The 64688-nt window shown below is 55.7% G+C and overlaps 2 protein-coding genes across 4 annotated transcripts; one reads left to right on the forward strand and one right to left on the reverse strand.

Annotated features, from left to right (window-relative positions):
- The first annotated feature begins 7013 nt into the window (after positions 1-7013).
- Positions 7014-29504, forward strand: ILVBL (ilvB acetolactate synthase like). 2 transcript variants are annotated; one of them, XM_037883954.2, is made up of 16 exons: positions 7014-7186; positions 14336-14505; positions 16958-17159; positions 18051-18178; positions 18613-18751; positions 20497-20608; positions 20683-20782; positions 21521-21618; positions 22464-22600; positions 23178-23312; positions 23798-23912; positions 25925-26094; positions 26550-26620; positions 27088-27159; positions 27578-27683; positions 28254-29504. In XM_037883954.2, exons 2-16 carry the CDS (start codon positions 14374-14376, stop codon positions 28430-28432), a joined length of 1896 nt encoding a protein of 631 aa, XP_037739882.1. In that variant the 5' UTR covers positions 7014-7186; positions 14336-14373; the 3' UTR covers positions 28433-29504. The 2 variants fall into 2 exon arrangements, with proteins under 2 accessions (XP_037739882.1, XP_037739881.1); XM_037883953.2 differs by lacking the exon at positions 7014-7186 and adding an exon at positions 13318-13439.
- A 3669-nt stretch (positions 29505-33173) lies between these two features.
- Positions 33174-55219, reverse strand: SYDE1 (synapse defective Rho GTPase homolog 1). 2 transcript variants are annotated; one of them, XM_037884085.2, is made up of 8 exons: positions 54910-55219; positions 43706-44638; positions 42482-43255; positions 41902-42125; positions 41498-41624; positions 39700-39866; positions 38180-38411; positions 33174-37059 (listed from the first exon to the last, which is right to left on the reverse strand). In XM_037884085.2, exons 1-8 carry the CDS (start codon positions 54995-54997, stop codon positions 36620-36622), a joined length of 2985 nt encoding a protein of 994 aa, XP_037740013.1. In that variant the 5' UTR covers positions 54998-55219; the 3' UTR covers positions 33174-36619. The 2 variants fall into 2 exon arrangements, with proteins under 2 accessions (XP_037740013.1, XP_043388904.1); XM_043532969.1 differs by lacking the exon at positions 54910-55219 and adding an exon at positions 54125-54176.
- Between the last annotated feature and the right edge of the window lie 9469 nt (positions 55220-64688).

Here is a 64688-nt window from a genome sequence, read left to right on the forward strand (position 1 = left end):
CAGATCCGAGAGTTAAATCCTCGAGCTTTTTTTGTCCCATGCAGTTCTCATTCATTGAACTTGGTGGTCAGCGATGCAGCATCAGCTTCTAGTGAGGCTGCTGAATTTTTTAATGGTTTCAGAGTAGCAGCCGTGTTAGTCTGTATTCGCAAAAAGTAATTTAATGTTTTTTTCTCTGCATCAACTCGTTGATGGCAAATTTTGAATCAACATCTGGGAACATCCTCTCTGACACTGAAACCACTGAGTGCCACACAATGGGAAAGTTGAGTGGAGGTGATAAAACCCATCAAACACCAAATTGGGACGATAGATGATGCCATAGTTGCCATTGTGGAGGATAATGCTATGACAAGAACTGTTTGTGGAACAACAATGGCAGAGGGACATGGAATCACCAGAAACAAACATGCTTCTCTTGTGGCTTAGTGTTGAGGCATGACAGACTGTTTGAAATAAATGTAGTAAGCAAGAGACTCCAAGGTGTTGACCTCGATATATCTGGAGCAATGGAACAACTGGACAATGCGAAGTCATACCTACAGTCTTACCGGTCAGATGAGGGATTTCAAAGAGTTCTGAAGAGTGCACAGAAGTTGGCAGAGGAACGTCACACTAAGAAGAAGGCATTTTGATTACGAAGCATGGGATAATCCCATGAGAGACCCCAAACAACAATTCAAAGTTGAATTCTTTAACCAGGTGCCAGATTGTGCAGTGCAGTCAGTTGAAGAATGTTTCATGCAGCTCAACAAACACAGCAGTATATTTGGGATGTTGTATGATATTCCAAAACGTCTCACTATATCTGAAGAAGACCTACACCAGCAATCCAGGGCACTAGAGACAATGTTGACACACTGATGTGAGTGATTTAGGTGATGAACTGAAAGCCCTTTCAAGATACATTTCAGCAGGATCAACTCCAAAGTCTGTTCTGGACTCTATGTGCACAAATAAGATGACCACCCTCTTTCCAAATGCTTTAGTTGCTCTGCGCATACTTCTAACACTTCCTGTAACAGTTGCCAGTGGAGAATGCAGCTTCTCCAAGCTGAAGTTAATAAAAACACATCTACGCTCCACAAGGACACAGGAGAGGCTGGTCGGCCTTGCAACCATCTCAATAGAGCATGAGCTGGCTCAGACTGTGGACCTTCAGGAAGCAGTTCAAATCTTTACAACCAAGAAGGCACGGAAAGCACCACTTTGATTATTCAAACAGATAAAAATGCCAGTGTTTACTATGCAGACAAGAAAAGATACATTTGCTGTTCAGGCATTTGAAAGTTAAGTGTTACTTAAAATTTTTGAACAAGGCATTTTAAGTTGTTAGTTCTCCTTTATTGGGGTAGGTAGCAGAGCAGTACCATGAGAGGAGTAGAAGAAGGCAGAATTGAGACCTTTCAAAGTTTTGGCACAAGCAAGGCGGCATGGGGGCAACCAGCCTCAAGTGCCAAAATGTTGTGGGCCGCCTGTGGTGTCACCTGCAAACTTGCTGAGGGTGCAATCCACGCCATCCTCCAGATCATTAATGAAGATATTGCAGAAACTCAGCCCCAGGACTGACCCTTGGAGCAGTGCGCTTGATACCAGCTGCCAACTAGATGTGGAGCCATTGATCACCCATTGAGCCCGATGACCTAGCCAGCTTTCTATCCACCTTATTGTCCATTCATCCATCCCATACATCTTTAACTTGCTGGCAAGAATACTGTAAGAGACCATATCAAAAGCTTTGCTAAAGTCAAGGAATAACACAACCACTGCTTTTCCGTCATCCACAGAGCCAGTTATCTCATCATAGAATGCAATTAGGTTAGTCAGGCATGACTTGCCCCTGGTGAATCCATGCTGACTGTTCCTGATCACTTTCATCTCCTCTAAAATTGAATCCTTGAGGACCTGCTCCATGATTTTTCCAGGGACTGAGGTGAGGCTGACCAGCCTGTAGTTCCCTGGATCCTTCTTCTTCCCTTTTTTAAAGATGGGCACAACATTAGCCTTTTTCCAGTTGTCTGAGACTCCCCCGATTGCCATGAGTTTTCAAAGATAATGGCCAATGGCTCTGCAATCACATCCGCCAACTCCTTTAGCACCCCCGGATGCAGTGCATCTGGCCCCATCGACTTGTGCTCATCCAGCTTTTCTAAATAGTTCTGAACTCTCCTCCCAATACTGTGCTGCCCAGTGCAGTAGTCTGGGAGCTGACCTTGTTCATGAAGACAGAGGCAAAAAAGGCATTGAGTAAATTAGCTTTTTCCACATCCTCTGTCACTAGGCTGCCTCCCCCATTCAGTAAGGGGCCCACTTGTAGGCATATTCTCAATATTTGTGATTCTGTTCATAATAAATTGTAAACCTGCAATATTGATTTATAATTCTTCTATTTGACATAATTGTTAATCTGCAATATTGATTTACAATTCTGTATTAAAGCTTGCAAACCGTACAATTGGCTCTGCTTTCTCTAAATTGATACTTTCTCTCACTTGTTATTAAGATGGACGCTTGTAAAACTAAACCGCTCAAATTGACTCTGAATTGATACTTTTTCACTTGTTATTAAGATTGACGCTTGTAAAATTAAATGGCTTAATTGACTCTGCTTTCTCTGTATTGGCGCTTTCCATTGATTGTAATTGAGATTGACGCTTATAAATGTAAACCAATCAATTAACGTTACTTTCTCAAATGGTTATGTTCAACTGGCTCTACTTTGCAAACGGATACTTTGTGATGGAGATTGACATGCTTGTTTGTAACACCCATGAAGAGCCGCGAATTGGAGTGGCGCTCATAGAAATGTCACATAGAGACTCCCACCCTCTATAGTTTGGATCAGGAATGTTAAAAAATGGGGAGTCTCAAATAAATAACACCTTTGTATGATAAAAGAAAGGCAATACTGAAGGAATGTTAAGAGACAGGGAGTCTCAAATAAAATAACAATACTCGGTGAAATGAGAAATGTGTTTTTATTAAACTAAAGAATGTATGTGAATGAATGGTGGGTTTTGAATAATCAGGGAAGTGCCAGCCTAGGAATTTAACATCAATTGGCCGAAGAAGACGCCAGGTGGAGACAACCAGAGAACCCCACCGGAGGGCAAACTGGGATCCACCCGACCAATTCAAAGGATGAAGAAAGCTGATGAGCACCTGACAGCCGTCCTGGAGCAGTCATGACTAACAATATGACAAAGCAAATTCCACGGACTGGCATAGGAAGAAATTCCTATAAAAATGGACACTAAGGACTGAGAACTTTGAGCCTCCAGTTCTGCCACTACCCTTCAGGAGCATCGGATGCGCATCTGACATGGACTCGGCTCCACTCTCGTGTACAGGTTACCTGGCCAGTACTCTGTCACGAGCAACTTCTAGGCTGGTAACTATAACCCCTATGCAGAACTGGTATGAATGAATGAATGAATGAATATATATATATATATATATATATATAGTTAAGTAAGGAATAAGTAACGATACGACAGTGTGAGTTTTATATTTCTTTTTATTATATTTACAATAAAGGTGGCATTTTGCCTTGTCCCTTTAATAAGATCCTGCTGGTTTTTATCTTATTGGTACAACATACTCTTTCCCTGACCTTCTTCTCGTTGTTAACATACCTGAAGAAACCCTTCTTGTTACTTTTAACATCTCTTGCTAGCTTCAACTCCTAGTGTGATTTGGCCTTCCTGATTTCACTCCTGCATGCCTGAGCAATATTTTTGTACTCCTCCCTTGCCATTTGTCCAATCTTCCACTTCTTGTAAGCTTCTTTTTTGTGTTTAAGATCAGCAAGGATTTCACTGTGAAGCCAAGCTGGTTGCCTGCCATATTTACTATTCTTTCTACACATCGGGATGGTTTGTCCCTGTAACCTCAATAAGGATTCTTTAAAATACAGCCAGCTCTCCTGGACTCCTTTCCCCCTCATGTTATTCTCCCAGGGGATCCTGCCCATCAGTTCCCTGAGGGAGTAAAAGTCTGCTTTTCTGAAGTCCAGGGTCCGTATTCTGCTGCACTCTTTTCTTCCCTGTGTCAGGATCCTGAACTTGACCATCTCATGGTCACTGCTCCCAGGTTCCCATCCACTTTTGCTTCCCCTACTAATTCTTCCCGGTTTGTGAGCAGCAGGTCAAGAAGAGCTCTGCCCCTAGTTGGTTCCTCCAGCGCTTGCACAAATAAATTGTCCCCTACACTTTCCAAAAACTTCCTAGTAAGTGGAGCCCTACCGAAAGTATTCTACTATGTTCTATGGTAAAAGTATTTTACATAGAACTAGTAATGTGCGTACTGTGTAATGTCATTATTTAGTAATAACGTTTTTCTAAACAAATTGTAATAATAAATGAAACCACAGAAAATTAGAATTTATTTTCTTGTTTTCTTTTGGATGCATATGTATGCTAAAATAAAAAATTAGTATTAATGGATGGTGAAAAGAAAGAGTGTTAATTAAAATAATAGTTTTAGATAGGACTGAGTTCAAGAAAGAGAAGGGTATTTGTCATACTAAAATTGAAAGGTTTCAATGATAGGTAAATATGGGCAATGTGCTTATATTTGTTTATAACATAGGACCTCCAGAAACAGAACATGTTTCTTTCAATTGCATATAATGAAAAAATTCACACTGATTTTGTCCAACAGGCTATGATTAATAATAAATAATAATAATATTAATACAAATTATGTTTTAATCAAACAAGCTATTGGGCTTAGCACAGGATGAAATTCTTTGGTCTGTGCTATTCAGGAGGCTAGATTAGATAATCTAATAGTCCCTTCTGGCCTTAAACTATGACTCTATGAACAAATTAAATTTCATATACATGCCACATGTAAAAATAGTCTTCCCAAGGCTATGTGGAAGGCAGTATGGCCTAGTGGATAGCACACTGAACTGGAACTCTGGAGACCTAAAATCTATTCCTGGTTCTGCCATTGGCAGGCTGGGTGACCTTAGTTGAATCATGTCACCGCCCTGTGCCTCAGTTTCTCCATCTGTAAAATGCGGATAATGGTACTGACCTCCTCTGTTAAGTGCTTTGAGCTCTGCTGCTAAGAGCTAGATATTAAAATATTATGTAAACAATATTTCAGTGTTGTGTCTTTTATTTTTATATACATGGTTCACAGATGTAATAGTTACATGCATTCCCTTACAAAAACTGTTGACATTATCATATAAAGCTAGTGGGATGAAATTGGCTAGTATTGCAGTTATCCAAAAAATTGCATTTTTATGAAAAAGAAACAACTGAGGTTTGGGCTACACTAGCAATTTATGTCTCTCAAGGGTGTGGAAAATCCACACCCTTGAGTGATGCAGCTATACCCACCTAACCCCTAACTCTCATTGACATAGCTACTGCCGCTCAGGGAAGTGGAGTACCTACACAGATGGGAGAGATACAGCTGTGCCAGGGCAGCATTATAAGTATAGACAAGCCCTAAGCAATACAGATCAGGTGCTGGAATTAAGGACAGTTTCAGTTGTTAGCAGCAGAAGGTTGGTTCACATTCACCATGTATTCTTTACAGAAAAGGTTCCAAAAAAAGGTGACACAGGGACCAAACTTTCTATGCTGCCCTGGTTTTAACATGTAAATATTTACCCACCCACCCCTTGTTACTTCTCAAGAAGATTTTCTATATTTAGATTTTTTTTTTCTGTTTCCACCAAATCTTCATTACGCTCTTAAATTGAAATCTGTGATACAACCTTAACTAGGGGGTTGTGACCACTTCACCATAGTATCACAGTTTGCTGTCTGTATAGGACTGCAGACAACACAACGTTTCCAACAGGGTAGCTGAGAGAGAGAGAGAGTGATAGAGCCATCAAATACCTTATGGCCTGTAGGAAAGTTCTCAGAGTGCAAATTTCACATCTGCTGACTACTGTTCATATTCCCATGTGCATCACCACGATTCATACTGACCCTGGCTAGTACCACAGCCCTATAAGACATCAAGAATTAGCTTTTCACAAGGGGAACTCCGTGGCCCTACAGCTCCAAGATGGGGCCTGCAATGTACAACACCCCAATCCTTACCATGTCAAAATGAATCCAGATTCCTTTAGAACCTTCACCCTTTCACGGAGTGATGCAACCGGAGTATTTTCAGTGACACAGCACAGCCTTCTCAGAACAAGCCAGCATTTATTAGTCACCTGGCATACAGCATCAAAGAGCCCTTAGGTCAGCATGGGACAGCCAAGCTTAAGGCAGAGTCCAAACTAGCAGAAGCAACTGCCCCAGTAGCCCATGGTCTCCTAGAATCCACTTGGCTGCTCTCTCTCACTCACTTGCTCTGTGTGCCTCTGTGTCTGCAGCAGCACACAGTGTCTTCATAGAATCATAGAATATCAGGGCTGGCAGGGACCTCAGGAGGTCATCAAGTCCAACCCCCTGCTCAAAGCAGGACCAATCCCCAACTAAATCATCCCAGCCAGGGCTTTGTCTTCACACATCACCCTTTGTTCTGCTGGGGACTTTCCCGCTCTGCTTCTCTGCAGAGTGTTGGAGGAAGTCACTTGTTCTTGGCTGCTGGTTGCTGCCACTATGGATGTAGAAGCTCTTTATGCCAATACTCCACACGAGGATGGACTACAAGCCATCAGCAACAGTATCCCCGATAATGTCATGGCAATCCTGGTGGCTGAATTTTGTGCCCGCCCCCCCTTCTGCACCCCAACCCCCCGCTCCCAAACTCCCTCCCGGAGCCTTCAGAAGGTGTGTGGGGGACGGGGCGGGACTTGGACCCACTCTGGGCACCACCGAAAGCCGTACGAACCTGCCAGCCCTGTGCGGCGGCTGGGAGGCGAGAGGGACCCAGCCACCGACCCCACCGCGGTGGGGGGAGGGAGGGAGGGAGACACCCAGTGAGTGACACCGTCGCCAAGGCAACGCCCTGGGGCGGCGGACGGGTCACTGACTCCGCCCCCGGGGCTACCCACGCGCAGTCCATCTTAGCCACGTGACCCCCTCCCCGTCCCCCTCCCCCGGAGGCTAGAGGCCCTTCGGCCCGGTAGGGCAGAAGCGGGGGTCACGTGAGAGGAGGCGTTCCGGCGCCGTCAGGAGAGGCCGCGCGTGCGCTCGGACCCGGACCCGGACTCGGACTCGGACTCGGACTCGAGGCTCGCCGGCTTCCGTTCGCTGCGGGCCCGGTACGTGCAGCGGCCGGTGGGGGGCGGGGGGGGTCGCCAGCGAGGGGCCCCGGAGGGGCGGGGCGGGCAGACTCGGTGGCTGGGGCCGTCCCTTCCCCCGCCGCCTGCGGGGGGAACGAGAGCCGGGGAGCCTCGGGCGAGAGCGGGGCGCCCCCAGGGGAGCCTGCAGGGAGGTGTGGCGAGGCCTGGGCCAGCCCTCCCCACCCCCCCGGCTCTGCCGCGGTCCCGCTCCTGCCCACGTCCTCAGCCCCCCTGCCGGCCCCCCCTGTAGCCCCCTTGCCTCTGTCCCTGTCCCCCCTGGAGCTGCGGGGCCCCGGACAGGGGGAAGCGGGGTGCGACCCTCGCAAGTTTGGGGGCTGCTGGGCTAGAGCCTAGAAGGGGGGAGGGGGGTGCAGCGTGGGCCCGTATGGGAGGGGTCACCTTTAAAAAGGTGGTTGCAAGGAGGAGGGAGAAAAGTTCTTCTCCTGAACCTCTGAGGATAGGACACGCAGCAACCGGCTTAAGGTAAACCGTCTGGCGGCCTGCCAGCGGACTATCCGGATGGGCCGCAGGTTGCCCACCACTGATCGAGCGGCTGGAAGTTAAAGCCAGACAAGTTCAAATTAGAAATGAGGAAGAAATTTCACAGTGCAGGTGATTAAGCATAAGAACAAACTATCCCCGGAAGTGGTGGATTCTCCAGGTCTTGATGCCCAAGACTAGTTACTGGGCTCACGCTTGGGTTACTGGGTGGAATTCTCTGTCCTGTGCTATCGGAGGTCAGACTAGCTGATCTAATGTCCCTTCTGGCCTTAAACTCTATGAATCTATGTTAGAGATGAATGTAGAGTCCCCTTTGAAGGCCAGGATTCCATTCATATCCCCCCCACGAGAGGATACAGCACTTGCTTTAGCTCTCTCAGTCCTCCTGATACTAATTACCAGAGTGAAGGGGGAACTGCAATGGTAGGAAAAGGCATGAATGTAGCTAAAATAACTTTCAGGTTTAATGTCTCACAAACTACCAAGGCTTCCTGGTGGTTTACTGGGTTCATGCAACCACCCGTCACCTTCTGTTCCTTAAGACTTTTCCTTCGCATGCATCAACCTTAGTCATAAAGGCCCCACAGGCCAAATTCTCTCTTCACTTTTGTAGCTCTTGGTGGTAACTGCAAACCCACTGAAGGTAAATAGGCTGCACAGGTGTCAGTGAGGACTGAATTTGGCCTGCCCAGCCACGTACTAGTGACAGTACATGAAAAGGAAAAAGCCCAGTTTGATTCTCCAACCTCTGGGGCCAACAGGTCAGAAAACAATGTTTTTACTTGCAAGGTGAGCAAGCTTGCTCTGAAGTCACTGGGAGATGACGGTCAAAATGTCATGTTTACAGATTAGAGATGGACTTTGTATTTACACAGTTAGGATTATAGAATTCAGGGATTGCAAAGGTTCCTGCAGCACTAATTCAGCTCAGGGATAGAGTAGTTACCAGCAATGCTGCAGTGATGTTTCATGTGAACAAGCAAGGAGGAACCAGTTTCAGCCATCTGTGCAAAGAGGTTGTGGCTCTGTGGGGGTGGTGCTCAGTACACCAAATTTATCCTACAGGTCTCAATGTCACAGATCAGTTGAGTGGACAATCAGCATGAGTGGCCTCTCAGGGACTCTGTAGCAAGCAATATCTTCTCCTGCTGGAGGTATCCAGACATGCACCTATTTCCAACAAGACAACTCCAAATCTCAGTGGTTTTGCCTCAGCTCAGGAGCAGGCGGCCAGTTTGTCTTGGATGCATTCCTTCTAGGCTGGAGAGCAGGTCTCTGTGCATTTCCCACTTCCAGTTTCTCCAATTCAGAGAGCTCTCAGGAAAAATCAAACAAGACAAAACCGTAATTATTCTGATTGCCCTGGCCTGGGCAAGATAAGTGGTTTTCAGATCAACTGCAGGAGTTTACTGGCCTCTCCTAGTAATTCCAGACCTATTGACTCCGCAGAGAGGTTGGATTTGCCATCCAGATTCATATTTTCTCCTTTTGACAGCATGGCTCATTGGACTTTGACACACCTGGACCTCTCCTGTTCCTAAGAATCATAGCAGATTAGGGTTGGAAGAGACCTCAGGAGGTCATCTAGTTCAACCCCCTGCTCAAAGCAGGGCCAACCCCAACTAAATCATCCCAGCCAGTGCGTTGTCAAGCTGGGCCTTAAAAACTTCTAAGGATGGCGATTCCACCACCTCCCTAGGTAACCCATTCCAGTGCTTCACCACCCTCCTAGTGAAATAGTTTTCCCTATTAGCCAACCTACACCGCCCCCACTGCAACTTGAGACCATTGCTTCTTGTTCTGTCATCTGCCACCACCGAGAACAGCCTAGCTCCATCCTCTTTGGAACCCCCTGTGATGGGTATGATCTCAGAAACCCCTTTGGGACTGTCACCTGGTGTGCTGAGATTACCTCTGAGCCGGTTTTCTCTGCAGGTTTGGGCCTCCAGAACCCTGCCTTGAGCCAGACACACCAGTTTGGTTCAACACAGACCCAGGGTCTGAACCACATTTCCCAAAGCTGCAGACTTAACTGAAAACAGTTTAAGAAGTGCTCCTGTCTCCAGCACCCAATGGAATCCAAACCCCAAATGAATCCATTTTACTCTGTATAAAGCTTATGCAGGGTAAACTCAAATTGTCCACCCTCTATAATGCTGATAGAGAGATGCACAGCTGTTTGCTCCCCCAGGTATTAATTACTTACTCTGGGTTAATGAGCAAAACAGTATAAAAAGTAGGATTTAAGTGGTTCCAAGTAATAGACAGAACAAAGTAAGTTACCAAGCAAAATAAAACAAAGCATGCAAGTCTAAGCCTAATACATTAAGAAACTGATTACAGATAAAATCTCACCCTCGGATGTTCCAATAAGCTTCTTTCACAGTCTGGACTCCTTCATAGTCTGGGCCCCAATTCTTTCCCCTGGTACAGTCCTTGGTAGTTCCAGCTCAGGTGGTAACTAGGGGATGTCTCATGACTGGAGCCTCCTTTGTTCTGTTCCACCCCCTTATATAGCTTTGGCACAAGATAGAAATCTTTTGTCTCTCTGGGTCCCCACCCCTCCTTCTAAGTGGAAAAGGACCAGGTTTAAGGTGGATTCCAGTACCAAGAGACATGGTCACATGTCTTGTGAGACCCCGAGCATTCATTCTTCCTGGCCTGACCAACAGGAAGGCTTGCAAGTAAACAGAGTCATTTACCAATTGTCCTAGTTGATGGGAGCCATCGAGATTCCAAACCACCATTAATGGCCCACACGTTGCATAACTACAATAGGAGCTCAGAGTTATTTCTATTTCTCGTTTCAGATACAAGAATGATACATTTATACAAATAGGATAACCACACTCAATTAAAAACCTTGTAATGATACCTTACAAGAGACCTTTTGCATGAAGCATATTCCAGTAACATTGTATTCACACTCATTAGCATATTTTCATAAAGTCATATGAGTGCAACATCAGCTCCCTGCCCCCCTTTTTCAGGTAGGGGAAGGCTGCTATCAAATCCCCCCTCACTCTCCTCTTCTGCAGGCGAAATAAGACCAGTTCCCTGAGCCTCTCCTCATAAGTCATGTACCCCCAGCCTCCCTAATCATTTTCATTGCCCTGTCCAATTTGTCCATTCTTTCTGTAGTGGGGGTCCCAAAACTGGACACAGTACTCCAGATGTGGCCTCACCAGTGCCGAATAGAGGGGAACGATCACGTCCCTCGATCTGCTGGCAGTGCTCCTACTAATGCAGCCCAATATGTCCTTAGCCTTCTTGGCAAGAAGGGCACACTGTTGACTCATATCCAGCTTCTCATCCACTGTAATCCCCAGGTCCTTTTCTGCAGAATTGCTGCTTAGCCAGTGGGTCCCCAGCCTGTAGCAGTGCCTGGGATTCTTTGATCCTTGTTGAACCTCATCTGATTTCTTTAGGCCCAATCCTCCAATTTGTCTTGGTCACTCTGGACCCTATCCCTACCCTCCAGCATATTTACCTCTCCCCCGCAGCTTAGTGTCATCCGCGAGCTTGCCAAGGGTGCAGTCCAAAACATCCTCCCAATTGTTAATGACTATGTTGAACAAAACAGACCCCTGGGGCACTCCGCTTGATCCCAGCTGCCAATTAGACATTGAGTCGTTGATCACTACCCGTTGAGCCTGACAATCTAGCCAGCTTTCTGTCCACCTCATAGTCCATTCATCCAATCCGTACTTTAAGTGGGGCAGGAGGTTCCACTGAACTCCAGGAAACATTCAGCTCAACGGTGTTCGGATCATAAGTCGAAAAGGGTCTCCTTGTGGGCATCTAGCAAGAACAAACCCAGATTCAGCTTCTCTTCAATCCACATTGGAGTGCTCGCACCATCTGAAATCTCTCCATACAGTTAGTAGCATCTCACAGTTCTTGCTGCTCATCAAGCATTGGTTGGACAAAGGACTATTCAGCCACAATTTAGTTAAGAGGTTAATGAATGTCTACCCTCTGTTTAGGGAGCCCACACTGATGTGGGACCTCAGTCTTGTACTAACTCAGCTCCCCCCATACACACACAGCCCCTGGTGCTTTCCTGAGCCTTTTTCATCTTTCAGTTAAGAAACTATGAAGACTGAGTGAGCTGCAGGATCTCATGGTTGCCTTATATGGTCATTCACAAAAATAAAGTGTCTGTCCTCCAGCCACATTGCTCCCCAAGCTAGACACAAAATTCCATCTTAACCAGTCCATAAACTTGCTAATATTTTCCCCTAGACCTTGCTCTCCCTCAGCTAAGCTGCTCACCTTGGATGCTAAGAAGTCATTTGGCTTTCTATTAGAATAGGTCTAAGGATTCACCTAGGCTCTGTCTCTTATGGCATATCATGGGGTCACTCACCACACTGATGCCTCCTGCTGGGCGTTTTGGGAATTAGCTCGTGGGTGAACCGGGTGGTGGTGGCTCTCCTGTCTTTGCCTCCGCCTGCAGACCCATTATGGCTCCTTTCTCTCAGTGTCTGCTTCGTGGCACAGCCCTCTGGCCATGTCACCATCCGGTTTCCCCCTCTTCTGGGGGGAGTCCTCCAACAAGAGTTCAGCCACCCCTCTCAACTGCTTGGCAGTCCACAGCTGGGCTGCTCCTTCAGCAGCTGGCGGGGGGGGGGGGGACGACAGGTCTGCCCACTACTCCAGGCCCCTGCAAACAGCAGCTTCCTGCTGCCTCTTCCTTCCAGCTCACTGTCTCTATTCCCTGGGCCACTTCTCCACAGCCTCAGTTCCTTCTGCTCCTGCCTCAGGGCAAAGGAGCTGGTGCCACTTCCCAGGGCCTCAAGCCTGTAAGTCCTGGCAGCCAACCAGGAGCCCTCGAGGAAGCCAGTCTTCTCCCTAGGGCTCCCTGCAGCAGACTCTCAATGGTCTGCAACTTCTTTTTATATGGACCGGCTGAGCCCTGATTGGCTGGTCCAGCTGCTGTCCTAATTGTCCGCAGCCTTTGCCCTAATTGGCTGTTTCCCCTGCAGCCTTTCCTTTGGGTGCTTGCCCCTCAGCCTCCCTAGGCCGGTTTTAACCCTCTCAGGGCCAGTCCTGTTGGGATCCAGGAAGTGGGCGGGCACCCCGTCACATGGGGAAAAGAGAAACAATCAGGCACTCACTTCCCAATGCCTTTCCAAATAGAGTAGACTCTGTAATGAGGAGCATTATAAACACACCTGTGTTCCTCTTCCACAAGGGCACACTTGACTAGGGCGAAGACTGCTTCCATGGCCTGCCTTATGCATATTCCTGTATTGAAGAGCTTCAGAGCTGCCATCTGGTGCTCAGCTCATGCTTTCCCTGGATTTTGCAGCTACGTTGGCTGCTGAGTTTGGTGAGGCAGCACTGCGGTTCTTATCTAGCTAGGCTTCCTCATCCCACTCCACTGGGGGTGTAGAGGCCACTTGCAGAACAAATTAAGGTTGCTCCCCATGTTTCTCCAAGATAGACTCTGCACGTTCACCCTCCCTGCCTGCCTGCCTGCCTTCCCTCTTGCTCAGAGTCCTACTTACAGTCAGATTTGAGGAAGTGGTGGAAGGAGCTGAGTCAACCAGCACGCCAAACCCCTCCTTTTATAGCCTCGCCTCTGAAGGGTCAGGGCCGGTGATGGGAGGGGTAGAGGTACAAGAGAACTCCAATGAGCACCACTGTGACAAGAGTCCAGCTTGCAGAGCTGGCACATTCCAGAGGGGGTGAATGTGCAGAGTCCATCTCCAAGAACTTCTTACAGGTCAGGAACCTGCATTTCTGAACGCTGCCTGCACTTTAATTGTAGTGTGGGCGGAGGGGGTCTAGGCCAAAGGACAGGTCTGGGATCCAGGGCTTCTGGGTACTGTTTCTCTGCCACTGTCTCCGTGGGTGCCCTTGGACAAGGCATTTCATCCTGCTGCGCCTTAATTCCCCATCTTTAATATGGGGATGATGTGCCTTGCCTCCTCCCATAGGGTTGGGAAGGTGAATTCATGTCTGGCTGGGAGGCAGTTGGGAGCACCATGGAACAGCCTAGTAAAGGGGACACTCCGTATCCACAGCTCTCTAGCCTGCGGAGCCTAAGGGCTTTGCTGGCATGTCTGGCGCTGTCCTGGCACTCTGGAACAGCAGATGTAAGAGCCAGTGGCAGCACCATGTCCCACCTTACATCAGGGTTAGACACTTGCGGTGGTGACAGGTGATCCTGCCAGATAGCTCTGGCCTTTGGTCGGTTGCCATGTCTCCATCACGGCACCATCTGGGTTATGCACGGGCTGTAAAAAATATGGCACAAGGGGCAGCAGAAGGGTTTAGTTGGCACCACAAGAGGGGCTTACCAGACACTGATGGTGGTGGGGAAGGGTCTGGCCACTCTGGCGTGGGAGGGAAGAGGGGCTGGCTTTTCTGGTCAGGGGCAGGGAGTGGAAGAGAGGCCGGCTGTTCTGGTGGGAGGGAGAAGAGGGGCTGGCCGCTCTGGCAGCGGGGAGAGTAGGCAACCGCTCGGGCAGGGGGGAAGAAGAGCTGGCCACTCTGGCGGCAGCGGGAGGAGACAGCCATTCTGGCGGAGGGCAGAGGCTGGCCACTGTGGCAAGGGGGAGTGGCTGGCAGCACATGTGAGAGTGACTGGTTATGTTCTGTGCTTGCCTTTTGCAACAGGAGTGTGTGTTGGTGACTCTGCCACTGAAGTTGCCTCCATGGATCCTGCTGCTGTCTCATCCAGCAGCAGCTGCTCCAGTGCCTGGCTCCTTGTGCTGCTGGGGGCACTGGGGACAGCTCTGCTTGGGGCAGCTCACAAACTGGGGCTGATCTACCAGCTCTGGCATAAGGTAAAGCTGAGACAGCTCCCCCTTTCAAATAGACTCCTGCCATGCAAGACTTAGAGAGAATGGCAAGGGATGAAGGTGGATGAGGGGAGCTTGGGTAGCATCTGCACTGAGATCCCAGGACAGATTCACTGCACTGGTGGCTACCCAGGACTATGTGCTGATGAGGCTGCTAAGTGCAGAAGTGCACATGGTGAGGCTTCCCCCCAATATGAGCTCTCAGGAATGGCCAGAGCCCTGCACTGCTCTCCTGATTCCAAAACTAAGGTGGCGGGAGTTCCTGTGGGTTTGGTGGAAAGGTCTCCCTGTCCAGGGGGCGTTTGTGCTCGGGATGTCCCATATTTGCATGCTGGTTCTCAGGGGACCCGTCACCTGCACTGGTTCCCTCCCACGGGAGAGGGATACCAAGGGGTTTCTCTGCGTTCAAGTCCCTTGAGTAGGGCCTTACCAAATTCATGGTCCATTTTGGTCAATTTCACTGCCTGGGAGTTTTAAAATTAGTCAATTTCACGTTTTCAGCTGTTTACATCTAATTTCACTGTATTGTAACCATCAGGGTCCTGACCCAAAAGACTGGTCACAAGGCTATTGTAGAGGGGTCATGGGATTGCCACCCTTACTTCTGCCCTACTCCTGGCAGAGGCACGGCCTTCAGAGCTGGGCAGCCAGAGCAGAACGCAGCTGGCTGGGTGCCCAGCTCTAAAGCCAAGGCTGCTGCCAGCAGCAGCAGTGCAGAAGTGAGGGTCGCAGGGTATGGACGGTGGATTACCATAGGTTTGGTTTTCCAGCAGTCTCCCACCCCAGCGTGAGGATGTGACAGCTGGAGCCGTGGAGCTTCCTGCAACCAGGGGAGATCCCAGAGGTGGGTCTGACCGGCCCAGGGAGCAGCCCCTGCAGGGGAAGAGGAAGTCTCAATCCCAAGGAGTCCCCAGCTGGGTGCCAGATTTCACAGGGGAGATCTTATTTCACCATCTGTGATGCGTTTTTCATGGCAGAGAATTTGCTAAGGCCCTACCCATGAGAAGAGCCCTAGGAAGCATCACACGCTGCCCACACAATAGGGACCTAGGATGCTCCTGCCTCACTGGTTCCTGCAAACACAGCTGGGACATGTCCATGCAGCAGCATCCCTGTGCCTTGTGGCAGTGCATTCTGGGGAAGTCCAGGCTGCTGTTCAATCCTCTCTTAACCAGGGCATGTCTACACATGCTCCGGGCACTCTGAACTGCCCCAGCAGCTCCCTGGGATACCCTACTGCCCAGAGAGCTGGCTGGAAGGAGGAGCCATGTCCGGGGGTCCCATCTGCCCTGCAGAGTCACATGGTGCCAGACTGGATACAGGCCACGTGCCAACCTAGACTTCTTGCATGACAACTCACCATGAGCTGCCAGGGTTCCTAATCAGGTGGGGGATGGGCACACAGCATGTTCAGAGCTAACCAGGTCACTAGTTGGTTATCCCTGGGTCCCAGTGTGTGCTGGAGCTGCACGCCTCTGGCCATTAGCACCATCTCTGCCCTGCACAATGTCCCCCCACAGTGTCCATGGGGAGACACCCAGACACTGCCCCGCCGGGCTGGCACTCTGCTGGTCTGCATCTGACCCCGCCTCCTGCTATGCCAGACTGGTGCTCTGCCGGTCTGCATCCTGACCCAGCCCCTGCCCTGCCAGGCCAGCACTCTGCCTCTCTGCATCCTGCCCTACCGGACCGGTACTCTGCCAGTCGGCATCCTGACCCGGGCCCAGTGCCCTGCTCTGTGGGCCAGGTGCTCTGCGTCGTGCCCCAGCCCCCGCATTCTGCCCTGCCAGTCTGCGTCTGACCCGGTCCCTGCCTCCTGCCCTGCCAGGTCAGCACTCTGCTGGTTTGCATCCTGACCTGGCCCCACCTCCTGCTCTGTCAGGATGGCACTGTGTCGGTCTTCGTCCTGACCCGGCCCCTGCTCTGCCAGGCCGGCACTCTGCTGGTCTCTGTCCTGACTTGGCCCCTGCCTTCTGCTCTGCCAGGCCAGCGCTCTGCCAATCTGCTTCCTGACACGGCCTCTGTCTCCTGCCCTGCCAGGCTGGTGCTATGCTGGTCTGCCTCCTGCCCTTCCCTGCTGGGCCGGCGCTCTGCCTGTCTGCGTCCTGACCCGGCTCCTGCCCTGCCAGGCTGGTGCTATGCTGGTCTGCATCCTGACCTGGCTCCTGCCTCCTGCTCTGCTGGGCCGGCGCTCTGCCTGTCTGTGTCCTGACCCCACTCCTGCCATGCCAGGCTGACGCTCTGCTGGTCTGCATCCTGACCCGGCCCCTGCTCTGCCAGGCCAGCGCTCTGCCAGTCTGCTTCCTGACTTGGCCTCCTTGCCCTGCCCTGCCAAGCTGGTGCTCTGCTGGGCTGACCTCTGCTGGTCTGTATCCTGCCTTGGCCTGCGCGTTCTGAGCTGATGGGCCAGGGCTCTGATGTTCCCTATCCTTCTCAGACAGAGCCGAAGAGTACCCGGCACGGGGGAGAACTTGTTGCAGAGGTCCTGAAGGCCCATGGGGTGCGCTACTTGTTCACGCTGGTAGGAGGCCACATCTCGCCCATTCTGGTGGCCAGCGAGAAGCTGGGCATCCGCGTGGTGGACACAAGACACGAGGCCACAGCTGTGTTTGCTGCCGACGCAGTTGCCAGGCTCTCAGGTACACACCACACAAGGAGACCTGCCCAGGGTCTGGGGCGGGAGCTCCCCCAGCACAAGGACATTGATTGGGGTGCCCCCTGCAGGCAGGTCCTCAGAAGAGCCATGTCTTCCATAGGCATGGGCTCTGCTCTGCCCCCTCCCAGTTCATCTGTGCCCAGCTCACCTGTCCCCAGCTCACCTGTCAGCCTCTGCTGGTGGGAACATAGTGTGACAGGCCGGCCCCCATGTGGGAGTGTAGTCTGTTGGGGGGAGTGGCACCTACCCCCCCTCCGGTCCCACCCACTAACTTCTGGCGGGAGGGTTGAGTGTGGCGTGGCTCCGCCCACCAGGGTTCAATGAGGGGCTCTGGGTCTGTGAGCGGTCAATACGCCCCACTACAGGGAGGCACAGGGGGAAAAGGGACCAGGGGACCCAGACTAACTGACTCCATGTTCTGGCCTCAGCTGGGTGCAGTGAGACTCGCTGTGGGACCTTCCTCCTAAGGCTGTGCCTGCCATACTACAATGGGGCAGTGACCAGCTCCCCCCAGCAATGAGCGGGGCATGGTCACGGGAATGGGGCAGTGACCAGCTCACTGCTGCAATGGGCAGGGGCATGGCCGTGGGCAATGGGGCAGTGACCAGCTCTCCCCAGCAACAGGAAGGGCCATGCGCAATGGGGGTAGTGACCAGCTCAGCCGAGCAATGGGCAGATCATTGCCTGAGTTGTCTTTCTGGCTTGGGGAACAAGGCACAGGCTTGCTGGTGCATGCAATCTGGCTTCCAGCCACCTGTCCTAAACTCCCCCTTGCCAACCCCCCCGCCCCACGGCCTGGCCTGCCCACCTGCCTGTGCTAAGGGTGCAATTCATCACATCTGCCCTGCTGTGGGCTGGCTGCTCTGCATTGCAGGGACAGTCGGAGTCGCCGCAGTAACAGCGGGACCTGGGGTAACCAACACTGTGACAGCTGTAAAGAATGCCCAGATGGCCGAATCCCCGGTGCTGCTGATCGGCGGGGCAGCTGCTACACTGCAGAAGGTGAGTCTGTGGTGCAGCCAATAGCAGGGGTTGCTGTCACACCGTGGCAGGCGGGTGCCCAGTGCTGCCACACCACAGCAGGAAAACCCTTCCTGCCCCTGTCTCTGGACAGCTCCAGCGGCCTAACAGAAGGGCCAATTGGTGTGTGGAGCAGAAGTAGTCTGACTTAGACCGTGCTGCCGGGAAAGAGGGACAGCCAGCCCCACTTGCATTCCTCACCCCTACCCATGGTCAATACCACGTCCCTGTTGGCTGTGAGGTCTCATCCCTCCCAGCCCAATGATCTCTGCTGACCCATTTCCAGACAGACACTCAGAGGGGCACGGCCCTATTAGCCACTGTGCTTGGTCACTGGGGAGGAAGCAGCCTGGCTGGGGGCAGTGGGTTCTGCAGGACCATCGGAGCATGGACTGCAGTTCTGTTTGTCTGCGCAGGGCCGGGGCGCTCTCCAGGACATTGACCAGCTGTGCCTCTTCAAGCCACTCTGCAAGTTCTGTGCGTCGGTGAAGACTGTGCGGGACATCGTCCCCACGCTGAGAAGAGCCATTGCCGCAGCACAGTCCGGCACCCCAGGTAAAAGCCTTTCTCCTGGGGCTTATCCTCCTATGCAGCAAAGGATTAATGGGCTGGGAGGTTTTCCTATCCAGGTCTCACTAGGCCCGTCCCACTGCTCTCACTCCTGCTGTCAGATCAAACTCACTTGAATGTAGGTCATAGAATAATAGGGTTGGAAGAGACCTCAGGAGGTCATCTAGTCCAATCCCCTGCTCAAAGCAGGACCAACCCCAACTAAATCATCCCAGCCAGGGCTTTGTCAAGCCTGACCTTTAAAACCTCTAAGGATGTAGATTCCACCACCTCCCTAGGTAACCCATTCCAGTGCTTCACCACCCTCCTAGTGAAATAGTGGTTCCTAATATCCAACCTAGACCTCCCCCACTGCAACTTGAGACCATTGCTCCTTGTTCTGTCATCTGCCACCACTGAGAACAGCCGAGCTCCATCCTCTTTGGAACCCCCCTTCAGGTAATTGAAGGCTGCTATCAAATCCCCCCTCATTCTTCTCCCAGCCCTGTTTTCCCAGGTCCCAGCCCTGTTTTCCTATAGCACTGCTGGCTCCCAGGAACATCTCCCGTAGCCCCCTGCCAGGGTCCCCAGCCCAGTTCACAGAGTCCTGAACTCAATACCTCCCCATGAAACTCAATCCATGTTCCACTGTGGGTGGAACCCACACCCCAGAAGAGGTGGGGCAGTGTGACTGCTACTGGGGAGCTGGGACCAGCCGGCACCTGGGCGGCAGTGGGGTTTATCACAGGTCGGGGCCACTGACCCTATATTTCCCCCTCTGGGGTCCAGCAAGGGCGCCCCCTCTGGGCTTCCAGCTCCCCATCCATCACCTCTCTTGGGCGGAGACCCGCTTTTCTCTGCCTCCCGACTGGGGTGTCCCAGGCTGCGCAGCTCCCTGCCTACACTCTGAGTTACCTTGCCCTGCATATATTCACAGAAGGGACCATTGTAATCATCTGATCCCTGCATAGCACAGGCCAGAGAACTGCACTGAAACCATTCCTGCTCCCAGTCCGGTAGCTGTGTTAGTACTAGAGCACATCTCTCAGAAATGCTTCCCATCTCGATTGTAACACTGACAGTGATGGAGAATCCACCTTTGGGGAATTGTTCCAGGGGGTAATTACTCTCACTGTTAAAAAAATTGCACCTTATTTCTAGTCTGAATTTGTCTAACTCCAACTTCCAGCCCTTTGATCGTTTTATACCTTTCTCTGCTAGACTGAAGAGACCCCAGTGTCAATTTTTTGTTCCTCAGTAGGTACTTAAGAACTGCAATCAAGTCATCCTTTAATCTTCTTTTTGTTAAGCTAATTAAATTCAGCTCCTTTCGTCTATCACTATAAGGCATGTTTTCCAAACCTTTAAACATTTGCGGGGCTCTTCCCTGAACCCTCTTCTGTGACTCTTTGTATCTTTCCTCTGCATTGGAATAGCTTGTGTCTGGGCTGCCCTGACCCTGCTGGGTGATGGTGTGGGGCATTGGCATCAGCATTGGGCAGGACCCAAGTTCTATGGGGCTTCAGCATTGGGCAGGGTTGCGCATGCCCTATGGGGTGACAATTTGGGATGTCACTGTTGGGCGGGGCTGGATAATTTGGGGCATTGGACAGGGTGGGAGCCTCTGTTGCCCATGCTCTGCAGGGCAGGGATGGTACCTGGATTGCCCATGTCCTGTGGGGTGGTGGCATTGGGCAGGGAGGGAGCCTGGGTTGGCCATGGCTGGCTGACCATTGCTCTTCGTGCTACAGGCCCTGTGTTTGTGGAGTTCCCGATCAATGTACTCTACCCATACCACTTGGTGGAGAAGGAGCTGGGCTTCAAAGAGACCCCTAGGGGGCCTCTAGGTGGAGTCCTCAACTGGTGAGTACAGCCCTATCCTGCCAAGGGCAACGCTGAGCTGGGAGCTAACAACTGTCCCTGCACCTCGCCCGCAGGTACCTGTGCAACCACCTCAGGAACCTGTATGCAGGGGCCTGGGAGACAAGGGACTTCTCCCCCCTTCCCGTGCAGGTGCCAAAGGCCACAGCAGAGCAGGTGAGAGCCCCTGGATTGCCTGGGGCCTGGTGCTCCCTCCCTTCAGGGAGCACATCTCCTCCCCCCCGTGACTGGGAGCTTTCCCCCAGAGCTCCTCGTTAGCACACTGCCCTCCCCCACACAGAAAGCCCATCCCCTTTTGGGCCCTGCCCTCAGAAGGAGAAGAGGGGTGGGGAGGAGCATTGCTGCGCTGTGGCAGGGCACGGGGTCCCTGGGGCCCTCGTCACCCTACAGCCTTTTGGTGCCAGCACCAGTCCCTTCCGCCAGCCCTTCACCCCTCTCTGCCTGCCCCTCCCTTGGCTCTGGCACTGTCATGTCCTCAGAGCTGGGCACAGCCTCTTTTCTGCCCTCCCCTGCTTCACCCCTCTGTGGTTCCTGCTAGATCCCCACTCATAGCTTCCCTGCCAGTTCCTTCCTCATCCTCATGCCGCTGGCTGAACTCTGCCCAGGAGTAGTTCCAGGGGCCATGTGACAGCTGCTCAGCCATTGGCATTGACCCCACTGACTGCCCGGCCTTACCCAACCACTGACACTGACCGGCTGGCCCCACCTAGTCACTGGCAGTGCCCCCTGGCTCTGCCAGGCTCCACCTAGCCACTGCACTGCCTCCAACCCTGCCAGGGTGCGCCCAACAACTGCGCTGACCCCAGTGACTGCTAGCCCTGCCAGGTTCTGCCTAGCCTTTGCACTGACCCCTGGCCTTGCCAGGCTCTGATGGTGCTTCCCATTTGTGTGCAGGTGCAGCAGTGTGTGGAGCTGGTCAGCCGTGCCAAGAAGCCTGTCATGCTCCTGGGCAGCCAGGTGACCCTGCCCCCAACGCCTGTGGAGAAGCTCAGGTGAAGAGTCGGCTCCATTCAGAGTCCTCTCCCTGCCCTGCCCCTGGTTCTGCGAGGGCAGGGGGCACTGCTGGTCAGCCCTCAGGGCTCTTACCCAGCTTTTTCAGCTCTGCTCATCTGCAGGCTGGTGGCCATGGCCTTCCCCCAGTGGCCATGTGAACACAGGGTGAGAGCCAACATCTGTCCTGGCCTGACCGAGAGATACCTGAGGGTGTCAGACCGGACAGAGGGACATCAGCAGAGCTAGAATAGTAGGGGCTGCAGGTTGGGATTGAGGGGCATCAGCAGAGTTGGATGGCACAGGGTCTGCACGGCAAGGCTAAGGTTCACTGGCAGAGCCATCTTTGCACCTGCTTCCTCTAGTTTCAATGAGGCTGTCCTTTAATTAACAAAAATGTGTCTTCCCCCTCCACGAAACAAGCACGTAGCATGTTCTCCCACCACGCATGCTCCCCGCGCGCTCTCTCTCACACACTCTCACACACACTCACACACACACACACGCATGCTCCCCGCGCGCTCGCTCTCTCTCTCTCACACACGCGCACACACACACACACACACACACACACACACACACACACACAACCTTGCTCTTCGGCTGCCATGCACCCTCCTCATGCACTGACACACCCTGCCACGCATGCCCTCCACTGCCGCGCACGTCCTCAGGCACGCTGCCGCACCGCGCCCTCCTCTCTCACACTTCCACTTGTTCAGCTTCTCTGAGGCCACACGCGCAGGGGGGCTGCGCTGGTAGCGCCCATGTTCATAGTAGTGTGAAGCGTCCCTTTGCCATGAGGTGACTCAGCTGCTGAGAGGTAACCCTTCCCTGTGCCCTGCAGGGAAGCCCTGGAGGCCCTCGGCATCCCTTGCTTCCTGGGTGGGATGGCCAGGGGCATGCTGGGAAGGGACAGCCCACTACATATCCGTCAAAACCGCCGAGAGGTACTGAAGGAGGCTGACCTGGTCATTCTGGCAGGTCTGTGGAATGCAGCCTGGGGACTGGCCTGGAGGGTGTCGCACCTTGGGGCCATTGGACTTGGGAGTGACAGGGAGCTGGGATGGCACGTCAGTGGAGGAGGGGGTGGGGGGCTGTGGGTTGTGGGGCAGGGCTGGGGGTGAGTGATGAGGTGTTGTGGGCCTGAGGGTTATCAGTGGCGTGGGGTAATGCTCAAAGTGTTATGGGGCTGGGCAGTTGTGGGGTGGAGGAGCCCGTTGTGGGAGTGTGGTGGAGCTGGGCAGTGGCAGTGTTGTGGGGGGTAATGCTGGGGGGTTATGGGGCGGGGTTGGGCAGTGGTGGGGAGGTAATGCTCAAAGGGTTATGGGGCTCCAGGGGTTGTGGGATGGGGGAGCTTGATGTGGGGTGTGGTGGGGCTGAGCAGTGGCAGTTGGGGGGGCTAATGCTGGAGGGTTGTGGGGTGGGGTGCGGGAGCCTGATGTTGAGTGTGATGGGCTGGGCAGTTGGGGGGAGGTAATACTCGAGGCATTATGGAGCTGGGGGGCTTCTGGGGTGGGGGAGCTGACCTAACCCTCACCCCTGTGATGTCCCCTGGAAGGCATGGTGTGTGATTTCCGTTTGTCCTATGGCCGCGTGCTGAGCCGGCGCAGCACAATCATTGCTGTCAACCGGGACCGTGCCCTGATGCTGCGCAATTCGGACGTCTTCTGGAAGCCCCGCATGGCCATCCAAGGTGAGGGGCAGGCGGGCGCTCAGCGCTCTGCCTCAGAATCAGCTCCCATTCTGCTGCTGCTGGCCTTCCCCTGCTCCGGCACACGCCATGCCTCAGCGAGCGCCTAGCCTGCTGCCCAGGCTCAGGGAGCAGCCTGAGCATGCCCCTGGGGGCGCAAAGCAGGCACAGGAAGTGGAATCACAGAATCACCACCAGAGCTGACGGGAACAGACCCCGCTGAGTAAGTGGTTCATATGGGCAGCAGACCCATGCGGGAAGGTCGGTGCGTGCTTCAGCCACGCCCTGCCCTGCTCCTCCCAGCACCCACCTGTCTGCTGAGCCTGCCCACCGTGCTGTAGGCAATAGGCTGGGGCACGTAACCCAGCTCTTCAGCTGGGCCGCCGCAGACTGGCTCTGCTCTGATACTGGTGCTGCTTGGGGCCCATGGGACCAGCTCCTGCTCAGGTTGGCCTGTCAAAATCTCATGCTGCCCACTCTCTCTGCAGGAGACGCTGGCTCCTTCCTCCTGAGCCTTTCCCAAGGCCTCAAGAGTTACTCACCACCTCAGGACTGGACAACGAGTCTGAAGGATGGCGACCAAAGGAAGGAGAAAGCAAACCGGTAGGTGTAGAGCTGATAGGGTGGCATCGTCCCCATTGTGCACCCCAGGAGGGGCCATAGGCTCAGCCCTGTGCCGGGCAGCATGGGGCAGTGTCACCCATGGAGGGGCCATAGACTCAGCCCTGTGTCCATGTCCAATGGCTCCATGTCTAGTTGGCAGCCAGTATCAAGCGGAGTGCTCCAAGGGTCGGTCCTGGGGCCGGTTTTGTTCAATATCTTCATTAATGATCTGGAGGATGGTGTGGATTGCACCCTCAGCAAGTTTGCAGACGACACTAAACTAGGAGGAGTGGTAGATACGCTGGAGGGTAGGGATAGGATACAGAGGGACCTAGACAAATTGGAGGATTGGGCCAAAGGAAATCTGATGAGGTTCAACAAGGACAAGTGCAGAGTCCTGCACTTAGGATGGAAGAATCCCATGTACCGCTGCAGACTAGGGACCGGATGGCTAGGCAGAAGTTCTGCAGGAGAGGACCGAGGGGTTACAGTGGACGAGAAGCTGGATATGAGTCAACAGTGTGCCCTTATAGCCAAGAAGGCCAATGGCATTTTGGGATGTATAAGATGGGGCATTGCCAGCAGATCGAGGGACGTGATCGTTCCCCTCTTCGACATTGGTGAGGCCTCATCTGGAGTACTGTGTCCAGTTTTGGGCCCCACACTACAAGAAGGATGTGGAAAAATTGGAAAGAGTCCAGCGGAGGGCAACAAAAATGATTAGGGGACTGGAACACGTGACTTATGAGGAGAGGCTGAGGGAACTGGGATTGTTTAGTCTGTGGAAGAGAAGAATGAGGGGGGATTTGATAGCTGCTTTCAACTACCTGAAAGGGGGTTCCAAAGAGGATGGATCTAGACTGTTCTCAGTGGTAGCAGATGACAGAACGAGGAGTAATGGTCTCAAGTTGCAGTGGGGGAGATTTAGGTTGGACATTAGGAAAAGCTTTTTCACTAGGAGGGTGGTGAAACACTGGAATGCGTTACCTAGGGAGGTGGTGGAATCTCCTTCCTTTGAAGTTTTTAAGGTCAGGCTTGATAAAGCCCTGGCTGGGATGATTTAGTTGGGGATTGGTCCTGCTTTGAGCAGGGGGTGGGACTAGATGACCTCCTGCGGTCCCTTCCAACCCTGATACTCTATGATTCTGCACCAGGGGACAGTGTCACACAGAGAGGGGCTAGAGCAGGGGTGGCCAACCTGAGCCTGAGAAGGAGCCAGAATTTACCAATGTGCATTGCCAAAGAGCCACACTAACACGTCAGCAGCCCCCCGTCAGTTCCCCTACCCCGCTCCCAGCGCCTCCCACCCCCTGGTAGCCCTGCCGATCAGCACTTCCCCCTCCCTCCCCGCACATCCCGATCAGCTGTATCCTGGCATGCAGGAGACTCTGGAGGGGAGGGGGAGGAGCAAGGGCACTGCAGGCTCAGGGGAGGGAGCAGGAAAGAGTGGAGTGGGGGTAGGGCCTGTGGCAGAGCCAGGGGTTGAGCAGGGAGCACCCCCGGCACACTGGAAAGTTGGCGCTTGTAGCTCCAGCCCCGGAATTGGTGCCTAAACAAGGAGCCGCATGTTAACCTCTGAAGAGCCGCATGTGGCCCCGGAGCCACAGGTTGGCCACCCCTGGGCTAGAGGTTCAGCCCTGTGCTGGTCGGCAGGGGGCAACGTCACCCAGGGAGGGGCCATAGGCTCAACCCTGCACTGGTTGGCAGGGGGCCGTAGGGCTCAGGCCTGTGCCGGTCGGCAGGGGGCAGTGTCACCCAGGGAGGGGTCATAGGCTCAGGCCTGTGCCGGGCAGTGTCACCCAGGGAGGGGCTGTAGGGCTGAGCCCTGCGCTGGTCAGCAGGGGGCAGTGTCTCTCCCAGGGAGGGGCCATAGGGCTCAGGCCTTTGCTGGGCAACAGGGAGCAGTGTCACACAGCGAGGGTCTGGAGGCTTAGCCCTGTGCTGGGCAGCAGCAGTGTGGTGAATAGGTTTATCCGGGGAGCTGAACCTGTGTGTACTCCCTGTGTGCACAGAGAGAAGTCGGAAGAGCCCACGGAGCAGCACCTGAACCCACTCAAGCTCCTACACCATGTGGACAACTTGCTGCCCGAGAACAGCCTGCTGGTCGCAGACGGGGGTGACTTTGTGGGGAGCGCTGCCTACATTGTGCGGCCCCGTGGGCCCCTGCGCTGGCTGGACCCGGGTAATGGGGGCTCTCTGGAGCAGGCACTGCTTGCCATCTGTCATGGGGGCGGATGGTGGCAGATCCCTTGCAAGGCTTCTGCAGTGCAGCTGAGCCCAGAGCCCTGCTCCCACAGCTCTGAGCTGGGGCTGGCAGTTCCCAGAGGTGATCTCCTGCCCTATGGATGTGGGACCTATGCCCCTGTAGCCCTGGGCCAAGAAGGACAATGCCTGAGGGGGCAGTCAGGCAGCCTCACTGGACGGTAAAACCTGAGGCTGCCCTGGGCTGACCCTATTTTTCCCTGCTGGTGCCAGGAGCCCATGGGAGCAGGTGAGGAGATGCTGAGCCACTCAGCAGCCCCTCTGCTCAGTGAGGGCTGGGTTCAGGAAGGAATGGGGGTTGGTTTCATGCCCCTGCTTTCCCTGGCATGCCCGGGCGAGGACAGGCATCCCCTCTGCATTGTCCTCTCTCTCCAGGAGCTTTCGGGACACTGGGTGTCGGGGGAGGATTTGCTCTCGGAGCCAAACTCTGCCGGCCGGATTCTGAGGTCAGTAACCAGCCAGCCAGAGGAGGGCTCTAGTGGGGTGCCCCCATGGCCTGCCGGCGGGGCTCTAACAGGTGCCATGGGCAGGGCAGGTGCCCCCCTCACCCTGATGGGGGCTTTAAACAGGCTTGCCATGGGGGCAGAGTACCCCACGGCTCTGGTGAGGGTCTCTGGTATAGGGGATGCCACATTCCCAGGCTTTCTGGTTTGTCTCCTGAATCCCCCATTGGCTCTCTTGGCCCAGGACTCCCAGTTTCCCTCCTGCTTTCCTCACTTTGCCTGCTTACTGCCAGAGGCCTCTCTCTGAACCGCTGGGGCCCCCAACACTGCCTGCCCGCCCACCCGAACACCCAGCCCCTTGGGAGGCAGGCACCAGCACGCACACCTCCTGCGCCAGTTAATGTGGGGGGAAGTGTTCACCTCTCCGAGGGCTCTGCCAGGGGAACCTCACCTCCCTCCCCCGCCCTCAGGTCTGGATCCTCTACGGTGACGGCGCCCTCGGCTACAGCATCATGGAGTTTGACACCTTCGTCCGTCACAAGGTAACCTCCCCCTGACCCCGTGCCAATGGGGACCCTGGGGCGCTGGGCCCAGTTACCCTGTGCCAATGGGTCCCTGCCTACAGTGACCCCTGGGCGCCAGGCCCAGCCACCCCGCATTACCCCAAATTCATACACAAAGTAAGGACTAAAGAGGCCCTGCACATGTGGGAGTGACCACAGCCCTGGAGGCACTGCAAATGGGTTTGGGGTCCTGTAGTTAGTCCAGGCAGCACTCATGCCCAGGCCCCTTCGCAGCCTCCCCTTCATTGCTGTTCCTTTTCCAAGGCAACAGGAGCTGGCATGGACTCAGTGTAGTGGGAGGGTGCAGGGCAGGGCGCTAGGGCAGAGCGGACCGGGCACTGGGACCTCGCCCCTCCCTTCTGGTGCCTTGGGAGCAGCACTCTTCTTGCTTTTTCAGACGCCTGTCATTGCGCTGGTGGGGAACGACGCCTGCTGGAGTCAGATCTCCCGTGAGCAGGTCCCCTTGCTGGGCAGCAACGTGGCCTGCGGCCTGGCCTACGTGGGTGAGTCTTGGTCCCCATTAGCCTGCTGCCCTGGGGACGTTACTCCGAGACGCTGTGCAGTGACGGGAGCAGCATGCTCAGCAGGGGCCCTGGGTGCCTCCGGATCCTGTGCAGCCTGTCCCCAGGCGGGCAGCCACTGTGCGCCGCTTCCTGCAGGCCACCCCCATCGAGGGAGGGAAAGCGGGAGGTTCCCAGAATTGGTGCAGGTCCTATCACACCTCTGGGTTCATGGCCCAGCACTGATGCCTGCTCCGCCCACCCAAGCCGGGCTCCCCGTGGGAAGGGAACTTTGAACGGCCCTTTCCTTCTGCGGTGAGTCCCCACGGGCTGGGGGATTCCCTCCCAGCCTTCCCTGCCACTGTTCTCCACTGCATTCCTGGAAGCTGCAGACCCCAGCATGCCTTCCGTCCCTCCCTGCTGCCTGCCACTCACACCTGGTGTGCCCATTGCGGCCACCCTCCTGGAATCAGCTCTTCCTGCTTAGTGGCCTACGTGGGCTGTCACCGCCGTGCCCAGGCCCTGCTGTAGCAGGCAGCAGCCTTGCTAACAGCCAGTCTCCTCCCTGCACAGATTACCACCTGGTGGCGGAAGGCTTAGGAGGGAAAGGTTTCCTACTCTGCCGCCAGGACGAGACCTTCATGGACAACATCATCCTGGGGGCGCAGGAGGCCTGCAGGCAGGGACACCCCACCCTGATCAACGCCCTGATTGGCAGAACCAGCTTCCGGGAGGGCTCCATCTCTGTGTAGGGCTGGGACCAGTCCCCGCAGCGCTCCCTGCCCATGCCATGGTGCAGCAGCCTGCCTTGGGCCCCCTACAGACACCAGCACAGTACCCTCTTCGGTGTTTAGTTCATCCTCCTCCTTGTTCTGGCCCCAGAGCTGCTGCAGACTGACACAGCCATCCCTACCAGGGACTGGGGTCCTAACCAAAGCCCAAGCCCCTCAACCGGAAATTGGTGCCAGGACACTGGCTAGTAGGGATCAACCTGAAGAGAGCCCCAGGGCAGCAGGGACAAGGAAGCGTCTCTCAGTTCAGCACTGGGCAGGTGCCTATTTTTGTGGGGGATGGGCATTGTGCTTTGGCAAGCTCCTGCCAGTAGTGAGAGCAGCTGCAGGGATCTTGTTCTGGTGACAGCAGGGGGTTTTGCTTTCCAACTGGGCAGTGGGGCTGAATTTCTGAGGTCCTGGGCACTGAGGGGTGCGGGCGGGGCAGCTTGTTGCCCAGCTCTGCAAGCCAGGGTCATTGGCTGGTGACTCTCTCTGGGGCAGGAGCCTGGCCTAGGCCTAACGTTTGGACGAAGTGGCGCTGCTGAGCCCTGCTGTGAGTCTTGGTTGAGGGAAAGCTGGTGGGATTCACACCAGATCCACCAGGGTTGGATTTCCCCCAACACCCTACGATGCACTACCAGGGCATCTCCCTGGCTGACCAGCCCAGGGACCCTGCTGCCCCAGAGCCCCATCACGCAGAAATACATTTCCTGAACAGCTTTGGGCAAGGCCCGTCACCATCATGCTCTCCAGCCCCATAGCCAGGACCATGAGCTGCCATTGCACTGCCACTTCCCGGCCAGCCTCCAGCTGCTGCCACACCTAGGAGCCTAGGGAGGGCCTGCATGTTCAAAGGGCACAGGCAGGGCCATGCGTGCTGCTGCTCCCAGCCCCAGGTGCCAAGCTCTCCATTACCGTAGTCTGAGGTGGCGTGGTCAGGCGGGGGGGGTGGTACGCGGTTAACGGGGATGTTAACAGAGCGGTTCCCTCTCTCTCTCCAAGCACACGCACTATTGTTTCCCCCAACAATAAAGAGAATGATGGCACCAGGCCAAGTGTGGCTCGATAGCTGCTCTGTGGGAAGGGCGCCACCTAATGGTTAACACGGGGGTTTGACAGGATTGGTGGCCTAGAGCAGGGGTGGGTAAACTTTTTGGCCTGAGGGCAACATCGGGGTTCTGAAACTGTATGGAGAGCTGGGTGTAGTGTATTAAATTGCTCCCCCTAGGAATTTGCTACTTACGGTGTACTACTTACAGGAAGTCCTGGTGCTCTTAACACACTACACCCTGCAGTTATCACAGCCGCACCGCCCAGCACGAGCTCACAGCCCCGCCACCCAGAGCACTGGTGGCACGGCGAGCTGAGGCTGCAGGGGAGGGGGCTAGCCGGGAGTTCAAGGGCCCGGCAGGACGGTCCCACGGGCCATAGTCCGCCTACCTCTGGCATAGAGGATAAAGGGGAAGCTGTAGTCAGTCTTTTGACACTGTCCCACATAGCAGTCTCATACAAAAACTGGGGAAATGTCATCTAGCTAAACTTACTGTAAGTTGGGTGCACAACTGACTGAAAGACAGTACCTCAAAGAGTAGTTATCAATGGTTTGCTGTTAAACTGGGAGGGCATAGTTAGTAGGGTCCTGCAGGGTCCGTCCTGGGTGTGGTACTATTCAGTATTTCAGAGTAGCAGCCGTGTTAGTCTGTATCCGTAAAAAGAAAAGGAGTACCTGTGGCACCTTAGAGACTAACAAAATTAGAGGATAAGCTTTCGTGAGCTACAAGTGAGCTGTAGCGCAAGAAAGCTTATGCTCAAATAAATTTGTTAGTCTCTAAGGTGCCACAAGTACTCCTTTTCTTTATTCAGTATTTGACTTGGATAATAGAGAGGAGTGCTATCTTATAAAATTTGCAGCTGACACCAAGCTGGAAGGGGTTGCAGGCATGTTGCAGGACAGGATTAGAATTCAAAACAATTTGGAGAATTGGTCTGAAATTAGCAAAATGAAAGTAAATAAAGATCAGTGCCAAGTAGTTCATTTAGGAAGGAAAAATCAAATACAAACCTACAAAATGGGGACTGACTAAGTGGTAATACTGCTTCAAAGGACCGAGGGGGTTATAGTGGATCACAAACTGAATATGAGCCAACAGTGTGGTGCAGCTGTGAAAAAGTCTAATATCATTCTGAGGTGTAAGAAGAGGAATGTCATGTGTAAGACATGAGAGGTAATTGTCCTGCTCTACTAAGCACTGGTGAGGCCTCAGCTGGAGTACTGTGTGCAATTTCAGGCTGCCACATGTTAGGAAAGGTGGACAAACTGGAGAGAGTCTAGAGGTGAGCAACAGATGATAAAAGGTTCAGAAAACCGGACCTGTGAGGAAATGTTAAAAAACTGGGCATGTTGAGTTTTGGGAAAAGAAGACTGAGGAGGAACCTGTTACCAGTCTTCAAATGTGCTAAGAGCTCTTTTAAAAATGTCTGTGATCAATGGTTCTCCATGGCCATTGAAGGCAGGAGAAGTAGTAATGGGCTTAATCTGCACCAAGGGAGCTTGAGGTTAGATGTTAGAACATTAGAACGGCCATACTGGGTCAGACCAAAGGTCCATCTAGCCCAGTATCCTGTCTTCTGACGGTGGCCAATGCCAGGTGTCCCAGAGGGAATGAACAGAAGAGGTAATCAAGTGATCCATTCTCTGTCGCTTATTTCTAGCTTCTGGCAAACACCATCCCTGTCCATCCTGGCTAATAGCCATTGATGGACCTGTCTTCCATGAACTTACCTTGTTCTTTTTTGAACCCTGTTATAGTCTTGGCCTTCACAACATCCTCTGGCAAAGAGTTCCAGAGGTTGACTGTGTGTTATGTGAAGAAATATTTCCTTTTGTTTGTTTTAAACCTGCTGACTATTAATTTCATTTGGTGACCCCTAGTTCTTGTGTTATGAGAAGGAGTAAATAACACTTCCTTATTTACTTTGTCCACACCAGTCATGATTTTATAGACCTCAATCATATTCCCCCAAGCTGAAAAGTCCCAGTCTTATTAATCTCCCCTCATACGGAAGCCGTTCCATACCCCTAATCATTTTTGTTGCACTTTTCTGAACCTTTTGCAATTCCAGTATATCTTGTTTGAGATGCGGCGACCACATCTGCACGCAGTATTCAAGATGTGAGCATACCATGGATTTATATAGAGGCAATATGATATTTTCTGTCTTATTATCTATCCCTTTCGTAATGATTCTCAACATTCTGCTCGCTTTTTTTGGCTGCTGCTGCACATTGAGTGGATGTTTTCAGAGAACTATCCACAATGACTCCAAGATCTCTTTCTTGAATGGTAACAGCTAATTTAGACCCCATCATTTTATATGTATAGTTGGGATTATGTTTTCCAATGTGCATTACTTTGCATTTGTCAACAAATTATCAACAAATACTTCTAGCATTGGTATATACGCACTTTAAAAACTTGTCATTTTTTAGCTGTCTGCCATTACATGATGTAATTGAATGGGACTTTTTTCACTTGACTGTTTCTCATCTGATCTTACCTGCCAGTGCAGCAGGCACGACCTGAGGGCTTGCAGGCCAGCAGCACCCTGCAGGCCATGCTCCTCCCCTGTGTATCCTTTCTGCCCAGTGGGGCTGCAGCAACTGGCACACATTGCAGTTTTAGGCTGAGGCCAGCAGGTGGTCCTTGCTGGCCTCCACATGGCAGTTGAGCAGAGGAAACATCTGTTCCTAGGGGAATTCTGCACCACTGCACAATGCAGCGTTTGCACAGAATTAATGCTCTGTGCAGCATTTCCTTTGTGCCTGCAGAATTGGCACTGCAGAGCTGCTAGCTGCTAGTAGCCACAGAGCCCAGCTCCCAAATAGATGCTGCTGGGAGGAGGGATCAAAGCTGGAGTCGTCCCAGCAGCTGCAGTGCCTAGCTGAAGGAAAGAGGTGGCATGCAGGAAACTCCATACAAGCCCTGGACCTAGCATCAGGTTGTTTCTCCCTCTGGGGGGTAGGGAGTGTGGGTGTCTAGGCTGGGGGGGAAGGGGGCATGGCTGGGCTGTGCAGAGGAAGGGGTGTGGGTGGCTGGACTGGGAGGCACCCCACAGCTGAGCTCTGGAGGGAGGGGGGTGTGGGTGTCTGCCCTCCCCAGCTGGGGCGGGGAGAAAGAGGAATTGGGTTGTTGTAGGGGTTTCTTTAACTCTCTACCTCTGGAGGAAGTTTGTTGTCTGTATTGTTACAGATATAGTTGCCGACAGGTATTTTGAACTAAATTATCAAAATAGTTGAAATTGATGTGGGTACATTGTGTTATTGTTACAAAATATGCAGAATTTTAAAATATTCTGCACAGAACTTTTAAATTTTTGGTGCAGAATTCCCACAGGCGTAAACATCGCTGGTCCTGCCTGTAGCGACCCCCAGTTCCAGCATCGTGACACTTCCCAGCAGACAGGAGGGAAAAGCTGGTGCCTATAGCCATCCCAGGGAGGGCAATGAAGGGGACAGCCCTTCCTGCCCACAGTAGCCAGGCAGCTGCCCCCAAATGATGCCCCAGCTCCCCAGCCTGACCCCATCCAGCCCTTGCTGCCATGGCCTGAGTGTGGTGGGTTGGAGGCAGCTGGAGCCCTAGCAGAGGCACCCTCTTCCCCTGGTGAATGTGGCCCCAGTCCCTATGCACATGCGCACACACACACACAACCCAACGGCAGGTGTAGCCGGTGTCCTTTATTGCTGGTGTAGGCAGTGGGCAGGATGCCCTGGCATGCATACATGGGCACCATGCTGACTCCCAGCCTGGCATGGGCATTTCCTTAACACACATGATAAGCAGCCATCCCCAACTCCCCATGGCTGGGGGTGCCAGGCAACAGGGGCAATGGCTGGACCATGCAGGCACTGCCCCCTCCATAGACAGGGCACCCCAAGCATAGCTGCTTCTATAACATGGTGGCACTCTGCTGTGACCCTCTTCTTCAGCCCCAGACCCATCCATGGCAGGAGGCACTGCAACCCTCCCTTCACATTCACATGGGTTCCCTTAAGCTAATCCTGGGTGAAGGGCCCCCACCCCCAAACTCTGGGCACTTTTCCTCCCTGCCAGAGCAGCTCAGAAGGGAGCTGCTGGGCCTTGTGCTTTGAGAGGGGATGGGATGAATTTCCATTAGAGCCTGGAGTCGGGGAGAGTGTCATGGTTTTACCCCCTCCCTCCTCAAAAAAAAATTGGCTTTTTTTCCCTATAACTGAATATTTTATAAACACTGGAAAATCCAGCAATGGAGGACAACATCACATACGTTAAATACCCACATGGAGCAGCCAGTCTTCATGAACATGCATACACACACACAAACCACATCCCTACACCACACACACATCCCACCCCCAAAGATATTCACACAAACACCACACTACAGATAAACATACACCCCCCCATGCACAAACATGTACACACAAACCACCATTCCCAAACATTCACACACACCACACACAAACGTCCACCCCTACGTCCTCAAATAGACATACAAACCACACCCCTACGCCCTCCCACACACAAATGTACACACACATCCAAACATACACACGAACTACACACATCGTACACCCCACACGCACACACATCCAAATGTACACATACACACATCCTACACTGCACACACCCAAACATGTATACACACCCCCTACACCAAACATACAGAAGCAAGAAATATAAATAAAGCTGGCCTCTCCAGTACCGGGCTCCCTGGAGGGAAGTTGTGCGGGGGGATTGGGTGCATTTCCATGACGCCCTGCAGTGAGCACCCTCAGGCAGCTGTGCCTGGGCACCTGGCACACTGAAATCAGCGCTGCAGGTGCAGGCTCTGCAAGGCACAGCAGCATCAGGTATCCCAGCAATACCCAGGGAAATGCCAGAGCTGGCTTGGGTGCGAGAAGGCAATTGATGCCTTGAGCTTAGCTTGGGGCCAGTCTGCCCATGTGTTGCACTTTCATGGGATCCATATGGGGAAAGGCACATCCAGGGAATCACCTCCCACTCCCCACCAGCCCTGAGCACCCACCCAGCAGGGCCCCAGCTTGGAGCTCTGTCTGCTAGTGTCCAAGGAGGCTGCACTGCATGGAAGCCAGTGGCCTTGGTGCAGCCTCTGCACTAGCCTCCCCTACTCCGTAATGCAGAGGGTGGAGGTGACAGGCTTTGAGCTGGGGCCTCCAGATCACATCCAGGGTTGTGCCTGCTGCTGCTGCTCACATGGGAGGCCTCCTTACCAGGCCTGACCTGCACAGCAGCCACAGGGAAAGCTCAGGCTGGAAAGAGCTGGGGGCTTGGCTGCCAACCCCAGGCCCTGGGTTCAGTGCCAGCCAGCTCCAGGGTGGGGCAGAGACTGGGAGGAGACTAAAGACGCCCATGAGAAGCAGCCACAAAGAACTCCAGGCCCCAGTCTCTTGCCTCATGCTGGTCTGTCCACGTGCCATGGGAGCCCAGGGCTGCTGCCCATTCTCCCCTCACTGTTCCATCAAGAGCTGCAGCCGAGCAGGATTGGAGGCAGCATCCAGGCTGGGGGAGTCTGGAGTAAAGAGCCTGGAGTATTGTCAGGTTGGGGGAGGATGTAAATGTGGCACCAAGATACTAACTAATGCCACGGCAAGCTGAGCGTGAGGTGCCATGACTGGCACAGCCCCTCCTACTCCTTGGCAGGGTGCAGTGGATCGTGGCTTCTGTGTGAAGCAGCCCCGGAGCAGAGCACGCATGATGGAGGTCAGGGACCCTTGTCAATACTCTAACCCTATGCAGGGGGGACGCCTCGCCTGGGATGGTGGGAGGCCAGGAACAGGCCTTAGCTCTAGCTCTCTCCTGGCCCAAGGCTGCCCCCACCCAAGTGGCACGCAGGGTGGCACTTAGTAACAAAACACAGACAGCGAGGCCAGTCCCACAGCGGACCAGACTGAGCCCACTGCAGCCAGAGCCCTGGGGCAGCTCTGACACTCATCTTCCTGAGAACCAAGTCAAACTCCCCCCTGCAAGGAAGGCTCCACCTGGGATGCTAGAAGGGGCATCAAAACTCACCACCCTTGGGGGCTGGGAGGCTCCCTGCTGACCAGAAATACATGCCACAGGAGGGATAGGTACATGGTGCTCCTGACCTGTGCCCCGCCCAGGGCCTGGAGCTGCCTTCCTGACTAGCCTGCAAGAAGCTGCTATTGGCAGAGCTGCTGTGGCCTGGGAAGCCCGCTGCCAGGGTCACACAAGCAGCGCCTGCAAACTTCAGCTCCAGCCCAGCCAGGGGACAGGCTCAGGCTCAGAGGCTGATTCTTTGGCTTCTGAAATGCAGAGGAAAGGAAGGCGCTGTTCCCCCTGCCCTGTGCGCTCCCTGCACATGGTATTGCCCCAGGGCAGAGAGCCAGGCCAAGGGAATGCCAGGATCCAGGCTCCTCCCAGCCCTGCCCTGTAGCCAGACAGAGCTACTATGTCATCCACAGAGGGCTGAGAGTGACAAACACTGCAGCAGTGAGTGACCCTGAGTGCAGCCCCCCGGCTGGCTCAGCCCCTCATCCATACTGCAGCCCCAGAACCCCAACCTCAGTGGGCTGCCACTCACTGCCCTGGTGTCTCCAAGCCTCCAGCCATGCTGTGCAAATCAAAAGGCTGCAAGAGCCAAGTGCTACGCAAATTTGGTCACGCTCCAAATGGCTTTGGCTTAATCTCTGGGTTCCTATTAATACTGGGAGCCTGGGCGCATGCTCCTGGGAGCTCGGCGGCCATGCCCGGGTGTGCACTGTGTTGGTCTCTCCAGAGCTCCAAGCCCAGAGGGCAGAGTGTGCTGGAGCCCACGAGCGAGCACGAGAACACCTCCTGTACGCTGTACCTGCTGCTCAGGGCCCTTGCTCCTGGGCAGGTTGCTGGATTAAGGCTGACGGCATGAGTCAACGCCTGCTACAGGGCTGGGCCAGGCTCCTGAGTGTGGAGCCCAAATTTCTTTAGCTGAAGCCCCACCATCTGGTGCCTGGCACCTCCCCTGCTGGTGTCAAGGCCCCAGGCTGTGCCCAGCTCCCACCATCTGGCTCATGTTTTGGTGACACTGGAGCCCGGCAGGGGATGTGGACGGTCCCAGGGAGCGTAGGGGCCGGGGGAGCCAGGCACGGTGGTGGAGCAGCCAGGCCACTCACAGGCACACGTTGATCTGCTTGGAGAGCTCTCGCTCTAGGTCCAGGATGAGGGCATCAAAGTCCTTCAGGTTCAGGCGGGGGCTGAAGGGCGCCTCGGGGTCGTCGACCAGGGCAAAGTCCCCCACGAAGACTGTCTGGCTGGGGCCACCCAGCCCCTCCCGCAGGTCCAGCACCTCATTCTCGCTGTCGCTGCCAGCCACCTCGGCGTCGTTGACCTCGTGCCCCAGCCCGGCCACCAGCCCGTACTCCTGGCTGCACACGCTCCACTCCCCAGCGTAGCGGTTGGTGGGGGGGCTCTCCAGGCCCCGGGGCCGGTGACGAGCCACCACCTCGCTCTCCATCAGATCCAGCCGCAGTGCAGGGTGGCGCCTCTGCCGCAGGCAGCTGGGCTGGGCCCTTTCCCGGCCCCCCGCGCCGGGCCCTGTCCTGTCGGGGGCTGGGGAGACAGATCCCAGTTACCGCAGTGCTCTCCTCCCACAGCCAGACCGGCCAGTCAGAGGCTGCGATCCCACGGGGAGGAGCCCGGCAGCGCATTGTCCCCCCCCACCCCGCAGCAGGCCCCCGGCGGCGCATTCTCCCCCCCCACCCCGCAGCAGGCCCCCAGGCAACACGCTCTCCCCCCACCCCGCAGCAGGCCCCCCGGCAACACACTCTCCCCCCACCCCGCAGCAGGCCTCTGGCGGTGCGCTCCCCACACCCCCACCCCGCAGCAGGCCCCCGGCGGCGCATTCTCCCCCCCCCACCCCGCAGCAGGCCCCCCGGCAACACACTCTCCCCCCACCCCGCAGCAGGCCTCTGGCGGTGCGCTCCCCACACCCCCACCCCGCAGCAGGCCCCCAGAGGCGCATTGTCCCCCCCCCGCCCATCCCCATCCCCCAGCAGGCCCCCGGCAGCATGCTCTCCCCTCACCCCCACCAACACCCTCCAGCAGGCCCCCCGGCAACATGCTCTCCCCCACCCCGCAGCAGGCCCCTGGTGGCATGCTCTCCCCTCACCCCCACCATCACCCTGCAGCAGGCCCCCCGGCAACACACTCTCCCCCCACCCCGCAGCAGGCCCCTGGCGGTGCGCTCCCCACACCCCCACCCCGCAGCAGGCCCCCGGCCGCGCTCTCCCCCACACCCTGCAGGAGACCCCCAGCTGCGCTCTCCCCACACCCTGCAGCAGGAATCCGGCGGCGTTCTCCCCACACCCTGCAGGAGACCCCCGGCTGCGCTCTCCCCACACCCTGCAGCAGGCCCCCCGCAGCACGCTCTCCCCACACCCTGCCGCAGGCCCCCTGCAGCACGCTCTCCCCACACCCTGCAGCAGGCCCCGGCTGCGCTCTCCCCACACCCTGCAGCAGGAATCCGGCTGCGCTCTCCCCACACCCTGCAGGAGACCCCGGCTGCGCTCTCCCCACACCCTGCAGCAGGAATCCGGCTGCGCTCTCCCCACACCCTGCAGCAGGCCCCGGCTGCGCTCTCCCCACACCCTGCAGCAGGCCCCGGCGGCGCTCTCCCCACACCCCGCAGCAGTCCTGCGGCCACACAGTCCCTCCCCTCAGCTGCACTTACCAGGCCAGGCTTGCAGCAGGTAGTGCAGCACCTCAATGTGCCTCTTGAAGTCGACGGCACTGGCGATCTCCTCGCAGTGGGCGTAGCTGCGGGCCCTCTGGCGCCAGGGCTCCTGATTCTGGTTGAGCAGCACTGGCCCGAAGCACACGGCAATGTTCTGGGAGTTCATGCGGTTAAAGTCGTGGAAGGAGGCCACCAAGCTGAGATGGTCCAGCAGCACGGTCAGCGTAGCCTGGGGAGAGGGGAGCGTCAGTCCAGGATCTGGCCCTGCCCCACCCACCCAGTTCCGTGGGCTCAGGATCATCCCAGAAATCCCAGGTTTTTGTACCTCAGAGGTCACAGCCTTAGTCTGTGCCCAGGTGCCAGGCTCCTTGGAGGGAAAGCACCTGACTTGGAGAAGCTGGGGGAAGGAGGGACGGCCCGACACTGAAGCCGAGGTGGCTGGAAGCTGAAGCCAGACAAATTCAGACTAGAAATCAGACACAAGTGTTTCCCAGGGAGGGGGATGAACCACTGGCACAAACTCCGGGGGAAGTGGTGGATTCTCCATCTCTTGATGGCTCCAAAGCCAGGCTGGGGCCAGGCTGGGAGATGCTTTAAACACAAGTTACTGGGCTCAATACACAACATGGGGGTAACTGGGTGACATGTAAGGGCCAGTGCTGCCCAGGATGTCAGACTGGGTGATCTAATGGTCCTTCCTGGCTGTAAAATCTGCGAATCTTGCTATTTTCTCTGATCTCACTGCGGTGAAATCCCTTGATCCCAAGGGGCAGCCAACCTGGAAAGCTGTCCAGGATCTTAGGTCCCTGCAGTGAGCAGCACTGGCTACATGCCTGGGGCTGTGCCAGGGGAGTACCCAGCCCCCATGTATCCAGCGCTGTCACGGACATGTGCAGCCCATGTGCGCAGCAGGGGCAGCGCTGGCTCCGTGCCGCTGGCAGTGCCAGGTGTGCCCAGCCCCCGTGTGTGTGGCAGGGGCAGCGCTGGCTCTGTGCCGCTGGCAGTGCCAGGTGTGCCCAGCCCGTATGTGCACAGCAGGGGCAGCACTGGCTGTGTGTCCAGGACGGTGCCAGGGGAGTGCTCGGCCCCCGTGTTTGCGGCGGGGGCAATGCAGGCTCCATGCCAGGGTTGTGCCATGCACATACCTGGCCCACACATGCAGCAGGAGCAGCACTGTCAATCACTGTCACAGGCATGCCCAGCCCCGATGTGTGCGGTAGGCGCAGCCCTGGCTCCGTGTCTAGAGCTGTACTCCCACACGTGCAGCAGGACAGTGCTGACTCCACGCCTGGGGCTGTGCCATGCACATGCCCAGCCACCACGTGTGTGGCAGGGGCAGAGCTGACCACAGCCTCCCATCGAGGAGATGGGGATGTGCCAGTCTATGGTGACATTGTTGCAGCAGCACCAACCAGCCCCGTGGGACAGCTCCAAGGGCACTGTGGCTTGGCTCCACAGCCAGGTCTCCTTTCCTACCTGCCCTCACTCCCCTGCTCCGCCCACTGGCAGGCACTCACCTTCTCAATCTCTGGCAGGCAGTCCAGCAGAGCGACCGTCTCCTCCGCATTCTGCCTGCTGAGCATGTCTTGGGGCGGGCGCTGGGCCATGGCCTCCAACACCACCTCATAAAGGGTCTTGGTGATGAGGGGCGTGGGCAGCTCCCGCAGATAGTCCTTCAGGATCCCTGCAGGAAAAGGCCAAATTCCTGTCAGCTCCTTGGCAGGCTCCTCTCCCAAACTGGTCTCTGCTGGGTCCCATGGCGGGGAGGGCACAGGACTCATGGCACTGAGCAGCCTATAGAAACTACAGGGAGTGCACAGAGAGCCCCGACTTCTGGGTTCTATCTCTGGGAGGCGAGTGGGGTCTAGTGGCTAGAGCAGAGGGACTAGGAGTCAGGACTCCTGGTTCTACCCCTAGCTCTAGAGGGGGAGTGGGGTCTAGTGGGTTCAGAGAGCCTAAGACCAGAAGGGACCATTATGATCATCTAGTCGGACCTCCTGTATAACAGGCCAGAGAACTTCCCAAAATAATTCTAAGAGCAGAGCTTTTAGAAAACCATCCAATCTGATTTAAAAAATCAGTGATGGAGAATCCACCACGACCCTTTTTCAAATGGTTAATTACTCTCACCATTAAAATATATGCCTTATTTCCAGTCTGAATTAGTCTGCTTCAACTCCCAGCCATTGGATGGGTGTTACAGTTTTCTCTGCTATATTGAAGATCCCCTTATTAAATATTTCTTTCAAATGTAGGTATTTATAGACTGTGTAAGTCACCCTTTAACCTTCTCTTTGTTAAGCTAAATAAACTGAGCTCCTAAAGTCTATCTCTGTAAGACATATTTTCTAATCCTTCAGTCATTCTCATGGCTCTTCTCTGACCCCTCTCCAATTAATCAACATCCTTCTTGAATTGTGGGCCCCAGAACTGGACACAAGATTCCAGCAGGGTCGCACCAGTGCTGAATACGGAGGTAAAATAACCTCTCTACTCCGGCTCAAGATTCCCCTCTTTATGCATCCAAGGACTCTTTTGGCCATTGTTCAGCTGATTATCCACCAAGACAACTACCAGATCTTTTTTCAGAGTCCCTGCTTCCCAGGATAGCATCCCTCCATCCTGTGAGTGTGACCTACAGTCCTTGTTCCTGATGTACACATTTACATTTAGCTAAATTAATACATACATTGTTTGCTTGTGCTGTTTACCAAGCGATCCAGATCACTCTGTATCAATGACCTGCCCTCTTCAGTATTTGCCACTCCCCCAACTTTTGTGTCAGCTGCAAACTTTATTAGTGATGATTTTATGTTTTCTTTCACCAGGCCATTAATAAAAACATTAAATATCACAGAGCCAAGAACAAGTCCCTGTTGGACACCACTGGATCCACACCTGCTCGATGACAATTCCCCCTTTACAATTACATTTTGAAACTTATCTATCAGTGAGCCACTTTTTAATCCATTTAATGTGTGCTGTTATATTTATATTGTTCTAGCTTTTTAATCAAAATGTCAGGGGGTACCAAGTCAAATGCCTTGCAGAACTCTACGTATATGACATGTACACGATTACCTTTATCAGCCAAACTTGTATCCTCATCACAAAAAGGTATCAAGTTAGTTGGACCGGATTAGAGTGGGGGGTCAGGAGACAGGACTCCTGGGTGCTTTACCTTGCTCTGGGAGACGAATGGGATCTAGTGGGTTGCAGTGAGCCTCCTACTGACTTGCCTGAGCACGTGTGTCGGGGGGCAATCCAGGAGCTGTGCTGGTGCTGCATGGGGGTGAGGAGTGGCGGGGCACTGACCTGTGATGACGTTGATGTCTGGGTACAGCTGTTCAGAGAGCGTCACGGCTGCACTGTCCCTCTCGAAGGCATCACGCAGCTCCTTCTTCACAGCCGCCGAGCCACACAGCCGGTAAAGCCCTACAATCTGGGCACAGGAGGTGCTGTCAGTGGGAGAGCCCATTCCCCCCCGCCCCCCCGCACTTGTCCCCGGACCCAAGGGGCAGCATGGGGAGGGGACAGGGACACAAAGAGGGAAGACAGCACGGAGCCCATGGCCTGCTGGGATCCGGCCTGCTCAGGAGCCGCGCTTACCGGCTCCTCGCCATGTACCTGCTGTGCCTGTGTTAGCTGCGTGGCATGGGGCTGGAGTGCCAGGTGTCCTGCAGAGCCCACTCCCCCAGTATCATCCCCCCGCCACTCACCTTCAGTCCCCGCTTCTCGATCTGGGAGACGCATTTCTGGATCAGCAGCGGCACCTTGGTGGCAGTGTTCTCCCTTTCCACCAAGTGACGCAGCTCCACGCCAAAGACCCGTGGCTCCCGGTCACTGGGGCTGCTGGGCATGTCCCACTGCTCCACCAATGTCAGCTTGCAGTAGAGCAGCCCGCGTGGCTCCAGCCGCACTGCCAGCTGCTGGGCCCTGCACCCTGAAGAGCAGAGGGCACCGGCATGTGTCAGATTGGAGCAAGATGTGGACGGTCAGCAAGGGCCAGCTGGGAAACCACAGCATCTGCCCCCCCTTAGTTCTGCCCTATGCCCTCCCCCACACAGCTCTGTCCATCTGAGTACCATTGGACCCTGCCTTCTGCCCATTTGTATGTGTCCCCCAGAGTCCTGCCCAGCTAAACCCCATGGGGCACTGATCCCTGCCCATCTGTATGTGCCCCCCAGAGCCCTGTACATCTGAGCCCCATTGGGCACTGCCCCCTGCCTGGGTGTCACTGCCCCCTCTCAGGCATCTCCCCATCACCAGGGCCCCCGTCTCACTGGCTGCTCCCGTTACCTCTGAAGACGTGGGGCAAGACAATGGTGCCATGGCAGCACACACGGTTCCGGCAGGTAGCCAGGTCCCAGGAGAAGACAATGACCTTGAGGTGTCGGGTGCCCTCCAGTTCCAAGTTGAAGGTGTGGTTGAGGCTGAGGAAGGCGGCTGTCCAGGGCAGCAGGGCCGTGCGCGCCTTGGGGGCTGCATCCACCTGCAGGACGCAGAACACCTCCCTGGACTCAGCCTTTGGGGGCTTAAGGTCCCCCACACCGTACAAGTGGACACTGACTAGGCCCGAGATGGGCTGCACACAGCGCGGCTGTTCCAAGGAGCTGTAGGGCTGGAAGGCATCCACGTCCAGCCTGGCCCCAGGCTCATGCCCCTCTGGCCCGGGACAGGCACGCTTGTCCGCCTTGGCCAGCAGCTCAGGGGAGTCACCATCACTCAGGTAGCCACCCTTGCTGGCTGCCTTGGCACGGTGCGGGCCCTGTTGGGATGCCACACTGCTGTCCAGGTGGTAGCGGCTGATTACATTCCCTGGCTCCTTGCGGGCATCCCTGGGTGAGGTGCTGCCACTGCCCTCAGGCTCCTGCCCCCGGGGCTGGGCACTACGCAGGCTCAGCTTCCTCCTCAGCTCCGGCAGCTTCTTCATCTTCAGGGACAGGCGGCGCACGGTGCCCGGGGACTTCACCCTGCCCAGGGAGCGCCCCTTCTTGGAGACGCTGGGGCTCAGCGGGGGGGATGGGCCAGCCAACCCCACAGCCGCGCTCAAACATGAAATCGGCAACTTCCCTGGGGGGAGAGACCTGATGAGACGGGCACCTCAGCCACAGTGGACACTGGCATGCATGGGGAAAGGGAGCCCCTTAATCTGGGGCATGGAAGGGAAGGGCCATTACAGGGAGGAGGGCCTGTGGGACCCAGAGCAGCCAAGACTGACTTGCTGGGGATGGAAAGAGTGGCTAATCCCACACAGGGAACCAGGCTGCAGTGGGCATGCGGACGCAAGGACAGGGACCTGGGGAGGGGCTCTATGGAAAGAGGGGGACCCCACGGGATCAGGTGTCCCATGGGATTAGGGAACCAGCGGGGGGAGGGGGGTGGCATGAGAGGGGAGGGGCTCATGAGATCAGGGTGGGGCTGCCACCAGAAGATGGTGGGGCCACATGGAAGCAGCTCTGTGTCATGTTTCTGCCATGCTGTTCAACCCAGAACACACCCTGTTAGCAGCACACCCCTCACCATAGGCCAGTGTCCTGCCGGCACCCATCTCCTCGCCTCGGTCCACTGGCCCAGCTGGGGTAGGTGCATTCTGTGAGCTGGGGCTCTCCACTTGCCTGGCGATGCTCCTGGGGGGCCCTTCATCACCTGGCTCTGCCCTGCTGGGCCCGCCCTTGTCCCTGTCAGATTCCCGGCTCCCTGTGCCACTGCCCCACTTCCTCCAGGAGCTGCCAGGCTCGGTGCCTTGCCTGACACCTACAATGTCCTCATCTTCAGGGATGGGGTTGTACCAGATCTCCCCTTCGCTGCCCGCGGCGCCCACCTCCTTCAACTCTGTGCTGGTGCTGGGGGCCAACTCCTCCGGGCCCTGGGCCTTGCCAGAGGAGAGGATCCAGTGGCGGCTGCTCCTCTCCAGGTTCTGCAAGTAGGCGCCATGACTGGCACACCTCACAGCACTGCCAGAGGCGCAGAGCTCCACATAACTGCACATCGACTCAGCCTCCTCATCACCAGGGGCCAGGCTGGGCTGAGGGGCTGGGGTCGCCAGGGCCAGGCTGGGCAGAGGGGTGGGGGGCACTGGGGTTGGGGGGCTCTCCACAAGCCATGCCTCATCCTCAATGGCTGGCCCCCCTGTGTGGGTGGGTGAGAACAGCTCCTGGGGCCGCAGAGGGCACTGGGAGTCCCCATCAGTCTCTCGCCCACAGGCAACTGGCCCTACGCCTTCACCCTCATCCTGCAGCTCTGCGGAGGCCGTGGGGCTGGCAGGCACCTTCCTGCTGTAAGAGCTACATGGCACATCCCGGATGCCACATGAGAACCTGGCCCAGCTCTGCTTCCTGGACACGGTGATGGCTGCCCCTCTCCGACAGCTCCCATCGTGGTCATGAGACGCTGGCTCTGGCCCAAGGACTGGCTCCAGCTCCATGGGAGAGTCCAGCATCCTTGAGGGGCGCTCTGTGGGGAACAGGAAATGTGAGCGGAGGGTTAATATCAGAACATGCCCAGTGCACACACACGCCATACCTAGTGCATACATCAAATGCCCACCCAGCATATACACACACACACACCATACCCACTGCACACACAGCCAATATGTACCCAACGTATATACGCACCATAGCCAGCACACACCCAGTGGTGCACACCTAGTACACCACACCACAAACCTCTTAATGCCAACGGACAAGAGGGTGCAGAGGTGTCACTGGACTCTCCTGATTCTGGTGTATACATTCTGGTTCACCAAAGCATATTGTGGGAGGTCTCAAATAAAAGCTGGTGTCACACTGGTCAGTAATATCGTTGTGAAATGTACCTACAGATACTATGTAAAGAGTTATGTAGACATACTGAAAATATACTCAAGACTGTGTCTAGAGACTTGGCACCAGCAAAGGAGAAGAACAGGTTTCTCTCCAACAAGAAATGTTTCTCTATCTGGAAGGTTGCACATAAATTAAGTATTGTATGCTTCACAGTGGGTGCCTTATCACCAGTCTGGACTGAAAGCAAATGAAGGATTGTAAGAATTTCAAAAGAAACTAAATAGGAAGAACAAAGCAGCTGGGGGGTGAGAGACACCTTATCGGCAGGTAGACATCAAAGGGTTGAGCCACTGTGTTTTGGAGGCAAAGATATCCAGGCACCCTTCACTGAGGAAGAAAAAGGACAACACTTTTGTTTCATGGAAAAGGGATAGGAGTGTGGTTGAGGCTGGTATGGGTTGGTGAGGGGGTATGGCCATGCAGGCTGATGTTTGTGTGGGTTGTGTGGGATGGAAACATGGCAATGCGTTGTTGGGACTGGTGTGGGTTGTATGGGAACAAGCATGGGGCATGGCCTATGGGACCGGAGTGTGGCCACGTGGGCTGAGGCTGCTATAGGCTGTAGGGGAGGAGGTGTGGCCTGTGGGATAGGGGCTCAGGCTGGCACAGGTGGTATGAGAGAGGGCATGACCCATGGGATAGGGTTGTGGCCATGCATTGCTGCGGGAGACAGTGTCTAAATTAGCTGTTACCACTTAAGAAAGAAATCTTGGAGTCATCATTTATAGTCCTCTGAAAACATCTGCCCAAAGTGCAGCAGCAGTCAAAAAAGCGAACAGAGTATTTTGAACCATTAGGAAAGGGATAGATAATAAGACAGTAAATATCATAATGCCATTGGATAAATCCATTGTACGCCCACACCTTGTCACTACATCCCAAAAACATATATTAGAATTGGAAAAGGTACAGAGAAGGACAACAGATGACACAAATTTGGGGAAGTGGTAAGTAATGAAAAGGTCACTGATTCAGATCACTTGGTAAACTGGGCACAAGCAAACAAAAGGTGTTTTAATACAGCTAAGTGTAAATGTGTACAACTGGGAGCAAATACTGTAATACTCACAGGACGGGGGCTCTACCCTGGGAAGTAGTGACTCTGAAAAAGATGTGGGAGTCATGGTGGATAATCAGCAGAACATGCGCTCCCAGTGTGAGACTGGGGTCAAAAGAGCTAATGTGATCCTGGGCTGCATAAACTGGGGAATCTCACGTAGGAGCAGAGAGGTTGTTTTACCTCTGTATTTGGCACTGGTGCAACCACTGCTGGAATCCAGTGTCCAGTTCTGGTGCCCACAATTCATGAAGGATGTTTATAAACTGGAGAGGGTTCAGAGAAGATCCATGAGCATGATTAAAGGATTAGAAATATGCCTAATAGTGATAGATTCAAGGAGCTCAATCTATTTATCTCAACAAAGAGAAGATTAAGGGCTGACTTGATCACAGTCTATGAGCACCTACATGGGAAAGAAATATTTAATAATGGGATCTTCAATGTAGCAGAGAAATGTCCAACATGATCCAATGGCTGGAGGTTGAAGCGAGACAAATTCAGACTGGAAAATAAGGTGTAGATTTTTAACAGTGAGAGTTATTAACCATCGGAACAATTTTACCAAGGGTGGTGGATTCTCCATCACTGACAATTTTTAAATCAGACTGGATGTTTTTCTAAAAGATCTGCTCTGGGAATTGTTTTGGGGAAGTCCTCTGGCCTGTGTCATACAGGAGGTGGGGCTAGATGATCACACTGGTCCCTTCTAGCCTTAGACTCTATGAAAAAACAAAATGATGAGGGGGATGGAACAGCTTCCAGACAAGGAGAGATTAAGAAGACTTGGACTGTTCAGCTTAGAAAAGAGACGACTAAGGGGGGATGTGATAGAGGTCTATAAAATTATGACTGGTGTGGAGAAAGTGAGTAAAGAAATATTATTGACCCCTTCACATAAGAGAAGAACCAGGGGTCATCCAATGAAATTAACAGGCAGCAGGATGAAGGCTAACATAAGGCAGTACTTCACACCATGCACAGTCAATGTGTGGAACTCATTGCTATGGGTGTTGTGAAGGCCAAAAGTATAACTGGGTTCAAAAAAGAATGAGATAAATTCATGGAGGATACGTCTATCAATGGCTATTAGCCAAGATGGGCAGGGATGCAACCCCTTGTCCTGTGTCTCTAACCTGTTTGCCAGAAGCTGGGACTGGATGACAGGAATGGATCATTTGATAGTTGCCCTGTTCTGTTCATTTTCCTCTGAAGCATCTGGCACCAACCGCTCAGACCGGACACTGAGCTGGATGGACCATTGGTCCGACCCAACATGGACGTTTTTATGTTATGGGGGAGGCAGCTCTGGACACTCCCTGCTCAGGATGTGCATTGCTGAGGGGAGGGATGGGCTGTCTGCGACCTCTGCTCGAGGGGGGCTGTTTCCTGCAGGGGCCTGAGCCCAACCCTTGCACAGTGGAGTCCTCCCCCAAGTCCTTCGCCACAGCCTCAGCACTGGCCCTCAGCCTCCTGGGCCTGGCTGCCCCAGCATGTGCAGCAGGGCTGACAGAGGCGTCATTGTGGGAACGCTGGCTGGGCAGGCGGGGAGCTCCCAGCACACACAGCTGCTCACAGTCCCTGCCAAGTTGGATTTCCTGTTGTTTACTGCCTGGCTGTCAGGGCAGCGCTCCCTCCTCCCAACCTGGCCTAGCCTGGCCCCGCAGCCTGGGGACACAGGGCCCTTTGCAGAACGGGGCCCACCCGCTATGTACAGCCCCCGCCTCCCACAGCCTCCTCCTGGGAACGAGCCCATAGACCAGCATCACATGGGCACACCAAATGTGGGATGCAAAGAAGTGGAGACCTCCACTCGTTTCCCTCCCTACAAATGCACATACCCTGCTCCTCTCCCCCGCACGCTCCATTGCCCCATACCTCCTTCCCACTCCTCGCTCCCTCCCACACACATTGCCCCCCCAACCCCCTGCTCCCCACACACACACCCTGCTCCCTCCACATGCACCCTACTCCCCATCTACACGCCACCCTGCTCCTCCCACACACGCACCCCTCTCCCCACTCACAGACACCCTGCTCCCCACTCACAGTCACCCTGCTCCTTCCACACACGCACCCCTCTCTCCACTCAGAGACACCCTGCTCCTCACTTCCCCCCACACATCCCCCACTCTACCCCACACTCCCTACTCCCCATTTCCAACACACACACACCCTGTTGCTTGCTGGCCTCACACTGTGGCTCCTCCACATACCCCCACACTGACCCCGTTCCCCTACACACACACACCCAGCTCCTTGCTCCCCACCCACACCCTGCTCCCCCTACACATGCCAACGCTCTCCACTCCCCTGACACACAGACCCCACTGCCCCCTCACATCTTCCCCACTCCCCACGCCCCCACGCAGACACCCTTATCATAGAATATCAGGGTTGGAAGGGACCTCAGGAGATCATCTAGTCCAACCCCCTGCTCAAAGCAGGACCAAGCCCCAATTTTTTCCCCAGATCCCTAAATGGCCCCCTCAAGGATTGAGCTCACAATCCTGGGTTTAGCAGGCCAATGCTCAAACCACTGAGCTCTCCCTCCCTTGTTACCCTCCCCAACACACACCTCATTGCTCCCTTACACCGTGTCTGCTCCTCGCTCACCACCACACCCCACTCCCCCCACAGACCACTGCCTCTCACATCTTCTCCGCTCCTTGCTCCCCCGCCCCACTCCTTGCTACCCTCCCCTCCCACACACATGTGCACCACATTATTGTCCCCCCCACATCCTCCCTGCTCCTCACACACATGCACACCTGCCTCCCCCTCCCACACACATGTGTGCACCCCACTCCCGACACCCACACACCCCCATTCCTTGGCACACCTGCTGGAGCTGGGCGAGATCTCTACCCACAGATGCTGGGGAGCTGAGGAGCAGGATGAAGCTGGTTGAATCACAAGGGACCAGAGTGGGGGGAGTGGAGAACAAGAAGGAGCCAAGGGTGGGTTTACAGGGGGGCAGTGGAGGCTGGCCAATTGCTGTGGCAGGAGGATGGCTTAACGGCCATTGGCTGGAGGGGTTGATGTGGGTGTCAAAATCCAACCCAGAATCCCCCCATTTGAGAGGTGGAAGATTTCCCCAGACTCCTAGGGCCCAGGACCCTACAAAAAGGACAGTATGTGGGCCACACCCAGCATGGACCCCGCAGAAGGGCGGACCCATGCCAGCCAGGTTCAATCCCCCAGAGCTCCTGGGCAATGGGGCTGCTGGATCTGAGCGGGGGGACGGGTGGGGCGGGGGAGACGGGTTCTGGGGCTGCATGGGGGGAAGGGAGACCAGAGCTGGGTCTGCACAGAGGGGACAGGCGGGCCTGGAGCCACTGCATCTGTATGGGGAGATGGGAAGAGCTGGGGCCACTGGGGTGGGGGGAGGCATGGGGTGATGGGTGGGGATGGAGCCACTGGGACCACACAGGGGACGGGTGAGGATGGGGGCAGCTGGGTCTGCACGGGGGGATGGGCGGGACTGTGGCCGTTGGGTCTGAATGGGTGGGGAACAGGTAGGGCTGGGACGACGGGGTTGATGCCACTGGAGGGTATTGTGTAGTGTCAGGGGGATCGGAGCTGGGGCCTCTCATGGGAATGGGAGGGGCTCGGAAGCGGGGCTGGGGCCGCTCAGTGGGGTAGGTAAGGCTGGGACCATTGGGTCAGCGTGGAGTGGGGGGTGGACCTGGAGCAGGGTTATGGTCACTGGAGTGGGGGAAGCGGGTCTGGGACCATGGGGGATGAGTGGGGCTGGGGCAGGGGCTGCTGCGCCTTTGCGGGGGGAGTGGGGCTGGGGCTGCTGGGTCTTTGCAGAGGGAGCAGGGCTGAGGCTGCTGAGAGGCCGGGGGGAGCAGGGCTGGGTCCACTGGGTGGCACCCCAGTGAGTTGACTCCACTAGCCCTGCAGAGGCACAAGGACCAACAGTCAATCAGGGAAAAGAATCATCACCATGTGACTGGGGTGACAGCACAGGAAATAATGCCCCGAATCTCCCGCTCACAGGGTTGACCCAGTGACTCGATCCTGAGAACGGCAGGGCCCCAGGATCAGGTTGGGCCAGAGGGCGCTGGCTAAGGGACACTCCCCAATGGCAGGGAGAGTGACCTGCCTTGAGGCAGCTCCTTGCCTCCTGACCCCACTGTGCCAGCGCCCCAAACCTGCCAACAGCAGGACACCCCCAGATCTCCAGAGTCCCAGCCCAGCACCTCATCCCCAAGGCCGGCCAGCCTCTCACATCAGCGCTTCTGAGCAGCCACCCTCCACTACTAACCCAATTCCATCCTTCCAGGTGAAAGAGCTACCTCCTCTGCAGCATTGTACCCTTGCCTACCAGGGCCCAGTCTGACCTTCCCTCCCTGGCCCACGGCCCTTCGTCCGTTCCCTTTGTGGCTGGACATGGTCATTGATTCACCCCAGTGGCCTCTCCCTGCTCTTCTCCAGGCTTGCCCTGCATCCTGCTGCCCTCTCTCCTGAGGGCTAATCTGTAGGAACACAGAGAGGAGTCCGGAGGAGGGGGCAGTCACTGGTGAGTGCCCCCTCACCTGTGCTGAGAGTGCAGGGACACAGGGACAGGCAAAAGACTGGCCCTTTGCCCCAGCCCCTGTTGCCTCACATGGACCAAGATCCCTGGAGGTGATACCCCGATGCACAACGGCAGGGCTGCCTGCGCACCAGGATGGCATCCAAGGGTACTTGTGGCCAAGCACCAGCAGCAAGGACGGGACACAGCCTCAGCCCATGGGAGGCAGCAGGAGGCCTGGCTTGTGGATGCTGCTAGGTCAGAGATGAGTGCCAGCGTGGAGCCCTGAAGGCCTAGACCGTGGCTGTTCTGTGCCTCAGAGGTGCTCATCCTCAGGCTGGGAAAACCATGCCATGGCCACAAGCTCTCCTCCAGGTGAGGGAGCCCCACATACCGCTTTGCAACCCCTCCTCAGCCATGCACTGCTCACGGCCACACAGGGGGCTGGTGGGGACCGTACTGCTCCTGTGAGCTGTGGTGGGTGGAAAGAGCTGAGGACTCCCTGCATCATGCAGGACAGGCAGTCCAGGGAGCATCTTCCTTCTCCCAGTGGCTGCATGCAGAGAGTGAATGGGACCAGTGGACAACTGGACCTGGGTGGACTCTGCAGGAGATTTGCAATTTCCCATCACCACCCACAGAAGGCAGCCTGCTAAGGACCAATCAGCCCACATGGAGGCATTTCCTTGGCCCCTGGCTGTCAGCGTGGCCTTTTCTGCTGAACCAGAAGGCTGCATAGCAAGGGCAGGACAATTCCGGGAGCTGATCTAGCAAAGGGAATTGCCAAATCATTGATTGCAGGCTGTTCTCCATCACAAACTCACCAGGAACCTACACCTGCTCTGACTGCAGGAAGCCACTCGTCCTGGACTCCTGTCAGAGGCTTCTTGCTGGGTCACTCTCTCACCCCTTTGCCATCTCCTCACAGTCTCGGTGGGGGCTGGCTCTGGCATGAACAATTCCTGCCTCTGAATATTAAAGAAACTGGATCCTTCTGGGTGGAGGGGAAGAATTCTTTCTAGCATCTCCAGCCTCCTTGGTCACTAAGAACACATCACACTGGCTCCGTGCACGCTATGGGCTTTCCCTCTGGAACATCCTGCAGGTGCTCCCGGTAGCAGCGACAGCCCGTCATGCAGCATGCACTCTGTCCCACCCAGATCCTCTCAGATCAAGGATGCAAAGTTTCAGTCTATCTGTCAGGTGCCGGGGCAATCCCCTGAGGCAGCCTCAGCCACAGAGCTACCCAATGGGGAGTGGAGGGGATGGAGTTTTGCCTTTTCCCTACTGAGCCAGACCGGCTCAAACTCACAGGGGGTTGGTTTTGTTGCAGTGACCCAACTGCATGCCCAGGTGTCTGGGGTCAGAACTGGCTCCAGCCGAGCTCGGCTCTGGCTATGGCCCTTGGGGGCCTCAGGTGCTGTTTGTGCTCTGGCGGCACTGGGCCCCATTGCCATGTGACATATCCTGGTCCAGCACAACCCCGTCAGCTACAGCTGCTATGACTAGGGCCCTACCAAATTCACGGCTGTGAAAAACACATCACAGACTGTGAAATCTGGTCTCCCCCATGAAATCTGGTCTTTTGCGCACTTTCACCCTACACTATACAGATTTCACAGGGGAAGACCAGCGTTTCTCAAAATGGGGGTCCTGACTCAAAAGAGGGTTGTGGGGGGGGGGGGGTCGCAAGGTTATTGTAGGGGGGGTCACGGTATTGCCACCCTTACTTCTATGCTGTCTTCAGAGCGGGGTGGCCGGAGAGCAGCAGCTCCTGGCCAGGCACCCAGCTCTGAAGTCAGCGCCCTGCCAGCAGAGGCGCCGAAGTAAGAGTGGCAATCCCATACCATGCCACCCTCACTTCTGTGCGGCTGCCTTCAGACCTGGGTCAGGACCCCTACAGATACAACACTGCTACATTTCAGATTTAAATATCTGAAATCATATTTATGATTTTTAAAATCCTATGACTGTGAAATTGACCAAAATGGACAGTGAATTTGGTAGGGCCCTAGTTATGACTATCTGATTCCTGTCTGTCAGGCTGGTGTGGCTCTGTGGTCTCCTGGCTCCCCCTTCCTCTCTGATAGATCGTCAGGGAACTCTCCTCCTCCCCTTGTGGTGGGGGTCCCTCCCAGCTCCATTCTTAGCCCCATCTCTCGGGGGCCTCAGCTGCTTTGACTTTCTTCTCTGCTGGTGACTCACAGATTTGCCTCCCTCCAACTGCACTCCCCTCCCAGCCCTCCTGGATCCCTTTGGCAGGGTGCTGCCATGAGCTGAGACTCACTGTGGCCCAAACCCACCTCCTAAACCACCCCCACACTTTCCTCTGTCTGGAGGTGCCGCTCAAGCCCATCATCTAGTCCCTGTCTCTGAGCCGGCCACTCCCCTGACCCATCCATCCGGCCACTGCTTCTTCCTTCGCAGCCTCTCCCAGTCCCTGGCCTGTGCTTCCTGCCTGCACGGCCAGTGCTCCCATCCAGCCCCAATCATCACAACTCTGGCCACAAGGCTGGCACCCCAACCCCACCCCATTCAGAGAGTCTGTGACCAGAAGGGACCAGTGTGATCACCTAGTCTGACTTCCTGTAGAACACAGGCCGGAGACCCACAATAGTTCCTAGAGCAGATCTATTACAAAAACCTCCAATCTGGATTCACAACAAGCTCATCGCCCCACAGCATCCCCAACCCCAGGGCTCAAAGCTTAGTGAGTCTGGCCCCAAAACTACGAGATCGGCTCCAAACTGATGGCAGCATCTCAGCCAGCCAATGCAGGGGTGGAACATTTGCCTCCTGGAGTTGGGTCCATTTAGGGTCATGGTTCCAGCCTTTTCCCCCCACCACCAGGGCCAGAAACTCCCTGTTTTTGTAATGAAAGCTGCCAATTTTCCCAAATCCCAGGACTCCAGGAGCTGAGGCTTTGGGACACTCAGCATAGTACAAGTGTAACCCACACACCTTCTGGGTGTGGTGTTCTGTCCCATCTAGTGGCACCAAGACCACGCAGAGAGAGGTCCCCGATTCAATCCTGCCTGCCGACGACAGGGGTCTGTTGGCGTTACAAGTGGGGGCTCATCCAGGATTCCAGCTGGGAAGCCTCTGAAGTTTGGGATGTGCTTCCTCAGCTAGGGGAAGTATGTAACCCACACACCTCCTGGGTGTGGTGTTCTGTCCCATCCAGTGGCACTGAGACCACTTAGCGAGAGAGATTAATGAGTCTGCTCTACAGCCTTAGCTAACATCCAGCTGGCTTTTAGCTCACACAGTAGAGGTTGATGCAGGAAGCTCCAGAGGTCCTGGGTTACACAAGGCTTCTGTCACACTGGGAGATTTGGCCTGGCTATTTGCCTCCCCCTCCCTCCACTAGGTCCCCTCCTCCACCCATCCGCTCGGCCCCCACCACCCAACCTTTGCTCAGTGCCTCCAGCACTGCTGGGCCATGTCCCCCAGAACCCCCTTGGCACTCACACCCAGACCCCCCCCGCGCCCCCAACAGCTCCCAGACAAAACCCACTCATCCCCCTCCTCACCCACTCACTCCCCAGGCCACAGCGCACAGAGACCCGCCAGCCCTTAGCCGCCCAGACACACACACTGGGATCCTGACTCCTGATGGAGTCTGCGCTAAAACAAACCACAACCAAACCCCGGCGCAGCGGGGAGGAGGCAGCTCGGACTGCCCCGTGCTGGGGATTGCCGGGCAGCTGGGTGGCGGCGAGCGGCTGGGTCTGAGCCCTCCCCGCTGGGGCGGGACGGGTCTGGGTTTGCCCAGGGAAGCCGGAGTCCCCGGGCAGTCGAGTCCTCTTGCCCCGGCGGGCGGCTGTGGGGCCGCTGGTTGGCTCCTGCCCCTTCCCCTCCCAGCCCGCCCCCCGCATTCTTTCCTTCCCTCCTTCTGCCTTTTTAGGAGCGAGGCGACTGGTGGGGCTCGAGCGCCGCCCCCCTGCCCCTCCGATCCCAGCTCCCCTGGCGCCCCCAATGGCGGGGGGGGCCCTGCAGCCCCAGCTCCGGGCACCCCCTCGGAGCCCCGCTGGCTCAGCCCCTGCCCGGCGGGGCGCTCCGCTCCCCCGGAGCATCCTCGGGCCGGGCCCTTCTGCGCTGAGAGCCAAGTCCCCGGCTGCAGCGGCGCCCCAACCCGCCCTGCCCGCGAGCCCCTCCTCGCCCCGGGGCGCCTGCAGCCCGGACCCGCGGCGGGTAGCCCCGGCAGCGACGCCGGGACCAGCCGCCCCGCGCTCCTCAGCCCCAGGACGGTGCCACTCGGGCGCTTCCCCGGTGCTCTGAGCCGCGCATCCCTGCCCCGCCCGCGCCCCGAGCGTACCTCGCTGCTTCGCATCCGACTTCTTCCCGGGAAGCTTCTCTTTGCCCCGCAGCCTGGAGAACGTCCTCCGCAGCAGGAGCTCGGCCATGGCCCGGCCGGGGCGCACAAGACCGGGGACGGGGGAGGGGCTCCTCACGCTGCCAGGCTGCCCCCGCTGCCCAGGGGTCGCCCGCCGACGTCCGCCCGCTGCTGCCCCGCCATCCCGCGGCTCGGCCTCGGGCAGGAAGCCACAGGAAACGAATTCCAGGAATGCTTTCCCCAAACTCGGCCGGGCTCGGCCCCCAGCCGGAGCCAGAGCAGGAGCTGCTGGGAGCTGTAGTTTCCTGGCCCCGGAGCTCGCGCGAGCTCGCCACTTGGCTTCGTTCCCCGGGGTCCGAGCTGGGAAGAGCCCGCCAGAGTGATGCGTCCGCCCCCGGCCGAGCAACGGGCCATTCCCGAGGCAGAACACCACACGAGGATGGGGAGGGGGGCAGCGAGCGCCAGGCTACTGCCCTTCCGTGGGAGTGGGGGTTCTAGACTATGGGGTGGGGGCTCTGGAGGGTGCGGGCTTTGGGGAGCGCTGGGGGTGGAGCTCTGCAATACATGTGGGGGCTCTAGGGAGCGCACGAGGGGACTCTGGAATGTGGGTGGGGCTCCGGGGAGCATAGACGGGGTGGGGGCTCTGGAATATGGGGTCGGGGCTCTGGAATACGGGGTGGGGGCTCTGGAATACAGAGATGGAGGCTCTGGGGAGCGCTGAAGGGGATGGGGGCTCTGGAATGCAGGTGTGGGTACTGGAGCACAGAGGGAGTGGGGGGCTCTCGAATATAGAGGTGGGGGCTCTGGGGATCTCTGCCACACAGGGGGCTGCTTTTGGTGGTTGTTTGGGGTTATTTTTTTACTCTTTTCTGCTTGTTTTAACTCAGCCATACACAGGACACCCAGCCCTCTGGGCACTAGAGAGCTCCTTGGAGGGCTCCAAGCTGCAGGCTCCCTCAGCCTGCCATTGCAGGGGGAAGGGGGATCTTTCCCAAGGAGAGTTCTGCTCCCAAGCGCAGAATTTACTTTGAAGTAAACAGAAGTTGGCAAAAACAAACCCACACCAAAGTGTTTTAAACTATAAGGAAAGAAATCTTTCCCCCACCACCCCAGGTCACCAACTCTCCCTCCAATGCAATCTGCCCACAGAGCCACATTCCTGCAGAGCATCCATCCCCCAGACAGGCCCCAGTACCCAAAGGAGCCCTGTTCCTGCAGAGCACTCCCTGGCCAGGCCCCAGTACCCCACGGAGCCCTGTTCCTGCAGAGCATCCCCCAGTCAGGCCCACGTTTATTGCCAGTTTGAATGACTCATTTCAGCTTCCAGCCATTGGATCACATTATGCCTGATTAAAGACCCTCTAAAATCAGAGACTTTTTCCTCACATAGGTACTTCTAGATCTTGATTCAGTCATCCTTAACGTTCTCTTCGAGCAACTACACAGACTGAGCTCCATTAATCTCACTATTCAGGCAGTTTTCCTGACCTCAGATTTTTCTGGTGCATTTTCCCAGAGCCCTTTCCCCCATTTCAAATCCCATGTTGCGATGGGGACTCCAGAGCTGGATGCACCATTCAGTAACGGCCGCTCTAGTGTTGTATACGTCTAATGTTCCCAACTCCATGAGTGTGTCAGCCACTAGCGGGCACTAGTCCTACCATATTTCACCTGTTCACCCTGCTGACCTGATGCCAGATCTTTGCAAAAATCCCACTAATTTTGGAATTTCAGGATGCAGACCCCTGCCTGTTTTCGATAGGGAGGGATTGACCCAGGTACTGTCTGACTTGCTCCAGTGAGATCAGGACAGCAAACCCTACTGCTGCCTCAAGGGTCATCACTCTAAAGAGCGGAAATAACTGTCCATGCAGAGAAGCAGGTATTCTCTGTAGCTGAAGGGCGCCTGGACCTGGTCAGCTTCCTGACATAGGATGAGCCCTCCCCACAGTCTCTCTGACCAGCGTCCAGAACCACTGGCCAGCATGGGGGTTCATCACCTATTGATGCCCCAGCTGCCACCACTACTCCAGCTCTGTACGCAGCGAGTGCACGCTCCTTAGCGAAGCACGTACGGCTTTCTCGCAGCAACAGGCTGCTGCCAACATGTGCCCCACCACCTCCTGTGCCCTGCACCAGCCTCTTCTAGCCCAAATGAGAGTTACCTGAAAGGGCTGACAAGGGAGGGGGACCATTGTACTGGGAACCCGAGTTCAGGGACCCTCCAAAATGTCTGTACCTGGGGAGAAATGGGAGAGAGGCGCCACAGCAAAGATGATGAACTGGAGCCCCAAATTTCTCTCAACGGACCTCTGCACTAAGGACAGTGTTTGACACAGGTCCTGTTCTGTGTTGGATCCCTGCCTCACCACTGGTTGGAAGAAAGGCTGCACACTGAAATCTGGAGTATGCCGCACCAGAACCAATTCATTTGCCTGAGTTGCTGAGCTAACACCACTGGTGGGCGGGGGGGCCAGAAAGGAGAGCTGAGCTCTCCCGCAGTGTTCACAGGGCGACTCTGCTTACTGCGGCAGTGGGACCCATGAGATGTGCTCCCAGATGTCTGCACAATACGTGCGGCACCAGCGCAGGTGCAAGGTGTTATGGCAACTGGAGGGTCTGCAGCATGGCCCCTCTCCCTCATGATTGGCTCATCCCAGGGATGTAATTGGGTGGGGCGGGGGTCACTCGAGTTAACACACCCCTAGAGTCACAAAGTCAGCATTCCCATCTGGGTCATACATTCAGAGAGTCCAACGCCAGCAGGGACCATTGTGATCATCCAGCCTGACATCCTGTGTAACACAGGCCAGAGAACATCCCCAAATTAATTCCTAGAGCAGAGCTTTTAGAAAACCATCCAATCTTGATTTTAAAATTGCCAGTAATGGAGAATCCACCACAATCCTTAGTAAACTGTTCCACTGGTTAATTACCCTCCTGGTTAAAAATTTACATCTTATTTCCAGTCTGAATTTGTCTAGTTTTAATTTCCAGCCATTGGGCCATATTATGCATTTCTCTGCAAGACTGAAGTAACCATTATTAAATATTTGTTCCCCACGTAAGTACTTATAGACTGTGATCAAGTCACCCCTTAACCTTCTCTTTGTTAAGCCATATAGGTTGAGCTGTTTGAGTCTATCACTATAAGGCATGTTTTCTAATCCTTTAATTATTCTCATGGCTCTTCTCTGAACCCTCCAATTTATCATCAAGGCTACGTTTTAGTCATGGGTATTTTTAGTAAAAGTCATGGACAGGTCATGGGCAGTAAACAAAAATTCACAACTTCTGCTCTATACCCCTGTCTAAATCTTGGGAGGGGGCAGCCTGGGGACAACCTGGGCGCTGGGGGGATGGCCCAGGGGGTGATGTAGATGTTGGGGGTGGTGGCCCGGGATCCCTGCTGCTGCTGGGGGGGTGGGCAGCACCGCATGGCCCAGGACTCCCAGTGGTGCTGAGTCAGGACAGTTGGCTGGGCTGGCAGGCTCCCTATCTTGCGCCACTCTTCCCTGAAAGCGGAGACATTCCCCTCCCTCAGATCCAAGGTGGAGGCGTGGCCAGACAGCTCTGTGCACTGCCTCCACCCCGAGCGCCATGTCTGCAGCTCCCATTGGCCAGGCCACACCTCCACCTAGGAGCTCAGAGATGTTGCCGCTTCCAGGGAGTCCTCCCCCCTCCCCAAAGTAAGCACCTTCCAGAGCCTTCATCCCCTCCCGTGCCCCATTCCCCATCCCTGAGCCCCCTCCTACACCCAAACTCCTCCTGCTGCTGGGGGGTGGGGGCGCGGCAGTGGACTGAGACTGCCCCAGTAGTGGCCAGTGCGGCCGGCCCAGGGGGCCACCCAAGCTGCTTAGGCGGGCCCCGAGCCTTCCACACCAGCCGCAGGAGAAGTCATGGAGGTCCCGAAAAGTCACAACATCTGAGATTTCTATGATCAATGCCATCCACAGCCTCAGAAACAACTCTGACATCATAATCAAAAAGGCTGACAAAGGAGGTGCTGTCGTCATCATGAATAGATCAGAATATGAACAAGAGGCTGCTAGGCAGCTCTCCAACACCACTTTCCACAAGCCATTACCCTCTGATCCCACTGAGGGTTACCAAAAGAAACTACAGCATTTGCTCAAGAAACTCCCTGAAAAAGCACAAGAACAAATCCTCACAGACACACCCCTGGAACCCCGACCAGGGGTATTCTATCTGCTACCCAAGATCCATAAACCTGGGAATCCTGGACGCCCCATCATCTCAGGATTGGCACCTTGACAGCAGGATTGTCTGGCTATGTAGACTCCCTCCTCAGGGCCTACGCTACCAGCACTCCCAGCTATCTTCGAGATACCACTGACTTCCTGAGGAAACTACAATGCATCGGTGATCTTCCTGAAAACACCATCCTGGCCACTATGGATGTAGAAGCCCTCTACACCAACATTCCACACAAAGATGGACTACAAGCCATCAGGAACAGTATCCCCGATAATGTCACAGCAAACCTGGTGGCTGAACTTTGTGACTTTGTCCTCACCCATAACTATTTCACATTTGGGGACAATGTATACCTTCAAATCAGCGGCACTGCTATGGGTACCCGCACGGCCCCACAGTATGCCAACATTTTTATGGCTGACTTAGAACAACGCTTCCTCAGCTCTCGTCCCCTAATGCCCCTACTCTACTTGCGCTACAATGATGACATCTTCATCATCTGGACCCATGGAAAAGAAGCCCTTGAAGAATTCCACCAGGATTTCAACAATTTCCATCCCACCAACAACCTCAGCCTGGACCAGTCCACACAAGAGATCCACTTCCTGGACACTATGGTGCTAATAAGCGATGGTCACATAAACACCACCCTATACTGGAAACCTACTGACCGCTATTCCTACCTACATGCCTCCAGCTTTCATCCAGACCACACCACACGATCCATTGTCTACAGCCAAGCTCTACGATACGACCGCATTTGCTCCAACCCCTCAGACAGAGACAAACACCTACAAGATCTCTATCAAGCATTCTTACAACTACAATACCCACCTGGGGAAGTGAAGAAACAGATTGACAGAGCCAGAAGAGTACCCAGAAGTCACCTACTACAGGACAGGCCCAACAAAGAAAATAACAGAACGCCACTAGCCATCACCTTCAGCCTCCAACTAAAACCTCTCCAACGCATCATCAAGGATCTGCAGCCTATCCACGACCCATCACTCTCACAGATCTTGGGAGACAGGCCAGCCCTTGCTTACAGACAGCCCCCCAACCTGAAGCAAATACTCACCAGCAAATACACACCACACAACAGAACCACTAATCCAGGAACCAACCCCTGCAACAAAGCCCATTGCCAACTGTGTCCACATATTTATTCAGGGGACACCATCATAGGGCCTAATCACATCAGCCACACTATCAGAGGCTCGTTCATCTGCACATCTACCAATGTGATATATGCCATCATGTGCCAGCAATGCCCCTCTGGACAGTCTTTACATAAAAGAATAAATGGACACAAATCAGACATCAAGAATTATAACATTCAAAAACCAGTTGGAGAACACTTCAATCTCTTTGGTCACTCCATTACAGATCTAAAAGTTGCAATTCTTCAACAACAAAAACTTCAAAAACAGACTCCAACGAGAGACTGCTGAATTGGAATTAATTTGCAAACTGGATACAATTAACTTAGGCTTGAATAGAGACTGGGAGTGGATGGGTCATTACACAAAGTAAAAAGAAAGGGAGTACTTGTGGCACCTTAGAGACTAACAAATTTATTTGAGCATAAGCTTTCGTGAGCTATAGCTGACTTCATCGGATGCATTCAGTGGAAAAACACAAAGTAAAACTATTTCCCCATGTTTATTCCCCCCCCCTCCAGCCCTCACTGTTCCTCAGATGTTCTTGTCCACTGCTGGAAATGGCAGTGATCACTCTCTTGTTACAGTGTGTATTGTAACACCCATTGTTTCATGTTCTCTATGTATATAAATCTCCCCACTGTATTTTCCACTGAATGCATCCGATGAAGTGAGCTGTAGCTCACGAAAGCTTATGCTCAAATAAATTTGTTAGTCTCTAAGGTGCCACAAGTCCTCCTTTTCTTTTTCCCCTCTCCTAGTGCAGCTAGAGGAGCCGGACTTCCATCCTAGGTCGGTGACTGACACCCCCCCCCGCCCAAGTCCTTGATAGCCCCCATATCTTCCCCCCCCCCATTTTGGCACCCTCCTCCCCTGCCTGCAGCCTAGCAGGGAGGAGCGGTTGACCTGCTTCCCCTCTCACCCCTTTCTCCAGAGTTTTTCCCCTCCTTCCCCTCCCTCACAGCTCATCATGGCGGGAGACATGACAGGTGGGATCCCTGGGGCGGACCCTGCCCCTCTCCCCCGCCTGCCCTCCCGATGCCCCCCATAGCCTCTACTTCAACCGCCACTGCCGAACCACCGGCTATTGCCCCCACTGGGGCACCGGCAGCGGCGGGCACCGGGGTGACCTCCGCTGCTGCCACGTCTCTCGCCCCCTCTGATTCTGGGGGAGCTCCCCCAGCCGGCGGGAAGGGCTGGGGCAAAAGGAAAGGAAAGAGCCCCACTAAAAAGACAAGGCCCTCTATGGCAGGGGCTGCCCCCACTGCCACGGCCCTGCCATCGGCCGTGACGTCCCTCCCCGCTGTTCCCACCACCACCACCATGGGCACCCCCCCACCAGACTCCAAAGCATATGCCCAGGTGGTGGCAGCCCCCCCGCCACCTACTACGTCATCTCTCCCAGCCACCGCTACTGTTACCATCCCTTGCGGCCAGGGCCCCTTCCTCACCTTGACCAGGAAGCACGGCGTCCGTTGCCTCCTGGTGCCCACCTCGCCCCACATGGAGACCTACGTGCGGGCGTTGGCAAGGGTGGTGGGGCCCACGACCATTGTGGCTTCCTCCAGAATGTATGGCAAGGTCGTCATCTTCTTCCTTGCCTCAGAGGCCGCCGCCCAGGAGGCGGTGGAGAAGGGCCTGGCAGTGGGGGGCGTGTTTGTCCCCCTGGAGCCGCTGGAGGACCTGGGTGCCTGCCTGGTCCTGACGTCCGTCCCGCCTTTCCTCCCCAGTGCTGCCCTGTTACCCGCCCTCTCTACCCTGGGGAAACCCATCTCCATTATCAGCCCTCTCCCACTGGGCAGTAAAGACCCTGCCCTCCGTCACATCCTTTCGTTCCCCCGGCAAGTGCAGATACAAGTGCCCCCGGCAGCGCGTGGCGGAGAGGCGCTCAAGGGGTCTTTTCTGGTCCCCTACCAGGGGGCCCATTACCAGGTGCATTATTCCATGGAGGAGGCCCAGTGCTACCTCTGCTGGGAGATGGGGCACGTCCGGAGGGACTGCCCCTTGGCCCGGGATGGAGGAGCGCCCGGGACCCCCAAGCCCCAGTGGGGTGCCGGCCCCGTCATCGCCGGCACCCTTGGCTGCCCAGCACCCGGAGTCGCCCCTCCTCCTTCTCAGCCCACCACTGCTCCCGCTCGGGCCCAGGAGGTGCTTCCCCCCAGTGTGCCCAGACGAGCGGGAGCAGTGCTTCTGCCTGCACTCTGCCGGGGCCCGCAGAGGAGGGTGTGGTGGGGGCATTGCCGGGCGTGGGAGAGGGCCCGCCCCAGGGGGAATCTGCCTCCCTTCGTGCTGCCCCACTGTTGCCTTCCCGAGTCCCCAAGTCATCCTCCCCGCCCCCAGATCCAACCCCTGTTACTCAGCCCGCAGACGATGCCATGGAGGGCTGGACCCTAGTACAGGGAAAGCGGGGCAAGCGGAAGCCTCAAGCTCCGCGCCTGCCATCCAATGTGGAGGCCACCTGGAAAACCCCTTAACATCCAAAGCCCCTGCGAGCCCCGAAGCGGGTGTCGCTCCGGGCACTGGCGGGGAGGGCCCCGGGGTGGTGGGAGGTGATCTCCCCTCCATCTGTGAGGAGATCGAGGCCCTGGGTCTGACCCCGGTCACCCAAGGGGAGGATGACCCTCCGCCAGCGGGCCTCGACCTGAGCTACCTCACCCTGGCCCCCCCTTCCCTGTGCCCCCTCCCCATGACCACTGCTTCTGCTCCCACCTCCGAGGGTCCCCTGGACGCTTCGACCTGCCCGGCCGCAGATGGCACTCCGCTGACGGCCGCCAAGCCAGTTGAGGCGACGGCCAGTGCCTCACGGCCGGGACCCGAGTCACCAGGGGTATCCCCCGTTGGCGTGGGGCAACCGACTTCCTTTCCGGGCGGGGGCCCCACTGAAAATTGCCCATCTGCTGATGCCATGGCTGTCACATCTGCCGTTGAGCCTGAGCCCGGCATCGCTGGGGACCCCCTCCCCGTCCCTCAGATCCCTGAGCCAGACCAAGGGGAATCACTTCCCGGCGGCCCTGTTACTGCGGCGCAGGATCCTGCCTCTGCCCCTCTCCCCGACCCTACTCCTGACCCCTGCCCTGCCCCTACTTCTGACCCTGTCCCTATCCCCTCCGCCTCCCACAATGCCATTGCGCCCCTGGGGCCATCCCCTTCCCTTTCCCGGAGGGTGACCCCCAGGGAGCGGCCTTTGTGTTTCCCCGTCCCGACCCATTAGGGGCTGCTATCTTCCCTTCGCCGCCCCCCATTGAGCCGGGGTCTGAGGCAGGCTGCGTGACGCCAGCCCATCAGGCGCAACGTCAAGAGTCCGCCCCTTGCCTGCCCGTCTTGGTGGGCCACGGGGCTGTGCCAGGGGCCCCACCAAGGACGACCGGGGGCCAGTGACCCCACCCCCCCATCGGCTGCGAGAGGAGCTGCGGGAGTTTCTAGAAGACATTTGTGGCTCCTGCAATAAGGTGCAGCTCACTCTGCAGCGATGGGGGGATTTTCATCAAGTCCTCCAGGCCATGAGGCCCTCATGGGGGAGGGTAAGAGGACCGGGAAGCAGGGCGCCACAGCTTACCATCAGACCTGCGGCTTCCGTGATTCCTTGCTCACCTTCGAGGTAGGTCACGGTTTGCTGCGTGTCCCACTGGAGGCCGTGAGGGTCCCTGCCTGCGAAGATCCCCCCCAGCCCTCCTCATGGCACCTATCACCTTTGCAACACTGAACACCCGGGGCTGTAGGATGGGTCTCCGCAGGTGCCAGGTGCTCTCCTTCCTTCGGGAGGGGGCGTACTCTGTGGTTTTTCTGCAGGAGACCCGTACGGATCCAGCCGCCGAAGACAGCTGGTGGCTGGAGTGGGGGGACAGGGTGTATTTTAGCCATCTCACAGTTCATATGGCTGGGGCAACCCTGTTCTCCCCCGACCTACGGCCCGAGGTGCTGGGGGTTGCCGAGGTTGTGCCAGGCTGCCTGCTACACCTCCAAGTCCGCATGGAGGGGCTTGTAGTCAATCTCGTTAACATCTATACCCTGACATCGGGCCCGGAGCAGCTGCGTTTTTATCAGCAGGCATCTGCCTCCCTCAGCTCCTTGGATCCTCATGAGTGCCTGGTCCTGGGCAGGGACTTCAACACCACGCTCGAGAGCAGGACCGCTCAGGGACTGAGCAGCGCCTGGCCACCACGGACGTCCTCCGGGAGATCGTCGAACATCACTCCCTGGTGAACGTCTGGCGCGACCACCACCCGGACGATGTCTCGACGTTCACCTACTCCCAGTTGGACCACATCTATTTGTTACGCTTCCATCTTTCATGGGCCCACTCCTCCTTCATTCGGCCGGCCCCTTTTTTGGATCACCATCTGGCCACCGTGACAGGCTCTGTCCATGCAGAGAGGCCAGGGC

This window comes from Chelonia mydas, chromosome 20 (assembly GCF_015237465.2).
Source record: "Chelonia mydas isolate rCheMyd1 chromosome 20, rCheMyd1.pri.v2, whole genome shotgun sequence".
Lineage (NCBI taxonomy): Eukaryota > Metazoa > Chordata > Testudines > Cheloniidae > Chelonia > Chelonia mydas.

Coding starts and splice junctions, on each gene's coding strand:
- ILVBL (XM_037883953.2), top strand. CDS start 13,406: ATGTGCAGAGTCCATCTCCAAGAACTTCTTACAG. Junction 18,179..18,612: donor CAGCTGCTACACTGCAGAAG/GTGAGTCTGTGG, acceptor TTGTCTGCGCAG/GGCCGGGGCGCTCTCCAGGA. Junction 27,684..28,253: donor CTGCGGCCTGGCCTACGTGG/GTGAGTCTTGGT, acceptor CTCCCTGCACAG/ATTACCACCTGGTGGCGGAA.
- SYDE1 (XM_037884085.2), bottom strand. CDS start 54,997: ATGGCCGAGCTCCTGCTGCGGAGGACGTTCTCCAGGCTGCGGGGCAAA. Junction 38,412..39,699: donor GCCTGCCAGAGATTGAGAAG/GTGAGTGCCTGC, acceptor CCCTCTCCCCAG/GCTACGCTGACCGTGCTGCT. Junction 37,060..38,179: donor CCTGCTGCAAGCCTGGCCTG/GTAAGTGCAGCT, acceptor CTGTCTCCCCAG/CCCCCGACAGGACAGGGCCC.